The sequence below is a fragment of the Jatropha curcas genome, chromosome 10, assembly GCF_041381405.1.
Source record: "Jatropha curcas cultivar XTBG-Jc1 chromosome 10, XTBG_Jcur_1.0, whole genome shotgun sequence".
NCBI classification, from domain to species: domain Eukaryota; kingdom Viridiplantae; phylum Streptophyta; class Magnoliopsida; order Malpighiales; family Euphorbiaceae; genus Jatropha; species Jatropha curcas.
The window spans coordinates 14,311,374-14,383,462 of NC_143160.1; the positions used below are offsets into that span (position 1 = coordinate 14,311,374).

At 32.3% G+C, this 72,089-nt stretch overlaps 1 protein-coding gene, 3 long non-coding RNA genes, 1 other non-coding gene and 1 pseudogene across 5 annotated transcripts; 3 read left to right on the top strand and 3 right to left on the bottom strand.

Moving 5' to 3' along the window:
• Positions 1 to 5,108: 5,108 nt before the first annotated feature.
• Positions 5,109 to 5,625, bottom strand: LOC119369681 (uncharacterized). Its single transcript, XR_005177253.2, has 2 exons — positions 5,541 to 5,625; positions 5,109 to 5,448 (listed from the first exon to the last, which is right to left on the bottom strand). It is a non-coding gene; the product is annotated as an uncharacterized LOC119369681 (long non-coding RNA).
• A 14,234-nt stretch (positions 5,626 to 19,859) lies between these two features.
• Positions 19,860 to 21,556, bottom strand: LOC149493156 (serine/threonine-protein phosphatase 7 long form homolog; annotated as a pseudogene).
• Positions 21,557 to 27,626: 6,070 nt separating this feature from the next.
• On the bottom strand, positions 27,627 to 27,733 carry LOC149493157 (small nucleolar RNA R71). Its single transcript, XR_016318615.1, has one exon. It is a non-coding gene; the product is annotated as a small nucleolar RNA R71 (small nucleolar RNA).
• Positions 27,734 to 28,272: 539 nt separating this feature from the next.
• On the top strand, positions 28,273 to 36,420 carry LOC149493158 (uncharacterized). Its single transcript, XM_089715422.1, has 6 exons — positions 28,273 to 28,529; positions 28,626 to 28,730; positions 28,882 to 30,056; positions 30,391 to 31,051; positions 31,683 to 31,942; positions 36,329 to 36,420. The coding sequence occupies exons 1-6, from the start codon at positions 28,273 to 28,275 to the stop codon at positions 36,418 to 36,420; spliced, it is 2,550 nt and encodes an 849-aa protein (XP_089571548.1).
• Positions 36,421 to 37,053: 633 nt separating this feature from the next.
• LOC149493159 (uncharacterized) lies at positions 37,054 to 39,532 on the top strand. The gene is made up of 3 exons (XR_016318511.1): positions 37,054 to 37,627; positions 37,758 to 37,827; positions 39,334 to 39,532. It is a non-coding gene; the product is annotated as an uncharacterized LOC149493159 (long non-coding RNA).
• An 11,049-nt stretch (positions 39,533 to 50,581) lies between these two features.
• On the top strand, positions 50,582 to 51,414 carry LOC105641344 (uncharacterized). Its single transcript, XR_001047238.3, has 2 exons — positions 50,582 to 50,674; positions 51,029 to 51,414. It is a non-coding gene; the product is annotated as an uncharacterized LOC105641344 (long non-coding RNA).
• Positions 51,415 to 72,089: the final 20,675 nt, after the last annotated feature.

Below are 72,089 nucleotides of genomic sequence, written 5' to 3' on the forward strand. Positions count from 1 at the left end.
ACATCTCATAGCCAACATGCTTACTTGTGCTTATAACAGTGAACCCAATAATTAATAAAGTAAATCGATTCGGCAATACCTAGGAAAGATCACAATGATTTCCTAGACAATATTACCATTCCACGTAAAATCTCAGTTGGACGGAGGGGTCACAAGTGGTCTCACTTAAAATTCGGCCTTCTAGACAGAAGTTACGTGCACGGTATATTATCAGAACTTTCGTACCAGAATAACTTCAATAATTATCGTCAGGACTTTCACCACCGGTACTCAAGCACACCAAAGCAAAGCTCCACCCGCTTCGAGACTTCCAGAACTCCACTTGCTTTTAAAATAAAATAATTTCTAACAATAGTATTTCTGATGTGGAAGATCAGACTAAGCCGCAACCACAGTGCATACTTATAATTTAAATTACAAGATATTATTTTAACACTAAAAGCTCCGCCTAACAACCAGGCTCTGATACCACTTGTTGGGAAAAATCGCTATTTTCCCACCCTTCGGACCGGCTTCAAGCAGGAACAAATGAGAAAATAAAATAATGACTAAGAAATTAAAGAGAATAAATAACACAATAATTTAACGTGGAAAACTCCCCAAGTGGAGAAAAACCACGGTCGTTGCCAAACGACAACCAAGAAAAATATTCACTATGCGGCAAATTGTTACAACCACAATTACAAAATATTTTTCTACCCCACACCCTCAAAACACTCCAAATATTTTATACTCCAAGGGACTCCAAGAGACTTGCTCTAAATCCCTAATATAAAACACATTCAAGTGTTTTTGGTGTGTTTTGATATGTTTAGAAACCTAAACTTTGGCTTCCTTTTATAGCCAAACCTACCACCCTCTTTTGCTCATCTCTCCGATGTGGGATTGAGCAAAACTATTTTTTTTTTATTTGTTTTCAACAATGGCGGCTAACAATTTTATTTCTATTGGATTTATTGATTGTATTTTGTTTTGGTTCATTAAATTTTTTAGTTAAACTTAATAGTCTAAAAGGCCTAATTTTAAAGCTCATTATTAAATCGTGATCATTAGAAGAATTAATGGCCAATTAAATGTATTTGGTTTAAGTCGGTTAAATCCTATAGATTGTATAACCTATTAGGGTTATCATGAGAGACCCTAATAATCTCCTATATATATATAAGCTATGTACTCTCTCTCTCTATTCATACTTAGCCGATTATTTTCTTCCCTCAAAGGGGACTTCGGCAAGGAGACCCACTTTCGCCTTATTTGTTTCTATCTGCGAAGAGGTTTTTTCCGGTCTCATTCGTAGGGCGGAAAGGGTTAGGAGCCTGCATGACATTAAAATTTACAAAGGAGCTCCTTCTATTTCTCACCTATTTTTTGCAGATGACAGCATCATTTTTTGGAGAGCTACAGGTGCAGACATCAATTCTATTATGAAGATTCTTGGAGATTATGAGAGAGTCTCGCGGCAAAAAATTAATCTCGATAAATCAAAAATTTCTTTTACTCCAAATGTGTCGTCGATCAGCAAGAGTTGATTAATCAGAAATTGGGGGTAAGTGGTGTGTAATTTCCATCTAAGTACTTTGATTTACCTGCTATGATAGGGAGGAAGAAAAAGCTCGTGTTTAGCAACTTAGTTGACCGTGTTGCAAAAAAACTGAAAGGCTGGAAAGAAAAATATTCATCAAAAGCAAGAAAGGAGGTATTGTTAAAGGCCGTGGCATAGGCAATTCCCACCTATACCATGAGCTGTTTCATGTTACCTAAGGAGATGTGCAACCAGATTGAGAATCTTATGGCTAGATTTTGGTGGAGCCAAAGGAATAATGAGCGAAAAATTCATTGGGAAAAATGGAGGGGTTTGTGTAAATCCAAGCAAGGAGTTGGGGTCAGTTTTTGAGACTTGCATTCTTTTAATCAAGTAATGTCAGCAAAGCAGGGGTGGCGACTGTGTAAAGATTCAGATTCTCTGTTGGCTACAATGCTCAAAGCCCGATACTATCCTAGATTTCCATTTATGGAGGCTTGAGTAAGCTATAATCCAAGTTATGTTTGGCGTAATGTTAGGGATGCTAGATTGTTAATTAAGAAAGAGGCACGATGGCTTGTGGGGAATGGTGCAAATATACAAATTTAGAAGAATAGGTGGGTTCCATCACTACAACTACAAGGGTATCAGGTTTGCTCTCCTCCTATTTTAGATGAAAATGCTACTGTTAGTGAATTAATTGATCATAATTATTGTGCTTGGAGAGTTTATTTAGTTAATAGCATTTTTATTCGGGGAGAGACAGAAGCTATATGCAATATCCCTTTGAGCAATCAAAGGGGATCGGATTTGCTAGTTTGGACCTTGAATAAGAATGGAGTGTACTAGGTATGATCGGCACACCATGTAGCATTGGCTAATGCATTGAGTGATGAAGTTGAATCCTCAACCGCTAGTCAGTATTCTCCATTTGGAAGACGCTTTGGAAGCAGAAGATCCCGCCAAAGGTGAAATGCTTCGTTCGCCGTGCTTATCATAATCTGCTCCCCATACGGTATAATCTTGATAGGACGGTAATAAAGATAGATACCATGTGTCTTAGATGTGGTGAAGGTGTAGAATCAGTGGATCATGTGTTGATGGAGTGCCCAATAGTGAGGGAGGTATGGCTACTGTCTCCATTACAGTTAAGAGAGGTAAATATAGAGGTTGGTTACTGTGCATGGTTGCGAACTAAAATGCAATAGTTGGAAGACCTTCAAATAAATCGAGCTAGTTGCAACGCTATCATGGGACCTTTGGCAGGCACGAAACCTTCTGATTTTCCAAAATAAATTTCTACTAGTTCCTGATATTTGTAACATGGCCTTATGACCTTTAGTGTTCTTTTTGAGGTCTCAAGACATGATTGATACAGGTCCGACGAGGCAGGCCTTTGAAGGTAGTAGATCTTGGTCTCCACCGGTAGTAGGGAGGGAGAAAGTAAATTCTGATGCTACTGTCAAAGAGGGTCTAGGGATGGGCTTGGCGTTTGTGGCTCGTAACATTGCTGGTGAGGTATTAGCAGCAGGCTTGAGGAGGATGCGTCAACTTCTATCTCTAGAAGAAGCTAAAATTGAAGCAGCTAGCTTTGCGATTTCAAGATCAGTGGAGTTGGGGTTCAGTCATATTGTGCTTGAGTCGGATCACCTTGCCTTGGTAAATCAGCAAAATAACAATTATTTCCCATGTTCTAAGTTGGGTACTAGATTTTTGAACTTGTATCTGGTTACTCATTCTTTTGCCTCTTTTTCATGCGTGCATGCCTTTCGAACTTGTAATAAGGTCGCACATGTTCTTGGTCAAATGGCTGTTACTATTAAAGTAGAAGAGCTTATGTTTGTTGGGGAAGTCCCCTCCCCTGTTGATGTTATTATTTTGGAGGATTTTGCTCCTTAGTTTATAAAATGATTCATTTTAGTCTAAAAAAAAGAATGATACCTTGTAATCAAAAAAATATATTGAGTATAAGTTATATGTGTTATAAAGAATGATACATGCATAGGTATGTATACGACACTTTTACAATAGATAATCTCTTGGGATTGCATAATATTTATTATGAAATTATATGTTTTTCTAAACATATTAAAGTCTTTATTAATTACTACTTGATGGATATTGAAAAGGAAAACAACTTGGATATATCTTCATATAACAATAGAAATTATTTCATAAAAGAATTATTAAATGGCATCTACTTGTGTTATTTTACCATGTATTCTATTTTTTAAGGGAATAATAGTTTTATTCTTTTGCATAAAAAAAATTTTAAAGCGCATTTAAGTTAATGATATCTTTGAATCCATGAAAGGATGTATTATGGTAGCATGTACCTATTGTTTTGTGTATAATATAGAAGTATATGTTAGTTCTTGCCTACATGCAAAAAATATATTTCAATTTTCATTAATGACTAAAAATATGAAATAAATATTAAAGTTTATTTATAGATTTCATAAACCAAGAGGTTAACTATTAAAAGCTATTGTACTTGAATCTTTATATTCTTGATTGGGAGTTTTGGTTGTGACCAATATTATTTTAACTCATTTACAAAAATATGCTTGAACCCCTTATTTTTGTTGATAATTTTATTTGAGTTGTGAAGTATTTTTTTGATGATCGTCATTTTATTTTTAAAGTATGCATGATGCGTATGGTTTGATTTTATGAATAACTATATAAATAATGCAAACTAAAGAAATTCTTAAATTGTTCGTAAGTGTAAATTGTTTTATTACTATAAAGGCTTATGATTGAAGCATTATTAGACTTTGCAAATTATTAACATTCTGCAGATTGAATTGAAGGTTTAAGTTGTACTTAATCATGATTATTATTGTTGAAGGAGCTTCTTGATGAAGCATAAATGAAGCAAACAAAGTCTTAATTTTACTTAAGCATGATTGTTTGTCGTTAAAAAAGTTTCTTAGTGAAACATGAATGTAGTCTCATGAGAGACTAAAAGGAGGACAAAGTTGAGATTAGTACATTTGATCATATGGTGATGCTAATTTTCACACCAAAGTAGAGGTAGTCTCATGAGAGACTAAAAGTAGATCTTGATGCTTGGTAGAAGCTAAATTGAGATCCTCAATAGCTACTCTTAAGATTTGCTTCCATATTCAATTTTCTCTCTTAAGATTGCTCTTTCTCCTCTTGTTCTCTCTAAAGGCTTAACAGTAAGATTGATGAAACATCAAAAGTTAGTGGCTAAAAGAGAAACCCTTTGATTTTTAATTGTTTTTGCTATGAAGTGATTAAATATTGTTAGAACACTATGATTTTGATGATTGTTTTTGTCTAAAATATTGCATCACAAAGAGAGAAACCCTTGTTTTTTATTGAATATTGTTAGGGCATTTCTGTCTTTTCCATGTAATTACCTTCTGAAATTGAAAAAATTGGACGGAAGGACAATAGCGTTTAACGACAGCAAACTATGAGTACAAAGTAGTATATTTCAAAAAATAAAGGGTCATAGTAGTCAATTTTGGCAAAATATAAGGGCACAATTATAATTTTTTCTTATTTTATTATTTTCCGTGATTTCAATTTATATACAAATATGTTGGGCATTAAATTTAACAGATTACACATATAATTATCATTATTATAGAGTTGGTATTGGTGCCAAACTTTCTTTTTTATTTCTGTATACAAGTAAAAGCCCAATTCAAAAGTTTTACTAAGTTACACATGTTTTGACAATTCCTTTTACTTGTTTGCTATTTGATTTCCAATAAAGGTTGTAGCACTTAATAAATCTGGTTGACATGCACACATATAGTTTATACAAAAACACCAGTAGGGTGGTTGACAAATCTCTTGAGAACATGTTGGATTATTTTCAATACAATCTCTTACTGTTTTGCATCCAAAACCAACTATTGGGCCTCTTGCTCTTGCCCCAACCTGCAAACCTGAAGCATTTGCCAAATCTCACATTTAGTTAAAGCTTATATAATAATATTTTAAAAACAAGCAATCATACAGAAAAGGAAGATTAACGAACCAGAGACAATCAGTAGGAAAATTGCAATGGAAGCAAACTTGAATGCAAACATCTTCATGAAGGATGCGTTAACTTTCTATCTTTGTGTGTGTGTGTGTGTATATATATATATATATATATATATATTCCATAAATGACTAGATACGTATTAAAGTCATATTTAATTAAGAAATCTGATATTCAAATATAGTAATAGATATAGATTTTGTCAATTAATTCTAGCAAATCCAAAATTTTTACTTTAGAATTTTATCAAAAACATCATAAAATAATAGAAATTACCTATCTAACTTTTTTCCATTGAAACAATAATATTTTTACCATATAATGTAATAACTACACTATGAAAAAAAGATATAAACTCTTAACACATAGGGAGTCTTCAAGTGGTGAAACATTTTGTAATACTCATTATCCAGTCCCACAAGATTGGATAATAAGCGATACATTGGGTCTCACACAGGAGGTGCTGGACCCGCATGCATACACGCTTAGCCAATCAAAATCATTTAATTAATTATTTTGCAAAAATGAATTAGAAAAATTCTTAAAGAATTCTTATAGGAAATCTGCAAAAAATTTCTTCTATATTTTCAATATCTCAAAACACAGAAAAACTTTTTTAACACTTCGATAAATCCATCTACAACCCCAACTGCATTTTCAAATCATTTATCCAACACAAAATCATCATCAGCATCCTCAACTCAAATCAACATAGTTTTACCAAATGGATAAGATCAAACTCATTTTAATTTAAAGCAGCTAGAAATAATCATCCATGACATAAATTAATATTCTGACTTAGAAAATATAGCTTATATTTTAAAATATTTAATACACGATAGTCTAAGAGAAAAAAACTGACAAGAGAACTAATAGTCTGGACAAAATATGAGCCTCTGATATCTGATGCTCACTATGGTCTGCTATCCAATACTCAGCAACCTGCATGTTGACTTGACATAAATGTTAGTGGTGCTTATTTTCTCATTTATCAGGGAAATATACATAAGCACATTCAATAATGATTCATATTCAAATCATAATATGATATTATGTTCAGAGTATGCTATTCAACAAATCATAGCATAATTTAGTAACATAATAAAATCTTCATACTTAGCATATAATAATGAATTCCTTAAATAATGCATCACTTAATTAAAGTATAATCACGTGCTTAATCATATCATCACAATAAACATAGTACTTCCATAAGTAGCAACATAATTAATTATTTAATTTATTTCTTAAAATTATTTTTTTAATTATGCTAGTAGCACACTTGAAAGAACCAAATAACAAATAAAAAAACATAAACATATGGCTTGAAACTCCATAATCATACATTAGATATGTCGTCTGAATCATAAAAGGCCTTATCATAAGTTTGGAAGTTTGCTAGCTTCTAAAGTCGGGGGTTTGTTAGCCCCTGAATATAAGGCACTGCGTGTCTCATAATTAATTTCATAGACGGTACTGTATCGGATTCTATGACATGTCATACCTCTATATTACTATTAACTCAACCAAGTAAATTAGGGCCAGTAAAATCCACTAATTATTTTATTCCATAAAAGACTCGTGTTAGAGTTCATAATTAAAATTTTCGATCTCATAATTACAATAGAGACATGCTATCATAGACTGAAAAATATTTTTTTATGAGATTCGTTTTATTCATAAGATCATTTTCGTTTGGTTTATTCAATCATGTTAAATTTCTATAATTCACATACTTAACACAAACTCATAATATATTCAAAAAGAATATATTATTTCATGAAATATTCTACCATAGCACATAAATTCATGCCACATAATTAATTATTCAATCATAGGATAATTTCACTAGATTATCACATAAATATATATTTTGGCACAAATTTCAAGGTTCTGGCACAATTCCCAATGCACATGAATTCTACATGAGTGTTATTAAATCCATGAACCATTTATTTGCCTATTTAAACAATTTAACTACCTAATAATTTATATTTCCATATTATCCTATTATTTCTATTAATTTCAATTAATCACCTAATTATCATCAATTAACTACTTAATCATTTAATTAATCTATATCTAACCAATTAATTTAATTCTCTCATTTAATAATCACTAATACTAATTATTTAACATCTTAATTAAGGCCAAACTACCATTTGGTCATTGAAGTCCACATTAATTATAAAAGGGCTTTACTTTGGAACAAATAGACTAATGATCTTATTGAATGTAGGTGGTCCATAATTAATCCATTTTAAGGGTTCCAATTATAGTTATAGTCCTTAATTTGTGCAAATGTACATATGTCCATACTTTAGATGGTAATTGCATTTAGGTCCTCTTAATGAAACAATTAAGTCCATAATTTCCTTTAATAGTTTATTAATATCGAAACTCCTCCAAGCATAGAAAAATTACCAAATTGTCCTTGGAATTGTTTAAAATCAGTCCTCAAAGTCTTGCAAATTTACATTTGGCCCCCTCATAGGTTCGACTTCCATTGTTTAATCTACTAAACAATTTAATCAATTCTCCAAAAATTAAATAAATCATTATTAAATATCATATAACAAAGATCAAGTCTATTTCTCATCAAAAGAAAATAAAATCAAGAAAATCAATATGAAGGGGGTTCGGCCTCTTATGGAACACACTTCAAATCTTCACCAAACTGCATGAAATTAAAGCCATAGTATTTTTATCTCATATACATAAGGATTATAACATCAAAAATGAAAAATCATGCAAAAATAACCAACAACATACAACCCTATAGTTCGACCTTTTACACAAAAGGGCTCTATAACGCCTTGAATTTTGAATCAGTAGTTACGACAATTCCGCATCACGATCAGTGGTCTCGAGGAGTGATCGGTAATTTTGACCCGTAGAAGTGTTATTCAAGTTGTGAGTGTATGTTAAATATAGTGGCAAAGTAAGTTAATTTAGATAGTTAAAAAGTTGTTTTAATAACCGAGGCAAGGGCATCAATGGAATTATTGAAAATGGTTATGTGATGTAAGCGAGTGGCATTGTTGCAAGTAATGGAGTAGAGATGTGGCATAGTACTGTAAATATAGCTTAAAGTTGATTTATAGAATTAAGCGAATTCTTAACAGCACTCATCGACCTGTCACGATGGACTAAAATATGATCAATATCTGCCATTTCGTTAGAAAGAATACATCGCCCATCAATATTCAACCCCCCTCCGGTTAAGCCTTTCCTTTTGGGAAGCTAATTCCTAGTAGCACACCATATAAAATCATAACCTTTGGAGGAAGGTCAAGATTTTAAGCTCACTCTAAATATCTCCACTTAATCTTATAGGTTCCTTCCCCAAGTACTTCAAACTTGTATAACATCCAAATTTGACCGTATATACTCCGTTCTTATCAAAATTCCAGATAAGAGTATCCCTCCTATTAAACGAGCTAATTGGTATGCTGATAATTTCTCTCATATCCCTAATACTAAATAACACCATAAGCTTATTAATATTCCACTTACTACCTCCCTACTTAGAAAAGATCTTTAACTCTTATATTAAGATTAATAAAAGATGCACCACCATCCATAAAGAAAGAATCATTTTTTGGGACCAAGGATCACTAGCCACCCTAATTCCTTCAATATTACCTACCCTCCATCTAACTCCTTACTTTAAAACACCACTAGAAAATGATACACTTCCATAAAAAAACGTGAATTTCTTCATAAAGAAGTCTTAAGAAACTCTCATCCAGGAAATATTTAGCTTTGAAGATTCTATAAAGGAGAGTGTTATCGGTTAATAACCTTCACCCTTACTAACCTAATATAGCAACATTAAAGCAAAGAAAGTCTCTAAAACCCATTCCACCATTCTTTTTAAGACAACACATCCTATCCCAATCAAGTCAATTAATACCTTTACCCATCTCTCGTACCACCCTACCAAAACTTATTCATAAGTTTGTGCAAATCATCACAAATCAATAAAGTAGGAAAACACTCATACAAACAGAAGCCACTGATTTTAAGAACCTCACAACCTACTCGAGACAAAAATCTATTGTTCCACCTATTAACCCTTTTACTAAGGCTATCCTTAATAAACCCAAAAATTTATTTCTTATTTTGCCTAAAAAGTGAAGGCAAGCCTAAATAACTACCCCTTCTAAAGGGTTATAAATATCAAGGATACCCGAAATATTATGCTTCAACTCATTAATCGCATTTGGGCTAAAGAAGATGCCCGATTTAACAAAATTCACCAATTGACCTGAGGCTTTTTCATACTGATGAAGGATAGACTTTATTCTAGACGCTTCAAAAAAATTTGCAAGAAAGAAGAGTGAATCATCTGTAATCAAATGATGAGAGGTTCTAGGACACCAACTCCATGGACACCCATGGATTAAACCCCTTCTTTGGGCATCAGAAAATAAAAGAGATAAACTTTCCGCACAAATAAGATACAAGTAGGGAGAAAGAGGATCCCATTGCCTTAAACCCCTGCCAGGTTTAATAAGACCAACATGACTTCCACTAAAAAGTAACTTTGTGATTAACTTTGTAATCCTAATACTTCTTCTCTAATGATAAAATAGTTAATTGATATTTCAATTATTTATAATTTTTATATGTAGTTAATTCATAATAGTTAAGTTATTTTTTAACATATATATTCATAATACCAACTATGTTCATGCACATGTATATTTATAAGTCTAAAACTTATGTACATAAAAATTTTTGTTTTACATAAGTCATTTTATAATTAATAACTAATTATTTATATAAAATAAATTATATGAGTAAATATATAGAATTCAACTCAACTATTGTACAAAAGAAATTGCTTGATTACTTAATTTTATAATAAATATTTATGAATATTATTTTTATATTTAATCAATTATAAACAAAACTAATTTTAAAAAATTAATACTCCTTCCATTCCGAAAAGATAGTCCACTTTTTTCCACACATATTAAGAAATAACAATTATTATTGTTAAAAGATAATTTTATTGATATAACTTTCCTATTATGACACCTTAAATAACACATGAGCAATTAATATTGTAATAATAAAACCATATTGATAATAAAAATGAGATATATAAAAGCTACTTATTAAATGATACAAGAATTTAAAGTAAGACTTGAAAAGTAAGAATTAATAAGGATTATTGAAAATAAGATAAAATTTAATAAGAGTATAATAGACAATTTAAAGATTAACTATAATACAAAAAAGATAAGTGGACTATATTTTGGGACAAATCAAAATGGAAAGATGGATTATTTTTTTGGGATGGAGGGAGTATATATTTTTATGTGCCTTGATATTAATGAATTTATTAAAGTGGTTTAATAGATAGGTTAAGCGGGTATGAGTACCCAAACCCTTGTCCCAAACCACCATGGACATTAAAAATATTATCCGTACTCGCCCTAACCCATTTATTAATACCTAAACTCGAAATAAATAAGTCAAATTGGGTTGGGCGCTTATCCGACATGTACGTACTAATTTTGAATTTAAAGATCTCCACAATAATATCTTTATCAATTTAGGAGTTATTGGCGTGACTATATGTGAATTAAAGTTCGTATTGATGTGCGTAAGCCGCTTAAACCCAGAACATAGATTAAAAAACTTAAAGATGGTGAATGGGTTTGGTTTGATTTTAAATATGAGAGTATCCAATTTTTTTTTTTTTTTTTTTTTTTTTGCGGCATGCTTGGACATTCAGATAAACACTGCAGCAAATTGTTTTATATGAATAGTTTATCAAAAGACCAGTTTTCCTTCAGTTTACTCCTACGTGCGGACGGTCGGCTCACTGTTCAAGTGGCGGAGCAGTGGTTGAGATCAGAATCTTTAGTGGTGAAGGAGCTTCTAATGAGAAGAGAGAAGGCTAGGGCGAAACCAATGGATGTAGAGAGTCCTAATACTTACGGATTTGGTCAGAGTCCTTCTTTTTCTAACTTGCATCCTATCCCTAATTCTAAGGAAATTTCTAAGGGTAAGGTTAAGGCAAGTGCAACTAACGTGCATGAGCCCATTATGACAGACAGTGGCATGCATGGTGTGGAATGTGATGGGGTCCTACCTAATGCTGAGAATGTGGAGTCTCGCTTATTTATTGGTGAAACCAAACGACATAGAAGTGACGATGAGAACAAGGATGCTACGGGTGAGAACAAAATGGAGGATTCAACAAATAATTCCTGGGTGGGTTCTAATGGCTAGACTGCCTGGCCCAATGAGTAACTTGAGTTGGAATTGTCGTGGGCTTAGGAACCCATAGACAATTCAGGAATTAAGGGATATTGTATCCCTAAAGAATCCCAACATTATATTTTAATTAAACTGTTAGTTGATTGGAGTAAAGTGGACCGAGTTTGCTAGCTTCTAGGTTTTGAAGGTATTTTTACTATGAACCTCACAGGCCGGAGTGGTGGTTTGGCAATCCTTTAGAAGGAAAAATCCATGCTTTCCCTTATCTACTCTCATTGGTACTATATTGATGTGCAGGTTAATATTACTGGTGTTTCTCTTATTCGCTTAACTGGTTTCTATGGCATCCCTGATTGTCAAAGGAGAGCTCAGTCTTGGGGTATACTACGTCAGTTAAAGAGTAAATCCTCCTTACCCTGGGTTCTCTTTGACGATTTTAATGATCTTTTGTTTAGTCAAGAAAAAGTTAGTCAAGTGGAGCATACCTGTTGGTTATTAGAAGGCTTCTGTCAAGTGGTTGAGGATTGTCAGCATTTCGACCTTGGTTATGAGGCAAGCAAATTCATATAGGAACGATGCCATGGTTCGCTGGATTGGGCAAGGGAGCATCTTGATAGGGCCTTAGCTTCGTCAGCCTGGATGAATGAATTTATTGATGTTCGGTTGGTTACGGTGGAAGTTGTTCATAGTAATCATATGCCTATCTTTCTAAAGCTTGGTGTTTTGTTATTCAATATTCAACTCGTCCTTGTCATTTAAGAAGTTCCGAATTATGGTAATTGGATTTTAAGCAAGCAATGTCGGATGGTTGGTAGTTGGGGTTTGGTCTGTATATTCAACAGCAAAACAGTTGCTATAGGTCCTTTCCGCATGAATAGGGTTTAAAGAAGAAAGTGCAGTTTCAAGAAAAGCTTAGGCAGTGTAAGCTTCAAATGGCCCGGTTCAGAAATAAACGGGATGATCATTCCATTACCTTATTTGGTACTACACATAAAGCATATTCCAGTATCCTCCAACAACAGGAACTTTATTGGAGACAAAGATCATGGTAGCTATGGCTCTTGGTTGGTGATCAAAACATAAGATCTTCCATATGTATGCTTTAATGAGAAAGAAGAAGAATAATATTTCCTAATTGAAGAATGATGATGGGACTGGTTGTACTTGGGAAATAGGTTTGGATTCTGTTATAACAAGTTATTTTTCTAATTTGTTTACAATGAGATGTTGTTGCTGCGTCTGTTTACTGTAGATGACGTTAACTCTTTTTGACATGCATCCCGATAAAGCGTCGGCCCTGATGGCCTGACTTCAGGTGTTTTCTAGTCTTTTTGGGATATTTTTGGAGGTGATTTTGCTCATGCTTGCTTAGATTGTTTGCATAACCTCTCTATGCCACCAGGTTCTAACAACACTAATATTGTTTTGATTCCCAAAAAGAACCCTCTGGAGTATGTTTTCGATCTTCGTCCTATTTCCCTTTGAAGCGTGATTGATAAAGTAGTTTGCAAAATGCTTGTCAATCGAATGAAGGCTTCTCTAGATTCGGCTATATCTAAGAACCAAAGTGCATTTGTCCTAGGGCGTTTTGTTTCAGTTAACGTTATGATAGCTTTTGAAGTGCTCCATCACCTCAAAATGAAAAGGGTATGACCGTGTTGAATGTTCTTTTCTAGAGGCCATTGAATGGGCTTTTGAAGTTGGGATATGCACGAGTTGGGTAGCTAAGATTATGCATCTAGTTACATCTGTTCGATATCATGTTTCTCATAATGGTTTGTATGGACCTATAATTCCGGGTAGAGGTTTGCAGCAGGGCGATCCCTTATCGCCATATCTATTTATTATTGTAGCTGAAGCTTTATCTGCACTTCTACATTAGTATGAAAGAGCTGGTGAGTTACATGATTGTAAAATTACTAGATCGACTCCCCCCTTTATCTCACATGTTCTTTGCCAATGGCAGTTTTTACTTTTTCCGTGCTACTATCCATTAGGCAGGGGTTGTCAAAAATGCCTACCTCTTTATCAAGATGCATCTGGCTAGCAAGTAAATTTTTCTAAATCTCAAATATATTTTGGTCGCAATACTAGCTTTATTATGAAGCAAGCTGTAATAGATTTGCTTGGTGTCGGGGTTATTTCGATTCCTGGAAAATACCTTGGCATGCCTTCCATTATTGCCCATAAGAAAAAAGAAGTGTTCAATTTCGGGGTTGATAAGGTGTGGAAGTGACTGCATGGTTGGAAGCGAAAATTGCTCTCTCGAGCCGGTAAGTAGGTGTTGTTAAAGACTGTTGCTTAAGCAGTCCCTAATGACATTATGATGTTTTTCCCCTGCCTCAGTTTGTCCTATTAGGTATAGAAATTTTAATGAAAAACTTTTGGTGGAATGGTGGTGGTTCCTCTGGTACTAGAATCCATTGGACTTCATGGAGAAGATTATATCGTAGAAAGGAGGACGGTGGTCTCGGGTTTCTCGCATGGTGGTGGTTCAATTTTGCTCTTTCGGTGAAACAAAGATGGAGATTGATTAACCCGCTTAAGGCATTGAAGTCCCATAGCTAATATCAATAGCACCGTCTTGTCTTCAATAGCAGCTGACCACCCTATTGCTCTTGTTTCCCGCATTTATATGGCCCGATACTATTCAGATTCGTCCTTCCTGAATGTGAGTTTGGGACGCAACCCTAGCTACATTTAGCAGAGCATCATGTCAAGACATAGTCTTCTTCATACTGGTTGTGTTAGGTGTGTGGGTGATGGCCAAAGCACTCGGGTTTTTATTAATCCTTGGCTTCCTCATGGCGATGTGCCTTTTATTACTTCACCAAACTCCTCTGGAATGGATCATGTGCTTATTTCTAATTTGCTTCTCGCAGATGGTTCTTGGGATCTCTTGGTACTTCACTCATTATTTTCTCAATAAGAGATCGCTTATATTTTATCTATTCTGGTGTTGAAGTTTCGGTAGGAAAGATTGGTGGCGCTGGAAGTGGGAAAGGAGAGGAGTATATTCTATTCGTAGTGGGTATCGCTATCCAATGGAGAATGTGGATACAGGTACTGTGCCTCAGAGATGTTGGCAAGCTTTACGAAAAGTTGGTGACCCACAAAAGATTCTAAATTTTTTATGGAGGGCTTGTCTTAATGTGCTCCCAGTTTGCTAAAACCTTGTGTATCGTCGTGTTGAGGTCCCTCTTAGTTGTCCTTTATGTGGTGTTGCTGCTGAATCTGCTCTCCATGTTCTTGTGCAGTGCTCCTTTGCCCAAGAGGTTTGGTTATCTTCTTGTATTGGTTGGAGGCTGCATGTTTCTAGCTTTGCTGAATGGGTTGATAATCTGTTTACTTTGTTTGATGATGAGCAAAGGGCTGAGGCTTTTTATGATTTTTTAGGAGATTTGGTTTGCTAGAAATCAATTCATATGGAACAATAAGTTTCCCTTGCCTGCTTCGATTTCTTTTCGGGCTTTTTCCCAAAATGGTGTTATGCAAAAAAACTAATTCCCTTAATGGTGTTTTATGAAAAATATTTACCAGAATGGTGTTCTACTGACATTTCAAAGTCTTTTGTTGCAGTCATAATTTAACAAATGCATTGTCAGCAACTTTACAAACCAATATTCTCTTTCCTCTCTCCTCTCTCCTTGAGTTGCATGTTATACTATAAATGAAATAATGTCACAATGTCAAACGGAATATATTCTAAGCTTTAGGACGGTACGTAAAGTAACGGTAAAGTGCGCAAAGTAAGATTGAGATTTCCACGATAAAAAGAACACATTGTTACACTTACAGTGTAAGAATATAAAAAGTTAAAAGAGATTTTTAGAATCACCCATGGAATAAAAAATGATGTAAGGGAATAAAAATGGGGCTAGGAATCATTGCAGAAATGGAATCATGTAGGGACTTGCATGCGTAAATTATCTTTGCAATTGTTATATTATTAGTAGAACAATATGTATTCCGCAACTCCAGCAACAGTTTATATAAACCCTCTTCACTGTCTTATAATATTGTTTCATTGTGGTGCATGATTTTGTTAATTTTCTTTCTTTCTTCTGCTATCTTTAGAAAAAAAAAATTATACATTACATATTGCCATTTTCTACTATTGCTAAACAAATAAAAGCGTGACAAGTTAGATATGAAGATTCATGCTTTTTGGTAAGTTTATAGCATTTTTTTTGTTAATTTATAGTATTAATTATTATAAATGAAATATTTGAATTCTAGCATTTTTTTTTTTTGTAGACTCAGCATATGTAAGAGAAGTTTGTTTTTAAGGTACACAATTTTTTTACATAGAAATGTCATTTTAATTTAAGTTATTATTTTTATTGCATATCTCTCTATACAACTTATTTATAAACAGAGTTAGAGAACATTCTAAATCTATTAGGTTATGGAGGTTGAGAATATTATAAATATAAAATAAAGTAAATAATAAATATGTCCAATGATGGTCACATAAAATTAATTCGAAGTGAAAAATATATTTTGCAGAAAATGACAACTCCATCTTATGGTAGTGTTCACTAGAATGGCAGGGTTATTCATAGTCAATTTAGATATGACTATGATGGTGGTAGATCTAAGATGTTTAAAATTTCTCGAAGATTGAGATTCGGAGAGTTGGTCATGAAAATTGTGCGAGAAATCAAACTAAAAGCAGATAATGAATTTCTAGCTAAAGTAATGTTTAGACAACATGTACTAGCAAATGGTGATATGCGATTTGACTGTATGCAGTTTTGGAATGATGATGATGTCTCTTTATGTTTGATTGCATTAATCAGTCTGCAGATATACAGAATATTCAATTTTACGTTGATACTTTTCGAGGTGTTCCTCCATGTCCTAGCAATTACGATAATGCTGATAATAGGAATGAGGATGGGGATGAGGATGGGGATGGTGATGGAAACGGAGATAGGGATGGGGATGGGGACGAGGATGGGGATGGGGATGATGATGGAAATGGAAATGGGGATAAAGATGAGGATGGTGATAATGATGGTAATATAGGTGTTGATGGTTATGGTGGTAGTGGTAATGGCAATGATGGTAATTACAATGAAGAAGATGAAGACGAGGAGGATGAGTTATGGTATGATGAGGATGCTATTGATGATGATAATGAGGATGATGTGGATGATGAAGGTCCTTTAAATTTGCAAGAATACTATAATACATATGTTCAAAATCCAATACTGTCTATTGTTCCTCCACCAACATCTTCAGAAATTGATTTTGATTTGTTGGCAATGGATCCTCATGCTAAACCTTTGGGTTCTTCAAAATGGGATCCATCAAAAGAATTTTCAGTTGGTATGTTATTTTCCTCAAAAGATTCAATACAAGCAGTTGTTAAAGAGTATCATTTATGAAGACATCATCATTTTCGTATGATTGAAACCAGACCCACAACATATGCCATCAAATGTGCAGATTAATCAGATCAATGTAATTGGAGATTACGAGTAAGCAAGATGGTCGGGTCCAAATGTATGGAAAATCATAAGGTATAATGATGGTCGCACCTGCACTAACAGTCAATTAATACACAAACATCAACATTTGGATATTAAATATATTTGTACTTTTATTCTACCTATAATAAAAGAATAGCCGAATATCAAAATTAAAGCTTTACAGGCTAAGATTAAAGACAAGGTCGTATATGAGCTCAATTATCTAAAAACTTTGCATGCGAAACAAATGGCCATTGTCAAGCTATTTAGGGGATGAGATGAATCATATAGACAATTATGCGAGTACACGACTGCATTTCTTCATTTCAATCCTAGCTCAGTTTTTGTTATTGAAGCCTATGAACATTATATAAATGATAACATAGATCCGCATTGTCGTATTTTTTATCGAATGTTCTGGGCATTCAAGCAATCAATTGAAGGATTTAAACATTATCGTCTTGTTATAATGGTAGATGGAACCTTCTTATATTGAAAATATACTGGTTGTCTAATGTGTGCAATAGCACTCGAGGGGAATAACCAAATATTTCCACTTGCATTTGCCATAGTTGAGAAGGAAGATGCTTTTAATTGGGGTTGGTTTATGGATTGCATCATAGTTTTTGTCACTAAACGAGACAATCTATGTTTGATATCGGACCGTCATATTGGTATTAAAAAAGTAATGCAAAAGGATTGGTGGTTGCCTCCAGTAGCACATCATCGCTACTGTATACACCATATTCTTAGCAATTATAATACTAAATTCAAGAATGCTCAAACGAAAGAAGCTTTGCAAAATGTTGTTAAGTTATTAAATTGGTAGTTTTGCACATATTTTTCTAATATAACTCTTAGGTTTTTAAGCTCTTTCATTTTCTTTGTACATTTGTCTTCATGTTACTAGCCTATGAAAATCAAAAGAGGAAGTTCTTCATCATAATGAAAAACATTTGTGAATTACATCAAGAGACAACTGAATGGGCTGATAAGATTCAACTGGAGAAATAGACGCGTTCACATGATGGAGGGAAATGGTATGGCTCTATGACAACCAACATAATTGAGTCTGTGAATGGTATGCTTAATGGTTTCAGGGCTCTACCTATTACAGCAATGGTGGATAAAATTTTTTATCACTGCATTTGGAATTTTGACACTAGACGCACCAATTTCATTCATACAAAATGGAACGGCTTTATGTTCACCCATTATTGTGCAGAAATGCTAAAAGAAAAATGAAATCGCGTCAGATGGCCATCACATTGTCGAATTTAATAGCCAGATAATAGAATTTGAAATACGTATCGGAAAGAAAGGAGGAAAGTAAGTTGTTAAGCTTCAGGATGGGACATGTATGTGTGGCAAATTTCAAGAGATTAGGATTCCTTGTTCTCATACAATAGCTGCATGCAACTCAAAAGCCATTGATTATACACAGTTCGTGGATAAGTATTTTACACTAGAGGAATCCTTAAAATGATATGAATACATGTTTCATACCCTCGGACATTCTAACTATTGGCCCGTTACAGATGGTAAGCCACTTGTCCCAAATGTGTCACGAACACAGAACAAAGGTAGACCAAAATCATCTCAAATTCATAATGAGATGGATTGAAAAGTTGCTAAGCTCGATAGTACATCAAGAATCCATTGTTCAAGATGTGGAAAATCTGGCAGTCATAAACAAACATGTTCAAATTGGATAGCCACGAAGTGACTCAGATTTGAGTTGTCTTTTCGAGTCCAATGTGTTATCTAGCTAATATCTTATAGTAATGGAATGTGGCTTTGATTTTAATTTTATGTATGTTCAATAAGAATATGGAATTTAGGTACCTAATAAAATATCATCATCAAACATCATTTAAAATTATCCATTAGTTACATATAATAAAACATTGTCAAAGTACTGCAGAGAGTGGTACACATATATAAAAAATATGAAGCCAGTGATGTCCTCATGTACCGCAAGTTGGATGCCTTCTCCAATTTGGTCTCTGTAATCGTGCAATCCAACCCCCAACTCCATGTCTACATTGTTCATGAGCATGTGAGTGAGGCTCAACAATTGATGGAGACTAGTTTTTTGGAGCAGGCGCATCAGACATGGTGATGCTCAAATCTAGAGTTTGATTCTGTGATTCAGACGATTGTAAAGATTCAGCATCTTATTGTGTCATAGTATGATCACTACTCTCACATTGTCTAAAAAGGAAATCGGATGCACTTGATACGAATGGAGCTTCATGTGTACTTGGAGGATTCTAAGATGATATGAGTGCAAATAGTGCAAACCCGACATTAATAGGAGTCTGCCACTATGGCATGTTAGGCATATATGTCGACCACGGGGCCTATTAACCTGAAGGAGTGGGCACAGAAATACCAGTCATATCAAATGAACGCTGGGTCGAAAAGTGTTTGTTTGATTGTGGTTTGTATCCATTTGTTCTCCAGCAAATGATGACTAACCAACATCATCGGTATATGTAGCAAAAGAATGAAATGCAACTGGGTAGGGAACGCAATCACATTCAACTACATTCGAAATAAGAACCTCCTTTTTTCGTGCAGCCCTATAATGTTGACGTCAAAATTGTGGCTGTGGTACTTGAACTTCCGGGTCATCCTGCATATCGCCTATTATCAGACCAGGAGGTGCTAGTTGTGGTGGAGGCATCATGGTGATCCGTTTTCCTCCTCCAAGGCGCAAAACATAGCATTTATTGAGCGTAGTATAGAAGTAATATTTTGCAGAGATGGTGTCATAAGTCTAATACGGGCATCCTCTAAGCCATCCTCCTGATAGTAGACATATAAAAAAAAATTCCAACAATTATCATATTGATATTTTACTCGTCAAGTACCTCTACAGTATAAAATTATATATATTTGCATACTCATAATTGCTCTTAAGGCAGCTCCAGCATGTGAAATCCAACGTCGAGTTACTCGACGATACCACTCTAAATAATGGGAATGATAGTGAAGTGGATGTGTAGCAGGTACGCCAGGAACAACTCTATTACTGTGACTCTCCCAAAGTGAAAACCAAATTGTATGGGCCGCAATCTAGTTAGACTCAGACTGTCATAGATCTGTCAGTTGAAGGTCATTAGAATGTTGGGGCTGCCTACAGATTGGCTGCTGCATCCCGAATTGATGCATCACCCTATTTGGATAATGCCACTCAACAATATGAAAACATAGCAAAGGGACTTGTGCTCTCCAAATACCACGACCTTGTAGACAATATGCTGCGAGTGCTTTAACAACCTCATCAGAGTATGGTTGCCATCTTATCTATAATTCAAAATAAGTATAGAAAATTTTTCAATTACTAGTTTCAAGAATGGGACAATAAATAACTTATGGTGAAAATAATGAGGTATCATACCTGCTGATATGATGTCCTATCAAATTGGTATCTAATATGAACAAGAACTTGGGTAGTGACCTCTATTATTTGATGAGCATTGCTCCTCCTGCCATAAAATAACAGAAGCAATATTTATATGGCATTTTCATTTGGATAAAAGTTTCGTTCAATTTTAAATTACCTACTACCTAGCATCATTAGGGCAAGGGTTAGGATCAATAATAGTAGGAGCAATTATTGTAAATCTCTCCCATATGCCCAAATTTGAAGAATAAATAAGGTAGCGCTAATTACTAAGACTGAAGGATCAATTGCATGACATAGCTCCATATACAAATAGGCTAAGACTGCCCCACCCTAACTATAATTTCCTGCCCTATCAAGATCAGCAAATAAAGGCAAATAGATGAGGGAGACTCTTGTTGAAGTCTTATCACTTAATAAGGATCCACCTATTAGTCTCATGATATATGCTCGTGCATGCCTCTGTAAAGTGATTAAGTCGGCACTGACAGGGACCTCATTTAATTGCTCCACTAGCTAAGACGTAGTAAGAAAACCACCCCTTAAATATTGACGTCTCGATCGCACACCTAGTAATTCCTCGCACACATCTGCCCACTCTAGGAAAGTATTGCTAATCACAACATCACCGTCAATAGGCAAACCTGTAAGTACGACAATATCTTGAAGTGTGATGGTGCACTCTCCCTCGGGCATCATGAAGGTGTGAGTCTCTGGTTACCATCTCTCAACAGGTGCAGTGATTAGATGATAGTCCAGTTGAAAGAAACAAGTCGTGATACTCCATAAAATCCATTAGATTGGAAAAATGGAATTATGCATGCATCTACATCATCCGACAGGTGTACAGTAGCCCCAAAATGTTTGCACCATAAAACTGGCATATCAGCATCTCCATAACATATAGCCTCAGATCTATGACGACGTTGGTGATGCAACAAACTAGTATCTTATAGTTTAGGACTAATATAATCTCTTTTATGGTATCCAGATGCCATTATTTTATTGCCCAAGCTGAAACAGAAATCGAACAAGCAATATATCAAATAAATACAGAAATGGAATTAACTTAATATAAATTCAAAATAATAATGAAAATAAATCGATTATTCTTTTAAGGTAATAATAAAAGTTATTATTATGTAATAGATATACAACATACACCTAATATATGTACATATATAGCATAATCTCAGTTTACTAACAACAACGTGGTAAGCAATAAGGTAAATACTTTTGGAATTCATCATCACTATTATCAGATGAAAAATCTAAAATATCTACTTCTTCAGTTCTTGTAGTTGAACTGCAACAAAGACTTGGTTCTAAATGATATTCATCAAGTCGTTTCTGCATAATATTTATTTTAATTTTCAATTGTTCTTTCGCCCTTGCAATCTCTGCTCTTATAGACCGGGGTAAAATAGCAGAATGAACTTTTGGAATAAATATCTCATGGTACCAACAATATGCTTCTAGTTCACATCTAATTTTCCATAATCTACCCCATTTTGTTTCATCAAATATTGTACATGGGTCAAAGATTGCCTTATCGATGCTATGAGGCCCATGAAAAATATGGCCTACTTTGGATTGCATCATCCATGAACAATTTTTAACATTTTTGAATTCTCTTTTCCTCCCAAACCACGCATCTCATTCGGATCAAAATATTTATCGATTGTCACAACTCTTGCTTGTCTTTCATTAGATATTCGTGCCATAGGATATTCTTCTACTATTGGATGAAAAAGTTCCTTAATTCAACTAAATTTACAAAGTTACAAATTTAGGTGTCCAACTTTTGTTTAATATTTATTTATCTTCATCCTCATTAATTTAACAATACGTACATTTATTATTTTAAAATGTTATATTATCTATAATACAAGAATATTGATTGATATCATATTAATAGAAATAAAATCAACATCTTTTTAACAAATATTGCAAGTAAAGAACTGAGGCAATACCTTAAGTAGGTTTTTCTCAGCTTGTACGATATTTACTCTGCAAAAGTGATTTGTTCCCGAAAATAATTAATATATTTTCATTTAGAAGAATTATATTTTTAAATTGATAAACAACAATAATAAGTTTATTAAAATTCATAATTCTATTTGAAATTCAATACATTATGAAAATAAATTCTAAAATAAAAGTACTCAAACTATTAAATTTTAGTACAATTTTTTACATAACTAATAATACATTATACAACTACCCACAAAATCTAATATGGGTGATATAATACAAGCGTTACATTTTCACGTTTACAATAAATGATTTGGGATACCGATACGTGTGTAGAAATTTTTTGCCACGATTCATTCTTATGATCTTTTGTACACTCATACAGAAACACAATTACAAATTTATCATATGTTTTCACATAATGTTGATTCCAAATATTATTAGCAAGTGAAAATACCACAAAGGGATTGTCATACTTTTGGCATTCACTTTCTCTGCCTCGTTAATATTATAGCCAGTATTAATTATCTTTTTCAATATGTCGCTAACGCTGATCACGTGCTCTTGCAAATTTTTGGATTTCAGATTTATTTTAAGTGCATATATTTCTTTAAACATTTCTTTGACTTTCTATTTTGCATATTCTCCTCTAAATACTCTCATGCTGAGTATAGTTGCAACCATCTACCAATTATACAAAATTAATGCTCAATATTAAGTACCTATATTTCTTATGTGTATATATGTTTTAGCAAAAAATCATATATGAAATACTCTTGTTATTCCAAAATAATAATGCACATTACTATTTTATTTAACAAATAAACGAGTCAAAAGTTATAATTATTTTTTTTATATTTCATATAACCAAATAATGATTACAGCAAGCATCACACGTTTTAACAAATCATATTTAATAAAGTATGATTACAGCAATCATAAACGTGAAATAATCAAAACAAATCATATTAAATTTATACTTAACTCTATCAAGCATTACAATAAAGGAAGGAAGAGAAGATATTTAACTCTACGTCATATTAAAGTAATAATCATAGTAAAGTAATAATTACAGATTCATTTTTTCAATTACTTCACTTTATGTCAAACTCAAATATTATGAGCTGTCTTTTTAACAAGATTATGATGGATAATTAATTCTTAAAAAAAAAAAATACAACCTCCTCTTACACGTTTTTAAAATTAATACAAACTCTTCCAAAAAAATAATGTACGTTATTATTCATCAAAGTCATATTTTCACTTTTTTTTTATAAAATAATAGTTCACTGATATGGATAATTAATTCTTGAAAAAAAAAATAAAGCAAAACAACAAATTAAATTAAAATGGATTTGACATATAAATACAAGTGCTTGCCTTTAAATAAGAGGATCACTTTTACTTTTAATGTCGAGCCTAAAACAAAACAAATACACAATATAATAAGAAAAAGATCATATCCAAACATAATAAAATATTTAGTCAATTAACAAATATGTAATAAAATATATTAGCAATAAAAAATTCAAACATCACCAAAGCGAGAACGAGAAGCACTCGCCTGTGTGATAAGTGGGAGAAACGAAATTATTTCCTTTACATATACATACAACTATCCGCAAAGCTTTACAGATTCAAATAGTAGAATAGTAAATATTCTCCTGCACTTACTACATATTTCTTTTTTTTTTTTTCACTTCTTACACCTCTTGCACATTTCTTTCTTTTCATTATTTACACTTCTTGCACTTCTTACACTATAAGAATATTTACCTTCCCCATAAACATCTCTTTCATATTGTTACACTAACAATGACACAATAGCAATATTTTCTTTGGCGTGGGAATCTCACCCATAAATTGGGACACTGTAAGTGAAACAATTGAAACTTTACGTTTGCGTGGGAATCTAGCCAAAGAATATTTTCCTGACGTTGTGACATTATTTTACTTATAGTCTAACATTCAACTAAAGGAAACGAGAGAGAATATTATTCTGTAAAGCTACTAGGAAACGTTAAAATAAATTAAAATTTATTAGTTTTGTTGTAGTCATAGTGTAACAATGCATTTGTTATACTGTGATTGGAACAAAAGCCTTTGAAATGTCAGCAAAATACCATTTTATTAAATATTTTTCACAGAACAACATTTAAGGAATTAGCTTTTTTCAAAACACCATTCTGGGAAAAAGCCCTTTCTTTTCATGCTGGTTCCCTTTTGCATGAATGGAGAAGTATAAATGCCACTACTGCACATGTTGCTCCTGTCGTCGATGAGCCTCCCATGGTTAAATGGTGCCCTCCAATGTTTCCTTTGGTCAAATGTAATGTTGATGCTGCTTTTGATCTAGGTTCGAAGAAATCTGGGTTGGTTGGATAGTTAGAGGTGTTGATGGTGGCTGTCTAGGAGGTGCTATGGTCCCTATTCACGTGACTCTTGATGCTTTAACTGCTGAGGTTCTTAGTTTTCGAGAAGCCCTTAGTTGGTTGAAGTTTCGAGAGTTCAGCAAATTGTTCTTGAGTTGGACTGTCAGATTTTAGTCCAAGCATTGAAGAAAACTGAGATCGATAATAGCTACATTCGTTCTCTCATTACTGATTGTAAAACTCCCATGGAAGAGCTGTCAATTATTTCTGTTTTATTTGTTAAAAAATTAGCTAACCAGTCAAATCAGGCTCTTGCACGGGCTGCTGTGTCTTTGTCTGGTTTTGTAGAGTGAAGTCTAACTCCTGCTATCATCTTGGATGTAATCACTTTTGATTCTAATAACTTATGAGTTCTATTTTATTCAAAAAAAATTAGGAGTTATATTCAATTGGGATTTTTTTTTCCCCTTTTCTATAGGATTTGCTATCTGATATGTGCATAAATTGTCACTTTTATTCTTAATATTTTTGGTATTTTTAAGTTGTTTTCAAGCTTAAATCAGTTGGTTGAACAATTTTTATCAATTAGACATGATCTAAGTTATTTTTTTGAATAATACCATTTAATTGAGGAATTTTTAGCATTGTTAATATTTTGACCATTGTTTGCTTCTACAGGCATAACTGAATGTATAGGTGTTCAAATTGATTGATTCATGATTCGTTGGAAAGATAGAAAGGAGCTCTACAAATTTCTAAGAGGAGGCAAGATTCAATTCAGCTTTGACATTCATCAAAAAGAGCTTTGAATCTAGAACAAATGTCATGAATGAACATGCATGAAGGAGTTTTATTGTTTAAGACATATCTGGAGCTCCAAGAGTCAAAATTAGCTCAGTCTAGGCCCATTTGAATCTTAGAAGATGGCCCTACAGTTGCTGTGAAGACAACTAAATGAAGTGAGGTCGTTTTGATTGTCAAAAATGCCATAAAAGATCACGTTTTGAGCATAAATATCTGCTTCACCTAATTTGGTTTTTAGGTCGTATCTTCTGCTGTGAGTGTCCGTTTTGGGCGAGCCTTAGTTCGTTAGAAAGGTGAGAAGGAGATCTGCAAGTTTGTTGAAGAAGTCAGAATCAGATTCGAAAAGGAAGTTGCTGCAAAATGGGAGAGAAATCAGAACAATAAAGATTTCTGTTGACTTGTTTTTTAAAGTTCCCAAGTGATTAGAGATTCTTTAGGTCTTTTGAGAGGCTATATATAGTTGCGATTCTGGAGCAGCAGAGGCACATTTTTCTTCCCACATAGTTCATCATCTAATTTGAGATTTTGTTTTGTATTCTTTTGTTTTAGTGACTAAAAGCCATGAATATGAGTGACTAATTTCTTAGTTCAGTTCAAGGCATTCAATTTCCATATGTATAATTGTGAGACTTGTTCTTAATTTAAATAATTGTTCTTTGAATATCTGTTGTTTCTTGCGATTAAGGTGTTAATTCTATTGGGTGATTTGCTAAAAAGGCCTATTAGTTAATTATTTGGTAGGATTAAGTGCTATTTCATCTTCATAATCCGTAATTGTTGTGAAAGATTGAGTGTTAGTAGCAATTAGGTTTTACCGATTATGTTCTAAGTTTTCGGTAATAATCTAAAGAAACAATAGGGTTGAATTAAATAATTTATGCTTTTTAAATTACAGTTCAAATTTAACTACTTCCTATCATTAATCCTTTTATTAGATTGAAAATGATTACTTAATATCTGCTCATTTACTAATTAGAGTTAATAAGGGTGATGGGCTCAAATTAACTGTAATAGGGAAGTCAGCGAATTTATTATGCTTATTGATAAGTTTCAGTTAAGTATTCAAAGAGTAATTCATTCAAAATTTGTCTGTGATCATTTATACAATGGATTATAGATTGCCTTGAATTGAATGTTTATTAGATTGAGCTCCAATTTAAGTTTAACAGTCAGTTTTATTTTGATTTCTTTAAGTGAATTTTCAAAAGCCAACCCCCCTTTTTCCCTTTACAAAATATCACAAAATTTAAGATTTTAGTCTCAATCTGGTGAAATTCTTTTTGATCCTGAAGTAGAAAAAACAGCTAAACGTTTGAGAAAATTAGCTAAAAAAGCTAAACAAGCTAATTTGAGTCAAGCCTCATCTGAACGGACGATTACTGATAGTTCAAACAATTCTCCGAGGGAATCAATTTCAGATTCAGATTCTGAAATTGATACCATGGCTACCAGAACCTTGAAAGAATTGGCTACACCTGAACTAAATCAGCAACCTTTGTGCATTCAATTTCCTACTTTAGATGTTGCTTTTGAATTGAAATCTGGACTAATCCATTTGTTGCCTAAGTTCCATGGTCTTTCAGGTGAAGATCCACATAAGCATTTAAAAGAGTTTCACGTGGTGTTTTCTAGCATGAAACCTTAGGGAGTTTCAGAGGAGCAAATTAAGCTTTGAGCTTTTCCTTTCTCATTGGAAGACAAAGCTAAGAATTGGTTGTATTACTTTCCTTCTGGATCTATCAACTTATGGAATGAGATGAAGCGAATGTTTCTAGAGAAGTACTTTCCTGCTTCAAGGGCTGCCAACATAAGAAAAGAAATTTGTGGCTTTCAACAATACAATGAAGAGAGTTTGTATGAGTATTGGGAACGGTTCAAAAAGCTTTGTGCAAGCTGCCCTCATCATCAAATTAGTGAGCAACTTCTGATCCAATATTTCTATGAAGGACTTCTACCAATGGACCGTAGCATGATAGATGCTACTAGTGGAGGGGCTTTGGTTGACAAAACACCGGAAGATGCAAGGAGGCTAATTGCTAACATGGCAACAAATTCTCAACAGTTTGGAATGAGAATGGATCACACACCTAAAAAGGTTAATGAGGTAAGTACATCTAATCTTGAGAAACAAATTTCTGATTTAACTTCTTTAGTGAGACAATTGGCTGTAGGGAATATTCAAACTGTTAAGGCATGTGGAATTTGTTCTGCTTTGGGTCATGCTACTAATATGTGTCCTACACTCCAAGAGGATGAATTAGTGCAACATGCCAATGCAGTAGGTAATTTTGGACAGCAACAACGCAGGTCTGACCCCCTATTCTAACTTTTATAATCCAGGATGGCGAGACCATCCAAATTTGAGCTATGGGAATCAACCGGTACAAAATCGATACCAACAGCAAAGACCACAAGTAACTTAATTGCCTTCCTCTTCCCAAAATCAAGGTATGTCACTTGATGAAATTGTTAAGGCTTTAGCTCATAATACACAACAATTTCAACAAGAGACTAGGAATAGCATTCAGAACATAGAGAAGCAAATTGGTCAGTTAGCTTCATCTGTGGGTAAACTTGAAGCTCAAGGTTCCGGTAAGCTTCCATCACAAACAGTGATAAACCCCAGAGAAAATGCAAGTGCTATACTTTTACGAAGTGGGAAAGAAGTTGATAATCAAGTTGTACACGAGTCAAGGAAAAAGAAGCAGTAGGGTGCAAAGGATTGTGAGGTTCCTGAAGTTGAGGTAAATTCTAAACTTAAAGTTAATGATGCTAATAATTATGTTCCTCCATTTCCTAGTAGGTTGGCCAAGACAAAGAAAGAAGAACAAGAACAAGAGATTTTGGAGACTTTCAGAAAAGTAGAGGTTAATATACCTTTAGTTGAGGCGATCAAACAAATCCCCAAGTATGCAAAATTCCTTAAAGAATTGTGTACTACAAGGCACAAGTTGAGGAATAATGAAAAAGTTAGTGTCGGAAGAAAATGTGTCAGCATTTGTTCAACGGAAATTACCCCCTAAGTGTAAAGATCTAGGTTCGTTTTCTATCCCATGTAGAATAGGTGATTCTAAATTTGAACGAGCAATGGCAGATTTAGGAGCATCTATTAATGTTATGTCATATTCAGTTTTTCAAACTTTGAATTTGAACACTTTGAAGAAAACCAGTGTTATTATTCAATTGGCTGATCGTTCTAATGCTTACCCTATGGGAGTAGTTGAGGATGTTTTGGTGCAGGTTGGACAACTAATTTTTCCAGCAGATTTTTACATTTTGGATATGGGGGATGCTGTTCCCACGTCAAATTCTGCTTTGATTTTATTCGGAAGACCTTTCCTAATAACTGCCAAGACAAAGATTGATGTGGATGGTGGCACTTTAACCATGGAGTTTGATGGAGAAGTTGTTAAATTTAATATTTTTGATGCCATGAAGCATCCTACTGATGATCATTCTATTTTTTCTATTGATGTAATTGATAGATTTGTGCAGGATGTCTTTGAGTTAAGCAATGAGGATGAGTTAGAAGTGGTGATTAGTCAAGGAATTCATGAAGATAATACCAATCAGCCACTAAGTGCAGAGGTTCAAGATGCAGTAATGGCATTACAGTCATTACCAGTAGTTCCAAAAAGGTATGGAGTTTCTAAGATTGATTTACCTCCTCACACAAAACTATTGCCTTCTATTTTAGATGCACCAGCTCTTGAACTCAAACCGTTGCCTGACCATTTAAAGTATATTTACTTGGGAGATAATGAGACACTTCTGGTTATCATTTCAAGTAAATTAACAAAGATTCAAGAAGAAAGATTGATAAGAGTTTTGAGGATGCACAAAGAAGCTATTGGTTGGACATTAGCTGACATCAAAGGCATAAGTCCATCGGAGTGTATGCATAAGATTTTGTTAGAAGATGGTGCTAAACCAAGTAGAGAGGCTCAAAGGAGGTTGAACCCACAAATGATGGAAGTTGTGAAGAAGGAAATCTTGAAGCTATTGGATGCTGGGGTGATTTACCCAATTTCAGACAGTAAATGGGTAAGTCCGATTCAAGTTGTGCCAAAGAAATCAAGTGTCACTGTTGTAGCAAATCAAGATAATGAGCTTGTTCCAACAAGGATTCAAAGTGGATGGCGTATGTGCATAGATTACTGCAAGTTAAATTCTTCAACAAGGAAGGACCACTTTCCATTACCATTCATTGATCAGATGCTTGAGCGGTTAATAGGTAAGTTTTATTTCTGTTTTCTTGATGGTTTTTCGAGATATAATCAAGTTTTGATAACACCAGAGGACCAAGAGAAGACTACCTTCACTTGTCCTTCTGGAACTTTTGCATTTAGAAGAATGCCATTCGGACTTTGTAATGCACCTGTAACATTTCAGAGACGTATGGTTAGCATATTCTAGATTTTATTGAAAATTGCATTGAGGTGTTCATGGATGATTTTACTTGTATGGAGATTCATTTGATGCATGTTTGCATAATTTATCTTTTGTTCTTGAGAGATGCATTGAAAAAAATCTTGTTTTGAATTATGAAAAGTGTCATTGTATGGTAGAACAAGGAATTGTTTTGGGGCATGTTGTTTCTAATAGGGATATTGAGGTAGATAAGTCAAAGATTGATTTAATTGTGAATTTACCTTACCCCACAACTATGAGGGAATTGCACTCTTTTCTTGGTCATGCAGGTTTCTACCGAAGGTTTATCAAGGATTTTTCTAAGATAGCAATACCTTTATCTAGGCTCTTGCAACAAGATGTTAAATTTGAGTTTGGTGAAGAATGCAAGGAGGCTTTTAACAAGATAAAGTTAATATTGTCATTACCTCCTATTATTCAGGCTCCTAACTGGACTAAACCATTTGAAATAATGTATGATGTAAGTAATTATGCAGTGGGAGCTGTCTTAGGGCAGCGTGTGGAAAAGCTTTTTCATGTGATTTATTATGCATCCAGGACATTAAATTCAGCACAGCGCAATTATTCCATGACTGAAAAAGAGTTTTTAGCCATTGTTTTTGCTTTAGATAAATTTCAGTCATATTTGCTTGGTTCTAAAGTGATTGTGTTTTCTGATCATGCAGCTTTAAAGTTTCTCTTAGCAAAGAAGGAAGCAAAGCCAAGGTTAATTAGATGGATTCTTCTTTTGCAAGAATTTGATCTTCAAATTAAAGATAAGAAAGGTGCTGAAAATTTGGTAGCAGATCATTTAAGCAGGTTAGTAACATAAGAGGATCCAATTCCTTTGCAGGAATTATTTCCTGATGAACAGCTTTTTGAACTACAAGGTATGATCCCTTGGTACGCTGATTTGGTAAATTATTTGGTTACTAAAACTATGCCTTCTGATTTGAATAGAGCTAAAAAGGAAAAATTGAAAAGTGAGTCTAGGTATTATGTATGGGATGAACCATATTTATGGAAATTTTGTTCTGACCAAGTTATTAGGAGGTGTGTTCCTGATAATGAGATTAAGTCAATTCTGGTTTTTTGTCATTCATTTGCATGTGGAGGCATTTTGGACCTAAGAGAATAGGTAGGAAGATATTGGATTGTGGTTTTTATTGGCCTACCATATTTCGTGATGCTTATATTTTCTGCAAAAATTGTGAACAATGTCAAAGAACAGGAACTATATCTCGTAGAAATGAAATGATTCAAACCCCAATACTTGTATGTGAGATTTTTGATGTGTGGGGTATTGATTTCATGGGTCTATTTCCTTCTTTTGGTTTTACTTATATATTTCTTGCTGTGCATTATGTTTCTAAATGGGTGGAAGCTTAAGCCACTAGAACTGATGATTCTAAAGCTGTTGTAGATTTTATCAAGTCAACATTTTTAGCAGATTTGGAATTCCAAGAGCTTTAATTAGTGACAGAGGCACTCATTTTTGTAATAGAGCTATGGAGGCATTATTAAAGAAATATGGCGTTTTTCATAAAGTGTCTACAGCTTATCATCCTCAAACAAGTGGGCAGGTTGAGGTATCTAACAGAGAGGTGAAGTCTATCCTAGAGAAGACAATGAAGCTGAATAAAAAGGATTGGAGCCTTAAACTTGATGATGCTTTGTGGGCTTATAGGACAGCCTATAAGACACCCATAGGTATGTCCCCTTACAGGCTTGTTTTTGGTAAGATGTGTCACTTTCCAGTTGAGATAGAACATAAGGCTTATTGGGCTGTTATGTGGGTCCCATATGTGTATGGCACAACCCAAGAGAGGGGGTGAATTGGGTTTTCTAAAAATATTTTAGAATTTAAAAAATAGAATATCAAATTCTAAGTGCAGCGGAAAAATATAGAACTTATGAGAATAGATATTGAATTAGAATTTCCTCACAATGTTCTATTTATAGAGAATAGAAAGACTATGCAAAGTGCAGCTATTAATTAGAACTGCTTCATAATGTCTTATGCAATATTAAAACTTCTTTATGACGAAAAGCTATAGAATTCAGAACTTCCTCATAAAGTTTAGAAAATCATATAAGACTGTGTGAGAGACAGTTATTGAAATTAGAACTTTTTCACAGAGCCTTAACCAGGTTTAGAAAACAGATTAGAAACCCAAGTAGTGAAATATACTGTAAATAGAAGACCTACTTAGAACTTGGTATATTCACTTATCAGAATTCCAGAGTTCTAATGTTCAGAAAAGATAAGACTTATTCCAGTTTTAGAACATCAAACCATTAACCAATTTAGCATTTCTAAAATATAAACAAGAGAGTAAGTAAAGCAGTATCAAACGAAACTTCAGAAATCAAAAAGATCAACACAGTGATTTATAGTGGTTCGGCACTAACTCGCCTACATCCACTCCCCAAGACTCATCTTGAGATCCTCAACTATGTTATCTCTTTTCGAGGGTAAGAGACAAACCAACAGTACAAGGCAATAGATCAACACCTAGATCTACCCTTTATCCCACTAGATTTTCCAAAGGTTCTAGTTAACCTCAACCCTTTCTGTTTTTGGCAGAGTACAGAAACTCAATTCAAGACATTAGAATCTCACACAAGGAGAAGGTCGCTTGATAACCTCTTTCATAATAGCTTCTAACCTAAGCTATTACACACAAGTTTATCAAATAAAAGCCTGTCTACTATAGATTACAAAATCTAAATAGACAAAAAGAAATGCACATATAAGCACAGGAAAAACAGTTTATCAGATTAGAAAATCGTTTAGAACACAGAACCGTTTTTCAAAAGTAGTTAATCAAAATTCTTTTCTCTTTAAAGATAAAAACGTGAAGTATAAAGATAAAAAGAAAAATGGGGCTAGAGAGTAAGTTTTGAGAGATAAAGGATGTGATCAATAGGCGAAAACTCTTAAAACAAAAACTCTTTCTTCCTCATAGTTCAAAACGTGGAAGCTCCTATTTATAGAGAAATATGTAGCTCTCGCTTTTGGAAAGAGGATATTTCATTTTGAAATCAGAATATCTTCTTTCCTTATTTAGAAGATACGAAAATCTTAGTTACCAAAAGTTTATTTTATCTTTTTGGTAAGAGAATAGAAAACGATCTTTCCTTCCTTAAACAAAAAGATTTTTAAAAGCAATTTATTTGGAAAATATTTTTCGAAGAGATACTTACTAAAAACGAAAAGATATAATCCTTCTTCGTTTTAGGTAAGAGAATAAATAAAAATCCTTTAGATCTTCAAAGGGAATTTTCGAAAAAGATAATGTATGATTTATTACCAAAATCGTTTCGAGATAAAATCTCTTTAGTTTTAAGTAATTAAATCATTTCGATTCTTAAAGCATATTTTCGAAAACAAAATTTTTACGAAAGAAATTATTTTGAAGAATCTAATTTCCGAAAAATATTTTTGATAAGAGAAAAATAGTTTATGTGCTTATAGATGAATTTTCTCTCTATCCTACAATGTATCCTAAAAAACCTAACCACTAGGGTCTTCGGACATATTCACACACAATGTAGGACTTTCTCTTGTTCGTTTTCTTTCCATAAGAATTCTGCATAAAATAATATTAGCACAAATAATATAATTTAAATTTATTTATTTTTAACCATCAAAAATCCCGAGATTAAATTTTGACCCTTGAGCCAACAAGCTCCCCCTTTTTGATGATGACAAAACCAATAAATTTAGCAAACATAAGAACATGTGCTCTCCCTAAATTTTATGCATATAAGTTCTAAGCATGCCAAAAGATTTTAATATGAAGCAAATTTAGAACATGTGTTTTGCTCCCCCTGAATAGATGCAATAAAACTCTTTGTGAAAATTAGAAATAGGGAGACATTTTATAAAACTGATTTTAGAAAAAAAAAATAGGCAAGGTATACTAAGTTCTAATAATTAGAGCATAAGTATTAGAACTAGCAAAGATAGACAGGATATTCTAAGTTCTAATAATCAGAGCATATGGTCAGAGCAAAAGAATAGAATGGAAACTGATATTAGAAATAGAACAATAAAATCTTATGTCCAACCTGCAGAATAGTCGTTAGAATAAGAAACTAAGTTCTAAAAACACTCAGTTCAGTTTATCATATAAAATATAGCTCACCAAAATAAAATAAGCATCGCAGATTAGAAGATAACAAGATATAAGTACTTTGGTCACCAAGTGCGTACCAAAATAACACCAAAATATCTGCGTTCTCCCCCTTTTTGTCATCATATAAAAGGGTTAGAAAAAGGTCAGAGCATAATAAAAGAAAATTAGAACAGAATTCCAACAATATAACCTACAAAGATAAAGTAAAATAAATTGTTCATAACACAAGAAGACTGATTAGAGAGGCTTAGGATCAGTTCTAAGTCTCTTAGAACTTCTCAAATTCTGAGCTGGAGCAGTTTTAGAAGAACTTTCTGGCCTTTTTGAAGACGGATGCAATGGTGGCTTTCTTCCATGAGTCCTATGTTTTCCATCAGTGTGCTTGACCCTCTTTGGTTTCTCTGAGGTAGGAATGTAGGGTGTGCCTTTAACTTTCAGAGTAGCTAATTTCCTTTCATTCACATCTTTCATTCTTTCTAAGGTCTCAATGAGAGACTGATTCTGTCCAATCACAGTCTTGCAATGTTTTATTGCCTTATCGAGTTCCTTGTTGTGCTCTTCTATCAGCTCTCTCTCCATCCTTCCTAGCATAGCTTCTCTACTCCTTTGACCTGATAACATCTCAAATTCTTTCTCTGTTTTAACCTCAGTAGATTTCTCTTCATCACTTATTTCTAGCTTTTCTGTCTCAGCATCACTGACTTCCTCAACTGTCTTTCCTTTTTCCATCTCCTCAGACTCCTTTTTCTTTTCTGTTTCTTCTTCCTTTTCTAATTCTGCTTCTTTCTCAGCAGCACTCTCCTTTTCCGTTTCCTCCTTCCTTTCTTTTTCTTCTTCTCCTGCTCCTTCTTCTAACTTATTTTCTTCTTCTTCTGCTTTCTCTTCTGACTTCTTTTCTTCTTCTTCTTCTGGTTTCTCCTTCTTTTCTTCTTCCTCTGTTTCTCCTAACTTTGCTTTTAATTTTGTCTTCTCTCTTCTTCTTTTTCTCAATCTCTTCTTTTCTTTCCTTTTCTTTCTCAACTTTTCCAACTTCTCTTTTCACTTTCTTTTCTTTTTCAGTTTCTTCTTTTCTCTTCTTTTCTTTTTCCTTCTCTTCTTTCTCCTTCTCTTCTTTCTCCTTCTCTTCTCCTCCTTCTTCATCTTTCATTTTTAATGACCCACTGTCCAGCTTTAAAACACTAGAGCCATCACTCTCCCTTAAATCAACATTAAGAAACTCAAACACTAGTGTAAGAATCATTCCGTAGGGCAACTTCTTAGGGTTGTTCTGCATCTTATCAAAAATAATATGACATAGATTGAGGGGTTTCTTCTCAACTATGTGCCACATTATGCACAGCTCAACCTGGTTCACATATGTGAGTGAGGCACTCTTGGGATAAATGTAATGTACAATAAGTTTGTACAACCATTTCATACTATCTGTCAGGTTTGAGCACTCTATTGTACCCTGTTTGTCTACAGAACCCTTTTTCACAATCTTCTTCACAAATTCTTCCTTTTTATAATCACTAACCCTAGAAATATCCTTAATCTTTGTTACCCTAGACCCAGTATTTGGCACATCAAAAATCTTTTCCAAATCAGCATAAGATAACGCTTTGGTCTCACCCTTAAGCTTAACAGAGATCGACTCTGTTCCACTCACTTTAAGAGAACCGTAGAACTCTTTAACCAAACTTTCATAACACAGTCTGTTCAGAGACATAAAACTCATTCAGCCTTGAAACTCAAAGAGTTCCTTGAAATCAAACTCATTGCTACCAAAGAATTTCCAATCAATCACATATGAATGCATGAGAGGATATGGAGAAAGGACAGATTTACCTTTGTCGCGTGCCCTAACTGCTTGTTTCTTTGAAGTAGCAGTTTCGGTTTTTACTTTCTTTGGTTCCTCTTCTTGCTTTTTCTGTTTCGACTCTTTTTGCTCATATTTCTTCGAAAGCTTTTTCAGGAGTTGAAGTTCTTGCTCAGTTAAGGAGTTGGATGAAGAGCTGGAGCTTGATTCGGCCATTGTTGAGATTTTCGAAACACAGAACAGCTTAGCGTTTTGTTAGCAAGAAGGCGAAGCAATTAATAGGGAAATAAGAACACTTAAGTGGCGGACGAAAAAATAAAGAACAGTTTTTAAAGGGAATTCAAAACGACAAATAGGATAAAAGAAATAAAATAATAAAAACAATAAAATAGTGAAACCGCCAAAACACTAGGGTTACGAAACATAATAAAACAAACACACATAATAAATTAACTGTTTTTGGATTTAGTCTAAAGCAAGATTATGATAATGACATTAGAAAGTCATATCAGGGCAATATGTGTTTTAGACAAAAATCGATTTTCACACAGAACAAAAATTAGAACATTGCAAATCTTTCATTTTCGAATATAGAAAGCAGTTTAGAACATACTTACAAAGTTCTAAAGTTATGAGTTTAGAACTAACATACCAAGTTCTCTTCTAATTGAGCAGAATTGACTTTCATTCAAAGGTTTAGTAAAGATATCTGCCAATTGCTTTTCTGTGGGAATGAACTCAATTACTATGTCACCTTTTTGTACATGATCACGTATGAAGTGATGTCTGAGTTCTGTATTGTAACGCCCTATTTTTTTCTGTGTTGAAATAGTAGTTTATCTGTCTGTGAATAGTACTATCGGTCCGGGAGTCGGTATTATTTTGGTCTAGAAAAATTATTATATATAGGTAATAGGTTCTATCACATTTTTGGAGCATGCATGCATGGTTTTTATGGGTAGAAAGTAAGTAATGAATATTTTTGGAGAATTTTAGAGAATTAGTGCGTAGTGACTTAAGGTGTGATATTAATGAAGGAAATTAGAGGCAATAGTTGTGTGGATGAAATTTGAAATGGTGTTAGATTAATTAAGGAACTTCAAAGAATTATTTTTATGGAGTAAATTTGAGAATTTTGTTGTGTTACATAATATTTTGAAGGAATTTAATTTGGAGAATATTTGTAGCCATTAGATTAGATTTACATTCAATCCTAGCCATCCAATTTTTATGGAGTAAATCATTATCTCCTCCATTAATTGGGCAACACTATCCTTCTTCTTCTTTTCCTACGTCTTCTTCTTCTTCTTCTTCTTCTTCTTCTTCAATTTTTCCTTAGTAAACACATCAAAATCACCCATACAACTTGAGTTAATTAAGACATATTAGAGATTGAAGCTAGAGAAGTAATATTTGGTGACTAATTTCAAGGAATTTGGTGATTTTTCCTACTTGGTAAGTGATTTTAGGATAAGGTATTTATGTTGGGGTTTAGAGTTTTCTTTAGCATATACATGCTAAATCATGCTCCACTTCTTCTTTTGTTTGTGTTTTCTTTGTTTGATTTTGAGTGTCTTACATGTAGAGGGTGGAGAGCCTTCCACCAAGGATAAGGGCAAGACCAAAGCTTGAGCTTGTTAAAGCTTGGTTTGAAGGTTAGTGCAATTATACTTTCACTTGTTTAAGTTGTTTTTACATGGTTAGGCTTTTGAATGAATTTTGGGAATTTTGTATGTATTGGTTAACTTGCTGAATTCATGTTAGATATGTTCTGCCGTGAGATTAGAACTCATTTTCGACCCCTTTATACTCCCCATCTGTTTCTGACTTCTTCATGAAAGTTGCAGCTCTATTTCTTAGCTTTCCAAAACATATTTTTATGTCTAATTCCAGTACTTGTAGCTCAACTTATGATTTAAATACCAAAACTGGTTCTGTTATGGTGTCTTACCAGTATATCCGAAATCATTGTCCATTTTGACCACATAAATGGCCAAATAACGTCTTATGTTCTTCATAAAAGTTTTAGCTTTACTTCTTGTCTTTCCAACCCATCTTCTTGTGTCCAATTTGGCGATACATAGCTCAACTTATGGCTAAAACACCCAAACTGACTCTGTTGTGACAGGCTCCAGGTATTACTCAATTGAGTGCCCATTTTGACCACTATAATGACATTAGTAGGTTCTGAGTTATTCATAAAAGTTGTTTCCCTGTGTCTTGAGAATTCTCTCGTTCTGGATTGGTTTCATTTGAGTGTTTGGTGAAGTAGGAATTCAAGAAACATTGGACTTGGTTCTGCTGAATCAGGTCTGATCTGTTGGTCTATGTTCTGAGCTTTTGTTTGCTATCTTACTCTTTGATCTGGGCTGTGGTCCCTTCTGAACATTTGTAGCATTTTGGCTTAGCTTTCTAATGAATCTAATTTCATTCAATTTGGAGACCCATAACTCAAATTATGTGTTAAAAACCCAGCAAAGGTCAAGTTTATAACAATGCTGAAAAGTTCTTGATTTATGTACTTTTATATTATATTAAGTATATACATTTATAGTGTTTTGAGTAAAATATTTGAACTGATGAGTACTAAATGAAGAGGTTTTGATTAAGAATTATTGCTTTTGTGAAAGAATGCTTTTGATTTAGGCTCTACTATGCATGATTGAGACGTAGTATGATGAGATGGATTTTCTTATTGTGAAGCTATGATCATATGCTAGGGTTATCAACCCTTATAAATAGGCGGACGCGCTTATTTGTGTGATGGGGTGGTGCTTTCATAGGCCACGGTGGTGCTTTCATAGGCCACGATTGTGTGATGGGGGTGGTGCTTTCATAGGCCACGGTGGTGCTTTCATAGGCCACGAGTATGTGATGGGGGTGGCGCTAACATAGGCCACGATCAAATCTGCTTATGTTCATTCTGTATGAGTATGAGCCTTAACGAAAAATGAAATTTTATTGTTGCTATAAAAGAATGAAGACATATTTGTATTTATAATCTTCTCATTGCTTTCAAAGTATTTGAATTAAATGAATGCGATTTCGGTATTTATATAGTTGAGTAATTTAAGTTTTGCCTTGGCTATTGTTAATTAAATTGTTGGTTATTTAGCACCACTGAGTCTTCCACTCAGCGCGTTGATTTTTATCACGCGCAGGTTAGGAGCGGAGGGTGTTCTTCAAGACCAGAGGACGAGCATCAGAGTAGATATCACATCTTGGGTAGGATATTTTGTAAATGGTGATTTTTGGCATGTATATAAATATTGTGTTGTGAACGTTGGATATAATAAGTTTGTCATGTATTAAGAGTTATGATTATTTAAAGAAATAACACCTTATTATATTTTTGGTGTATGATGATTAGAGATTCCTTGAAAAGAATGTGTTTCGAATATTATGCGTATATTGATGGATATTTAGAAGTGCTTGTAGTATGTTGTTGAATTGGAGGTTTGGGGGTTTAAAAAAAAATTGGAAGTGTGTATATTTTCTTTGTGTGGCAAGTAAATTTTTAGGGGAAACTCTTGTGAAATTTTCGTAGGAATTTTCTTAAACATTATTTTTGTAAAAAAAATAAAAATTAATAATACAAAAAAAAACTGGTAATTACTTGCCTCCTTATGAAAATTTAACCACTTCTAATTTGTGATCTAGCTTTTATAGTGACATAAGATGGTGCTCCGGCACCGATTGTGGCATCCACCGTCTGGTTCTCTGAGATTGGTCTGTGGGTGTTACAATTTTTGGTATCAGAGCCAAGCCTTGTTCCTCTGGCCGGTGGTGGGGCAAACCTCAGCGTGGGCGCTGAGTCCCTAAGGGGGGGTGAGCGGTGGCTGCAGAGAGGCAGTGCACTCACCTTAGGCAAATCCCACATCGGCTATGCACAAGGTTCACGATCAGTACATAAGAGGGGTGGTAGCTTAACCTGGTAGGCGCCTTTTGGGGTGGGTTGAAAAGCCTGGCCCAAGGGACAAAACCGTGCGGGCCTGCGTGGCCCAAAGCGGACAATACCTACCAAGGTGGGCTGACCATGACATTTGGTATCAGAGCCAAGCCTTGTTCCTCTGGCCGGTGGTGGGGCAAACCTCAGCGTGGGCGCTGAGTCCCTAAGGGGGGGTGAGCGGTGGCTGCAGAGAGGCAGTGCACTCACCTTAGGCAAATCCCACATCGGCTATGCACAAGGTTCACGATCAGTACATAAGAGGGGTGGTAGCTTAACCTGGTAGGCGCCTTTTGGGGTGGGTTGAAAAGCCTGGCCCAAGGGACAAAACCGTGCGGGCCTGCGTGGCCCAAAGCGGACAATACCTACCAAGGTGGGCTGACCATGACATGTATGCTTGGTTCTAGAATGTTGAACTGGATTCTTAGATAAATTGATGGTGCTTATATTGTCACACTTGATAGGCACTGTTTCTAATTTCAGTCCATAGTCTACCAACTATTGTTTGATCCATAGAACTTGTGCAACACAACTTCCAGCAGCAGCATATTCTGCTTCTGCAGTAGAAAGAGCAACAGAAGTCTGTTTCTTGCTAAACCATGATACAAGGGCACTACCAAGAAATTGAAAAGTTCCAGACGTGCTTTTTCTATCTATTCTGCTTCCTGCAAAATTAGAATCACTATACCCAACAAGATCAAATGTATCATTTTTAGAATATCACAGACCCAGATTAGAAGTTCCACAAAGATATCTTAATATTCTCTTTACAGCAATTAAATGAGATTCTTTGGGACACGATTGAAATCTAGCACATAGACAAACACTAAAGTGTATGTCTGGTCTGCTTGCCGTTAGATATAGCAAAGAACCAAACATACTTCTAAACAGCTTGATATCCACGTCCTTACCTTTTTCATCTTTTTCTAATTTTGACGATGGACTCATTGGTGTACTACATACCTTAGCATTTTCCATTTTGAATCATTTCAACAATTCTCTAGTATACTCTTCTTGATTAATGAAAATTCCATTTTCACATTGTTTGATTTGAAGTCCAAGGAAGAAGTTTAATTCTCCCATCATACTCATTTCGAACTCAACCTACATAATCTTAGAAAATTCCTTACAAAGAAGATCATTAGTAGAGCCAAAGATTATGTCATCAGCATAAATCTGTACAACTAGAATGTCATGTGCTTTATTTTTAATAAATAGTGTTGTATCAACCTTTCCTCTTGAAAAACCATTTTCCAATAGAAACTTACTCAATCTTTCATACCAAGCTCTAGGAGCTTGCTTCAAACCATAAAGAGCTTTAGTAAGTTTGTAAACATGATTAGGTTTATCAAAAATTTCAAAACCAAGAGGTTGTTCTACATACACTTCTTCATTTAGAAAACCATTTAGAAAAGCACTTTTCACATCCATTTGATACATCATGAAGTTTTGAAAACATGCAAATGCACAAAGCATCCTAATGGCCTCAAGTCTAGCAACCGGAGCAAAGGTCTCATCAAAATCGATGTCTTCTTCTTGGTTGTACCCTTGAGCCACTAGTCTTGCTTTATTTCTCACAACGTTACCTTGTTCATCAAGCTTATTTCTAAACACCCATTTAGTTCCAATAACTGAATGGTTTTTAGGTCTAGAAACAAGTTTCCAAACTTGGTTTATCTCAAATTGATTTAGCTCTTCTTGCATAGCAAGAATCCAACTTTCATCATTTTGAGCATCTTCTAAATTTTTAGGTTCTAATTGAGAAATGAAAGCAACATTACCAAAATATCTTTTAAGTTGAGCTCTAGTCATCATCCTTTCTGAGGGATTATCCATAATGTCTTCTTGAGGATGATACTTATGAAATCGCCATTCTTTTGGTAATTGAGAATCTTCATTTTCTGTTTCTGGCATTTGACTTTCAACTATGTTCTGATCTTCATGTTCTACTTCTGGTTCACACTGATTATTGATGTTCTCATTACTTTCTGGCTATTCTAGTTGTTCTGATTGCCCATTCTGCTTTTCATGATTAGAATCTACAACATCATCATTTTCTAATGTTCTACATGTAGAGTCAGATTCATCAAACACAACATGAATAGATTCTTCTACAACTAGAGTTTTTTTATTAAATACTCTATATGCTTTACTATTACTAGAATATCCCAGAAAAATACCTTCATAAGATTTAGCATCAAATTTAACAAGATGATTTTTTTTGTTATCTAGAATAAAGCATGTGCACCCAAAAATGTGAAAATAACCAATATTTGGTTTTCTACCTTTGTATAGCTCATATGGAGTCTTTTTAAGTTTAGATCTTACCAAAGCTCTGTTTAGAATATAACAGGCAGTGTTAACTGCTTCTGCCCAGAAATACTTTGGTAGTTTAAAATCACTTAGCATGGTTCTGGCCATTTCTTGAAGTGTTCTATTCTTGCGTTCCACCACTCCATTTTGTTGAGGTGTTCTAGGTGCTGAGAAGTTATGGAAGATTCCTGACTCGTTGCAAAAAGTATCAAATTTCTGATTTTCAAATTCTCCTCCATGATCACTTCTAATTGCCGTGATGTTGTATCCTTTCTCATTTTGTATTATCTTGCAAAGATGAACAAACATGTCATATGACTCATCCTTGTTTCTAAGGAAGAGTGTCCAGGTGAATCTAGAGTAATCATCTACAATAACAAATGCATAGAATTTTCCTCCAAGACTAGAAGGAGTAATTGGACCAAATAGATCAAGGTGTAGTAATTCTAAAGGTCTAGAAGTAGAAACCATGCCCTTGGATTTAAAAGATGTTCTGGTTTGTTTGCCCATTTGACAAGCATCACAAATGTGATCTTTTTCAAATTTCAACTTTGGCAAACCTCTAACCAAATCTTTCTTAGACAGTTTAGAAATAAGGTGCATGCTTGCATGTCCAAGTCTTCTATGCCATAACCAACTAGAATTATCAACAGAAACTAAACATATATCCTGGTTATGCATATCAGAGAGATCTACTAGGTATATATTTCCAAACCTTTTTCCAATGAATAAGGTTTTATTATCATGCATGTTCTGAACTTCACAATGAGAAGGTTCAAAGATCACTCTTCTATTTTTATCACAAATCTGACTAACACTTAACAAGTTATAATGTAATCCTTCTACTAAGCATACATCTTCTATTGAAAGATTAGAACCTACCACACCAATACCGACGATTTTACCTTTTGCTTTGTCTCCAAAGCTTACCGTACCTCCCTTTTTCTTTTCTAATCTGGTGAACTTCTTTCTGTCACCAGTCATATGCCTAGAGCAAGCATTGTCCATATACCACATTTCTATTTTCAGCTCACTCCTTAGGCACACCTGAAAAGATCAAGCAGATTTAGGTACCCAACTCATATTGGGTCCTGGAGGGTTAATGGTAACAGGTGCATTTTGCTTACTATGATTTTTCTTTCTGTTGAAACTTTGATATTCTAAAGTCACAACACTAGAAACAGCATTTTTTTTATTAGAACCACGATTCAGTTTAGAAATGCCATCATAACTAGAACTTGTCTTTTCTTTAGAAAACGATTCTAAAATTGATTTTAGAATTCTAATCTCAGTTTTTTAATATTCATTTTCAGAATTCAGATTTTTACATTTTTTCCCAAGAAGCGTCAGATTTTCAGAAAATCGATTATTATTATTTTTGAGATCTTTGATTTCTGTGATGAGATCTTTGCATGTAATTTCTTGATAAAAAGCATCTTTTAAATGATTACTTTCAGACTTTAATTTTCTGAAATCTTCCTTTAGAATTTTATGCTTTCTAACCAGCTTTTCAAACTCATTGCAAAGATTATTGTAAGTATCTAGAAGATCATTTTCTGATTTAGGTTCAGAAATACTTACAGTGCTTTCTTCATGCTTCTGGACTGTTGCATTTGTTTCGTTGATTTCAGCTTTCTGTGTCGAAGTTAGAGTACTGATTTCTTTGGAGTCTGAATCGATAGTAGCCATTAGACAGATATTAGCAATTTCTTCTTGATCACTGTGGCCTTCAGAATTAGACTCATCTGAATCACTCAAAGCAGCTACAAATGCTGCTTCAGCTTCTCTTTTGTTGACTTCTTTTTCAATTTAGGACAATTAGGCTTGATATGTCCGGGTTTGTTGCATTCATAACAAACCACTTCAGAAGGTTCTTTCTTAGGTAAGTTACCATTTTTGGGTGGAAAGTTCTTTTTGTTAAACTTTTTCTGTGGCCTTCCACTCTTTCTATAGAACTTTTTGAATCTTTTAGCAACAAGTGCTAAATCATCACTATCAAGATCAGAAGAACTTTCTTCACTACAATCTACTCTCAAAGCCAGTCCTTTCTTTTTCTTATCTTCTATTGTCAAAGAAGATTTCATTTCCTCTGAAACAAGAGCTCCTATAAGATAATCATAAGTGACGATAGTCTCTTTGTAATTCATGATAGTTCCTATAGAATCCCATTTTTTAGGTAGAATTCTAAGAATTTTCTTAACAAGCTCATCTTCTGAAATTTTCTTACCGAGAGTTCTCAAAGGATTAACTATATTAGTAAATCTAGAATTTAACTCAGCAATAGTTTCTCCTTCCTTCATACTAAACATTTCATATTCTCTCCAAAGGATATTTATTCTGGATTCCTTTACTCTATCTGTACCCTCGTAGGTAACGTTAAGTTTTTCCCATACCTCTGTCGCAGATTTACATCCAGACACTTTGTTGTATTCTGTTGCATCTAAAGCACAATGAAGAATATTGATAGCTTTTGCATTTATAGCAATGTCATTCCAATCAGCATCTGTATATTCTTCTTCTGTTTTTCTAACAATCTCATCTCCTACAACTTTCATGGGAATACGACGACCAGTGATAACATTCCTCCAGTAGTTTATATCAACTGATTTCATGAAGTTCTCCATTCTAGTTTTCCAATAAGAGTAATTAGAACCATTGAACAAAGGAGGTCTAGAAACAGATTGACCTTCTAATGAAGTAAGAGGAAGTGGGGTTGCCATGGGATCTTATCTCTTAAGCGGTTAAGCTTAGATAAGTCAAGAGCCAAGGCTCTGATACCAGATTATGGGTCCCGTATGTGTATGGCACAACCCAAGAGGGGGGTGAATTGGGTTTTCTAAAAATATTTTAGAATTTAAAAAACAGAATATCAAATTCTAAGTGCAGCGGAAAAATATAGAACTTATGAGAATAGATATTGAATTAGAATTTCCTCACAATATTCTATTTATAGAGAATAGAAAGACTATGCAAAGTGCAGCTATTAATTAGAGCTGCTTCACAATGTCTTATTCAATATTAGAACTTCTTTATGATGGAAAGCTATAGAATTCAGAACTTTCTCATAAAGTTTAGAAAATCATATAAGACTGTGTGAGAGTCAGTTATTGAAATTAGAACTTCTTCACAGAGCCTTAACCAGGTTTAGAAAATAGATTAGAAACCCAAGTAGTGAAATATACTTGAAATAGAAGAACTGTTTAGAACTTGGTATATTCACTTATCAGAATTCCAGAGTTCTAATGTTCAGAAAAGATAAGACTTATTCCAGTTTTAGAACATCAAACCATTAACCAATTTAGCATTTCTAAAATATAAACAAGAGTGTAAGTAAAGCAGTATCAAACGAAACTTCAGAAATCAAAAAGATCAACACAGTGATTTATAGTGGTTCGGCACTAACTCGCCTACATCCATTCCCCAAGACTCATCTTGAGATCCTCAACTATGTTATCTCTTTTCAAGGGTAAGAGACAAACCAACAGTACAAGGCAATAGATCAACACCTAGATCTACCCTTTATCCCACTAGATTTTCCAAAGGTTCTAGTTAACCTCAACCCTTTCTGTTTTTGACAGAGTACAGAAACTCAATTCAAGACATTAGAATCTCACACAAGGAGAAGGTCGCTTGATAACCTCTTTCACAATAGCTTCTAACCTAAGTTATTACACATAAGTTTATCAAATAAAAGCCTGTCTAATATAGATTATAAAATCTAAATAGACAGAAAGAAATGCACATATAAGCACAGGAAAAACAATTTATCAGATTAGAAAATCGTTTAGAACACAGAACCGTTTTTCAAAAGTAGTTAATCAAAATTCTTTTCTCTTTAAAGATAAAAACGTGAAGTATAAAGATGAAAAGAAAAATGGGGGTAGAGAGTAAGTTTTGAGAGATAAAGGATGTGATCAATAGGCGAAAACTCTTAAAACAAAAACTCTTTCTTCCTCATAGTTCAAAACGTGGAAGCTCCTATTTATAGAGAAATATGTAGCTCTCGCTTTTGGAAAGAGAATATTTCATTTTGAAATCAGAATATCTTCTTTCCTTATTTAGAAGATACGAAAATCTTAGTTACTAAAAGTTTATTTTATCATTTTGGTAAGAGAATAGAAAACGATCTTTTCTTCCTTAAACAAAAAGATTTTCGAAAGCAAGTTATTTGGAAAATATTTTTCGAAGAGATACTTACTAAAAACGAAAAGATATAATCCTTCTTCATTTTAGATAAGTGTGAACCCCTCCCCAAAACATCAAATGCATATGGATGCATGTGACTAAGGAAGAAATGCACGTGATGTGTGAGTCGCCACCTTGTTTAATTATTTTAGGGTAAACTAGGAAAAAACCCTAAGTGACTCCAATTTTAATTAACCTAAATGCTAGATTAATTAACCCAATGTTTAAAGCATGGTCTACGAACCCGAGATGGATCCCGAGACTATGTCATGCTGATGAACTAACCTATGAATGAATGTTCTGCAAGGAAGATGATGTAATTGAAAATGTTTATGTGATTTCGACTTGCCGCTCAGGGTTAAATCCCAAACGTGCCTACGTACTTCCGTTTGAATGGAAGATCAAAGTCAACGTAGTTCGATAGGCCTTCTTTGAAGGGCTTTGAATGGGTATGCTTAATGCATGAGTGTGTGTATGCTTTGTGCATTTTGTTTAGGCATTTTGCCAAAGAATTGATTGATTTGATTTTAGGCATTTGATGCCAAAAACGTTGATTTTAATGACTTTTAGCCAAAAAGATTGATTTAGGCAATTAGTTTGCCAAAAATTGATGTTTGGACTTATTATTGCCAAAAGATGTTTTGTTGGGCGATTGTCGCCAAAATGATTAAGGCATTTGTGCCAAAAGTCGGTATTGGAAGGCGTTTAGCCAAAAGATTTAGGCAATTTGCTTGCCAAAAGTGATTATTCGGGCGTTTGTCGCCAAAATGACTGATTTTAAGGCTTTTAGCCAAAAAGAGTGATTTAGGCAATTTGATTGCCAAAATGATGTTGATTGGGCGATTATCGCCAAAATGATTGATTTAAGGCTTTTAGCCAAAATAAGTTGATTAATTTTAAGGCATTTTGCCAAAAGATTGATTTAATTGTAGGCAATTTGTTAAGGCTTTTAGCCACAATTATTAATTAATTGGACTTAAGCCAGATTTGTTTGAAATAAAGGCGATTACACCATAGCTATTAATTAACTAGGTATTTTAAGCCAATATTGTCGGATTTAGGCTTTAATACCACGATTATTATAAATTATATATATTGAAATATATTTATTAGGTGATATTATAGAATTGTACATATACAATTATAATGAATTTTGGATAAATGACGATATAAATTGAATGGAAGTGTATGTGTATATACACACTGCTGTTTTATTGATTAACTGTTATATTTACATTAATCTCATATGAAATTTTATTTTAACGTTACAAAAATCTAAATACTATAATACTAAAATTATAATCACTATTTAATATTAAAAAAATAAAAATAATATAAACAACAAGTAAAAGTGAGTAATCAAATAAAACATTGAACGAGTACGAATAACAAGTATAGTCAATGTGCACCACACGTTATAAAAAGACTAAACTATATATAAAAATGGGAATAGATGGGCAACATTGTGATTGCCAAAAATGCCCCGACAAAATTTATGGATTGATAAAAATATTATTAAGACCATATTAATTTCTTATTTAAATCTAAATTCTATTGAATAAAATAAGAAACTATATTACATATTATATAAAATATGGTAATACAATTCGGTTCTATCTTTTTTATAATTAGAACTGAGGGTTTTGAAATCAAAATCATATAATCTAATATTAAATAAGGTATATAATGTATATATTAATATGGTAACAAAATATGGTAATATTATTATATAGTAATATATATGGTAATATGGTAATATATACATATTATATGGAAATATAATCTGATAATACATATTATATACAAACTATATAGTAATATATATGTTATATGGTAATATATACATATTATATGGTAATATAATCTGATAATACATATTATATACTAATTATATAGTAATATATATGTTATATGGTAATATATACATATTATATGGTAATATAATCTAATAATACATATTATATACATATTATTAGTAATATAATATAATATGGTAATATACATATTATCTTACCATATAATATAGAATATGGTATTATATACATTTGATGGTTACTAAGTAAAGTATACAATAAATATATACAACAAATATGGTAGAAATATAATACCTTTAAGGATTTTAATTTTTTGGTTGAAAATATAAGTTATTTAATTTTAATTGGTTATATTATATTATATAAGGTACACATTAACTATCGTAAGAATATAATATTTTTCATTATTATTTTAATAAATATTTAATTTGATTAGTTATAATTATTTCCTATGAGTAACTTATCTACAATAAATATAACTTATTATTATTTATTTAGAAATATATTAAAAGATTTATTATTTGATATAAAATAAAAATAAAACTCACTAGAAATATATATGATATAAAATTATTATAAAACACATTATATTAGCAAACCCTATAATACATTGAAATAATTTTTCTCTTAAAAAAAGTAACCACAAAATTAATTATATATTCATTGCCTTTAGCAAAAAGTGAAAAGAAAAAAATTAAAATTATAAATGATGTTCTAAAACAATGATTAATATATTAATTATTATAATAGCCAATACCGATTTCTCATATTTTAGTAATACTAGTTTTTATAAACGTGCATTACATGTGTATTTGTTGTATATATCCGGGATTTAATTTTTTTACGTACAATATATTGTAAAAGTATAGAAAAATTAATAAAAGAAAAGAAAATTATAAGCATAAATTCTAATAATTGACACTCTAAAAGATCGATAAAAAATAACTAAATGAATATAGTTTTAAAAAAAAATTTTAAGCACAAACAAAGATAATTAGCATAGTAAAAATTATCTTTTATTTTGTTACCTTAATTTATAATTTCACATATATAGATATGAAAAATGTAACAAAGATAATTACGCTTTGTTTGATAAAATCAAAACATATATATATATATATATATATATATATATATATATATATATATATATATATAATTCACATCATAAATTTTCTAGTTTTTATGAACACGAATTGAACGTGTACTCGTTGTATATATCTGTAATTTAATTCTTTTTATGTATAATATATTACAAAAGTAGAAAATTAATCAAACGACAGAAAATTATAAGCATAAAATATACACTTTAAATGATAAAAAAAATAAATTTTATTAGAAAATAATTAAAAATATATATTTTAAAAAATTATAAGTATAAATAAAGATAATTATCACATCAAAATTATCTTTTATTTTATTAATTTATTATTTATAACGAAGATATATAAAAATTATTGTAACATATATAATTTATTTATTTAGGTGCAATAAAAATTATTTTCATAATAGTTAATGTATATAATATACCATTATCAAATATTCATCCTATATAACAAAATAATATATATAAATTCAAAAATTTTAACTAATAATGCAAAACTTAAAATCAAATAATAATCAAAACTCATAAATTCAAATCACATTGTTCAATTTATCCTCCAAAAAAAAAAAAAAAATTACATTGTTCAATTTAAGTTTCTCAAAGACATAAATTAATTTACTCAAACACACAAACTATACCAAATACATATAAAAAAAACAACATCTTTTTTAAATCAACAGTATTTTAACAAAAAAAATCTGATTTGTATAAAAAAATCAAGATTTTTCGGGTTTTATCCACGGTCCAACCCAATTTTTTTTTTTTCAAAAACCGAGCTAACTCCATCATTGAATCGGATAGCCTGCCGGTTTCCTATCTAATCGGTATGGTCTGGTTCAACAACTCAGTTAATCTCATATGATTTTTCCACCCATATCCTTATATATATATAATTTTAATATAGTTTTTTAATATTTATCTTTATTATAATAATAAGAAATTGTGAAGGATATTTTTGTCCATCCAGTTATCTTCTCAAATTTCTGACTCTATAAATTACAGATATACATTTAGAAGAAAAGCAAATAACATAATCAATATACATATATAAAAGAAAAAACCTCTAATCTCTTCTATTGTGATGAAGATGTCTATGCTCAAGTTTACTCTCGTTGCCATTTTCTTGTTGATTGCCCTTGGTTTGTCACTGTTACTATTTTGTTTTTGCTTTTATATATATTCATATGCATGTGTAGTGGCAAATTCATCCCTCTTTTGTTTTAAAAATTCTTTTATTTGCTGATAATTTAATGAATTTTTAGTTTTTATTTAGCTTTTTTGAATGAACAATGAAGAGAAATGTTAATGATTTTTTATTTTTTATTTTTTATTTGCTGGACCCAGGAAAAAATAGAAAAATCTGAATCTGCCATTGTTTATATGTTTGCTTGTTTTTATAGTATTATTATTATCACACACACACACACATATATATATATATGTATATTTATATACTTTTGACTAAATGTGAGGAAAAAAAACAAATGTTTCAGATTTGCAAGGTGGGGTAGAAGCAAGAGGGCCAATAGTTGGTTTTGGATGCAAAACAGTCCAAGACTGTGTTGCAAATAATCCACTATGTTCTGCAGAAGTTTGCAAACCACCCTACTGGTGTTTCTGTATAAATGGACAGTGTGCATGTCAACCAGATTCATTAAGTGCTACAACCCTGATTGGAAGCTAAGGAAAAGGAAGTGCAAAAACATTTGAATAAAGCAAAAATAGAGAAGTTTGAGATACCAATATCCAGCTCTCTGATAATGATACTTGTAAACCTCTAATTACAAGTTATAATAAGGATTATATGTTTGTATCCTCGTTATAAAAATCATTATAAAGAAAGAGAAATATATGCAGTTATCTTATTATTTTCCTTTAATATTTAATTTGAAACCAAGGAAGATTTTCAAATCTGTGCAAAAAATATTATTCAAACCAAGAAGAAAAATGGCTTTCTAATTTTTTTGAAACTGAAAATTGTTCAATTTTCAGGAAAGGGAAAGTTTGTTTAAACAATAAATGTTTCACCCACATTAACATGCTCTCAAAATAAAACCACTCACTTTTAATCTATATCTATACTATATATAAATATCGGAAATAGGAGGAAATATGAGATTTCCTATAATAGCCTTAGTTTAAATTGAAATTCTTAATATATTCTTTTTGTTAGCTTTTTTATGCATTCTAATTGGAGAAAATAGGTCCTTTTATCCTTTGAAGATCTTTTTAGTTATATTTTTTATGCCTTTTAATTTGACAAAATATATTCTATTTATCCTTTTGAATATCTTTTTAGTTAAATTTTTATGTATTTTAGCTCGAGAAAATATGTGTATTTATATTCTCTATGATCTTGCATCATTATTGTCCAATGATTTTTATAATTAAATACATTTTAACATTCTTAATTATAGGTTATTACGTGATATTTTTTCTAGGAGATAAATCGAAAATATTAATTCAAGTATTGAAAATGAAAGTTAAATTTTTTTAATTTATTATGTTCTGAATTTTTTAAAATATGGTTAAACAATTTATCATTAGCGTCTACTAGTTAAATACAATGAAATTAACAAATATATTCTTTCTTTGATATTTTGGAGAGGAAGGTGTATATTTATTTGGATTATTTTACACATTTTTTATTTTAAATTTTTTATAATTCTAGTTTAACAAAAACAATAGAAGTATGGAATTATAGTATTTGACTAATATATCAAATAAGAAAGTTTTTTCTTTTAGTCTAATGAAATGTTTTTTAAAAAATTGGCTATAGAAGTTTGAATTAATGAAAAATAGATATTTAACATATTTGCTATCATTTTTATTTTCAACTTTTCTATATTAACGATGAAATAAGGAGAAAATTCAAGAGCTCTCTTTTTATTCTATATAATATATTTTACTTCTTTTTTTGAAATTTATCGAATTTCATTAATTTTTCTATGATTTAATTAGATATATATTTTTTAAAATAATTTTTAAAATAGATATAAATATAATTAGACCTTTCAGATTTTAGTTTTTTCTAATATTTTTCAATAAATATATAAGCTTCAAATTTTTTGAATTTAATATCGTTTATATCTATCTATAAACTTGAAAAAGGATCTTCCGGTATATATGGAGTTCTTAACTTTAAGCAATTTATTTTTTGATTCTGTTTAAGGATAGGCAATTCAAAATATTATATGTTATTGACAATATTTTAGCCTAACTACATTTGGCAAAAATAATTGATGCAGAGATTAATTTTTATATCTTATATTGTAGCTATATATAGCAAGTTTTGATTTATTAGATTAATGTCATAGTATCGCCAAATTATAAAATATTTTGCAGTATGGGAAATGCAAATTTTTATTTATTTATATAATTAATTAATAAAAATTATATTTTTTTATTAAAAGAAGAAGTAAAAACATTATTTTCTTTTCAATTAGATGTTACATTATAAGACATATTAAAAACAAATTATCGTATATATAAAGTGCAATATAAGTTAATCATTGTATTTATTTTGATGTAAATAAGAATTTATACTTAATATCACATGAATAGCAAAATTAAACGAGTATAAAAACAATTTATAACAAGCAAAGTCAACGTATAATGTACGTCATAAAAGAATTAGTTTATACTAAAAATTTGGCCGTAAAGCCTTATGTGGCTTCGATTAAATTCAAACATAATTTAGCATTTTATTAAATAAATAAAAATTCCTTAATAATTTGTTATACTTACATAGCCTAAAATATCTATCTATCTATAACTATAATCTATAATCTATGATCTATATATAAAACTGAGAATGGATGGGGAATATTGGAATTGTCAGAAACGTCTCTACTAAGTTTATAAATTTATAAAAATATCACTAAAGATTTTAATTTGATTGGTAAAAAAAAAATAAGAGTAATTTAATTTTGATTTTGGTCATATTAATTTCCTATTTAAATTTAAATTCTGTTGTATAAAATAAGAAATTATATTAGATACTATCTAAGATATATATAAAACATGGCAATATTATTCAGTTCCACATTTCTTATAATTGGAACCGACTGTTTTGAAACCGAAACCATATAATCTAATATTAAATAAGGTATGTAATATAATATGGTAATAATATTATAATACTATAAAATAAATACTAAATAAGGTATACATTAAATATGGTAGAAATATACTATTTTTTAAGTATTTTGATTGGTTATATTATACTATATAAGATATATATTAAATATGGTAAGAATATAATATTTTTAATCATATATATATATATATATATATATATATATATATATATAATCCTAAAGAAAAAAAATTTTTAAAAAGCTAACATGACACTTTCTGTTTTTCCTTTTTTCACAAAATTTATAAAATTTTCCTTATTTTTTCTACTATTTAATTGGAGCTAAAAATATTTTTCTTCTTAATAGATAATCAGTTTAAATTTTAAAATATAATCAAACAAAAATTTGGCTTTTTGCACGATGCAATGATTTTAGAGATCAAAACTCAATAAATATCTCTACACAATGGGATTTGCAGTGAGATAAATAAATGCAGAACATATACATTTTAGTTTTCTCACAATTTTAACTCTTGATTTCATTATCGTATTTTATTATTTTATTATTGATTATAGTTTACTTCTATAAGTATTTCTCTGTTTTTTTATGGTGATCCTTTGTTTTTATGTTCTGATCTTATCCTGTAGGTGATCTTGGCAGGTTTTAAGTGATGATTAAAGGAGCAATCTATGACGAATATGGAGAAGGGTTGAAATGAAATGGTATGTGCTACCACAAGATGCTGGTGGTCGTGGAGGAGCAGCCTCTTTTCAACAGAAGATGGTTCAACAATGTGTAGGTTCAATCTAAGAAATAAAAATGACACTTTTACTGAATTTTTTTGGGTTTTCAAGCCCACTTGGAGGAATGGGAGGTGGTAGTGGCATGAGGGGTGGTTCGTTAATGGCCGTTATTGCTCAATAATGAAAGAACTGTAAGTTATTATTTTTCTATTTTATTTTATCTCTAATTTTTTATTTTAAAATGTCTTAAATCTTTTGTTTTGTAAATGGGTACTAAAAATTGCTTTTGCTCTTTGGCTAAATTCAAGTCCATATAGAGTATTGATATCAAATATTCATTATCTAAGCAGAATGGGTAAGATGATTTTTCTTTATTTACATTTCATTTGCTATTGATAAAAATTTTTTTTGTTTAAATTTTATTAACAACACTAATTAGCTTTTTTGTTGTTTTATTGATTTACTTGGCACTGCTTCAGCAAAATCCATTGCATATATCTATATAGGTATCAGTTAAACTTTCTCAAAGTAGGATAAAGTGAAGCCCATTGCATAACTTTGTTACCTTTTCTTATATATCTATATAGTTATCAGATAAGCATTTTCATAAACTTTCTCAAGGTAAGATAAAGTGAGTTGCAACATTTTTACCCTGCCTTTAATATTGGGATGCTGCTGCTTCTAAATGCTCATATATCTGTTATGTTGTCTTTTTGTGTTAAATTTTGCAGTTCGTTAAATTATAAACCATCATGTTTTGAACGTGAAAGCTATATCTGTCACAGACTCCAGAGGTTTATTATACGGGCAACCCTCTCAATCCAGTTTTTTTCATTCACAATAGGTTTCTCCATTCACAACACCAGGTTCGAACTCTAGACGTTGATTAAGGAATCCAGCACCTCATCTCACTGGACCAATTAGTAGTTGGTTATATATCTTTTTTTTAGAGAGGAATTTTGTATAATTCTTTTTTTTTTAGGATAATTTTGCATAATTTTTAATGTAAGATTGGAAAATTAATTAATCAATAATGTCCTATGATGGATGTATGTCATTGTCGAAAACTCCAATTAATTATTATCCAAAAATAAACTTCACAAAATTTCAAGGGTGCATATTCTAATTAATTCATCAAATCCAAAAAATAAAAAGTATTTTTATTCCAAAAATAATTGTTTCATATCAAATTGCTATCCACATAATTCAATAACAATATTAATTAGTATATTTATGAGGGATTTATATATTAATACTTATGTTTGTATTATTATTATAAAGTAGTATAATAAATCATCTGTGCATTACACGGGCTTTCACCTAGTTTTAATAAATCTTTAGTTTGATTGGTTATAATTATTTCCTACAAGTAACTTATATACAATAAATATAAATCTATTATATCTTATTAAGGAATATATTAAAACATTTATTGTTTGATATAATGAAAATAAAACTTACTAGAAATATATATATGATATAAAATTATGATATAACACGCTATATTAGCAAACTATATAATACATTAAAAGAATTTTTTTTAAAAAAAAGCAATAATAAAATTAATTATATGCTCATAGACTTTAGTAAAAGGTAAAAAAAAAAAAAATCAAAATTATAAGTGATGCTCTAAAATAATGATTAATATATTAATTATTATAATTATATGCTCACATATTTTAGCAATATATATAGTTCATGGCATTATATTATATACCAAAAAAATTAAGTTAATTAAGTTTAACTTATTATAAAAAAATTTAAATTGAAAGATAAGTGATTTTATTTTCATGAAATTTGGCTATCGAAGTGTAATAATATTTGATTACTATATATATATTATTTGCTTAACAACCTATTTAATTATTGAACTTTTTATTTTATTATTTCTTAAAATTTTCGATTTTATAATTTATGAATACTCTTAGATTTTTAGAAAACTACCAATAATATGATAATTTATAAAAAAATTAATAAAAAATTATATAAATAAAGTATATTACAGTTACTTATAATATATAAAAATCAATGAATACAAATATCGTGCAACACAGGTTCGAGGATATGAAAATAAATGGGAATGGGAGGGAAACATTGAGATTTGACAAAAATAAAATTAAAAATTTTAATTTTATTGGTTGAAAAATATTATAAACGTAATTTAATTTTGAAGGATCAAATTAATTTTTCATTTAAATCTAAATTATATTGGATAGAATAAAAAATTATATTATACATTATATAAGATATATATTAAATATGATAAAAATATGATATCTTTAATGATTTTAATTTTATTAGTTCTAAAAATAAAGATAATTTATTTTTAATTAGCTATTTTAATATCCTATCTCAATCTAAATTCTACTGAATAAACTAAGATATTATAAATATATATTAAATATGATAAGAATATAATATTTTTAAGGATTATAATTTTATTGGTTGAAAAAATAAAGATTATTAATTTTGATTAGTTATATTATACTATATATTAAATATTGCAAGAACATAATATATTTAATTATTATTTTTAATAATTTTTATAATTTGATTAATTATAATTATTTCGTATGAATAACTTATTCTACAAATAATAAATATAATTTATTATTACTTGTTAAGGAATATATATATATATATATAAGATTTATTGTTTGATATAAAATAAAAGATAAAACTCACTAGGAATATATATATTTAATATAAAATTATGATATAATAAAAATCATATAACCTGTTGAAAGAATTTTTTTTCTAAAGAAAAAACAACCATAAAATTAATTATACCATCATAGAATTTATCAAAAAGTAAAAAATAAGTATCAAAATTTTAAATTATGCTCAAAATATTGTTGATATATATTATTATCATTGCTAATTTTTTTTTTTAGACTAAAATGAATCATTTTATAAATTAAGGAGTAAAATCCTCCAAAACAATAACATCAATAGGGGTGGGAACTTCCTCCATAAACATAAGCTCTTCTACTTCAATAGTAAGAGCCATTTGAAAAAGGGCATATGCCACCTTATTACAACTTCTATAAGCAAGCGCACAAGAAAAAGAGGGAAATAGTAACCAGACTGAAGTTTAGCAACCTAATACCCAACTCAGAGCATGGGAACCAATAAGCATTCAACTGAGTAACCAATGCAAGGAAGTCCGACTCAAGCACAACCTGCCTGAACCCCAGCTCCACTGATCTTTGACGCTGCAAAACAAGCTGCCTCAATCTCAACTTCTTCCGGTGAGAGGAGTTGCCACACCCTCTTTAAAACTGCTGCCAAAACCTCGCCAGCATTATTGCCAGCCACAAAAGCCAAACCCACACCAATACTCCTTGATAGCAGCATCCGAGTTGACTCTCACCATCCCAACCGCCGGCGGAGACCAAGAGCTACTGCTGGAAAGAGCCGGCCTCACCGAACCTGTGTCAATAGTTCCCTGAGACTCAACAAGAATACTGAAAGGCATGTGACAAATATCAGGAGCTGACATAAATTTATTTTGGAAGACAAGAACATTTTGTGCCCGCCAAAGAGCCCAAGAAAGCATTTCGGTTCGAAGCCACGTCCAAAAACCAACTTGTGTATTTATCCTCTGAACCTTAAAGGAGACAGTAGCCAGACTTCCCTTGCTAATGCACACTCCGACTGCACATGGTCCAACGATTCTACCTCTTTACCGCATCTAGGACATCTGGTACCGACCTTAACCCCTCTTCTGTCGAGATTGCACCGTGTGGGAAGCAGATTTTTACATGCCCAGCGAACAAAATGTTTTACCTTTGGCGGGATTTTTTTGCTTCCATAGGGTCTTCCAAAACGTTGAATACTGGTTTGCTGTAGAGGACTCACCTTCTTCACTTAACGTGTTAGCCAAAGCTACGTGATATGCCGATCGTACCGAGTATATCCCATTCTTGTTCAATGGCCAAACCAGCAAATCCAACTCCCTTTGACTACTCAAAGGGATACAGCAAATAGCTTCGGCCACTCCCGGTATAAAAATGCTATTAATTAAATCAACTCTCCAAGCACAAGAATTAATGATCAATTAATTCACTTACAGTAGCATTTTCATCCAAAATAGAAGCACGAGAGCAAACCTGATACCCCTGTAATGATGGAACCCGTCTATTTTTCCAAATCTGAATATTCACACCATTCCCCACAAGCCACCACGCCTCTTTCTCAATTAACCATCCAGCATTCCGGACACTATGCCAAACATAGCTTGGGTTATACCCTACACGTGCCTCCATGAAAGAGCACTGAGGATAATATTTGGTTGTTGGGTTTCAATACAATAAACGCAGCGGAATTATATAATTAAAACAAATTAATTATACCAATAAAAATTGGTTTAAATGATTAAAGCAATAAAAATTGCTTAAAAGAATACCTTTTTCACATATTCTTCCAAACTTCGATCTATGCGACTAGGTTGTTGCAAACCACAAGTCTTCCAAATGTTCATCCTCTAGTAATATCCATACGAACGGACAATCGAAAAACTCTAAAATTATTTTAGAAGGTTGGGAGGTTAGAGCATATGATGGTGCTATCGTGGGCTCTATATCTAGTTTTGTGGCTATGAGGAACAACTTTCATCTTTAGACGGTATCTTAAACTTTACATATGAAAACCTTAGATAATAAATAAATAAATTATAATTATTTATTTAAATCTTTTAAATAAATAAATTATAACTAAATATATATGTGCCTATTTATTTATTTAAACAATTTAAATAAATAAATCACAATACATATAGTAATAGGATTTTCAATTTAATCAATTATATTTATTTATTTAACTATTTAAATAAATAAATCATAATTAAAATATTAGATTTATTTAATCTAAAATTTACGTTAATAAATTCTAGTCATAAATCAATTAAGTCAATACTTAATAATTTAGCTAAAATTGTAATTAAATATGTATTACAATTTTTGCCCTTAATGTCCCAAAACTAATTTGTAATTAAGTCATACTTGATTCGATTTCTCGTTTTCACTTTCTCACATTCATTCTTATGTGTGTGACTTTCTAGGTTCCAAATATGTTGGCAACAAATATAAATATAAATTAATTAATTAATATTTGAAGGTCAAGTACATTGTCTAGCAATATGTCAAGACTACCCAAACATTTGGAAAGTCAAAGTGGTTTGATTTAACATTTCAGTGCATGATTTATCAGTATCATTAATATCCCTTCATTATTAATGTTGTGATTTAGTAAAGCAATTTAGTAATTAGGCATGAAATATCTCTGCTTTACTAAATCATGTTGGTTCTCTTAATCTTAGCTATTGACCGTTTGAATGAAATTCCAAATCTAATTTTTGCTAATTTCATTTTACCTTGTGCAAGGATTTCTTAATCAATATTAATAGAGAACAATTAAAACATTTTTCCTGATTTACCTAGGATGATGCAACCTCTCTTAATTACATAAGTATCTCCATACAGTTCTTACTATGTTCAAAAAAATCACTGCTTATTATTCATGAATGAATAATGTGAATGAAAAATCAAAACATAGTTATCCCTATACAAGATAGTTTAGTAATTTCAAGTTAAAGGATCACTTACACAACCATTACTTGAGTATTCTATAGACACATAACTCTCCATATGAAATTCTCATGCAGGTTAATTCAGTGGACTTGTTTAAATAACAAGCACCTATATATTAGTTCTAGATATCACATGTATCTCGGCTTATGAGAACATCTGCTTCCTTAAAAAAAAGAACATAATATGTACCAATCTCAATAGTTCTAATCATTGTCCAAAAATGAGGAGAACATTAACTAGGAATATTTAGAGATATTGCTTTAATGCAAATATAAAACTCATAATTATAACCACATTATAATTTATTTAGCAAAGCAGCATCGTCTCAGAATTTTATCTTGCTCGTCAAATAACTTGTGTACCTTACTCTTCCTATTGTTGTAAATTGTCTTCATTAGATTCGGATTCTTGAGTTGAAATTTCCAAATTTTCATTTTAATATCTCTCAAGATCAAATTAGTTGCGAGTGAAATCAAAGATGTCGTTCGTAAGTATAAATGAATTTTATGTTTCTCCAACCTTTCCCTTGCCTTAGCGGAACTTGAGTTTCCTCTACTTGCCATTATAGGAAAATAATATGTAACTTGAAAAATTGAATAAAAAAAAATTAGAGAGAATATTCAGAGATTGAAATTTGAAGAAATTAATTGACAATAATTTCAGCAAATAATTGGAGATTGGACTTTGGAGATTATTTTGCAATATTTTGGACAAAAATTTATAAATGAAAATTGGAGAGATTTGTAGAGTAGAGAATAATATAGAGTGAGAGTAGAGATAATTTTGTGTGAGGGGATTGTAAATAGATAGGGGTATTTATAATAAATCCAAAAAATCAATTTTCCATAAATACCTTAAAAACTAGCCATTATATAGCCATTTATAGTTGTTAGGAGGGTTAATTTGGGAATTTCAAAAAATTAACTGGAAAAATAAAAAAAGCTGCTGGAACCACTGGTGGAACTATTGGTCCTAGTCGTTTAACAGAAAATTCAAAATTTGATTGGAACCGCCAGTTCGAATCGTCGGTTCTAACCAATCGAAAAAATTGTCTGTTTCGGACGGTTTCGGCCAGTTCTTGGAACCGCCGGTTCATAGTTCTAAAAATGGTGGAACCAGAACCAGACCGTAGGCTACCGGTTCCGATTCCGATTCCTATCGGTTCCGAACCGGCGTTTTCGATTTTTTAAACCAGAAAATGGACACCCCGGCCAGAGGGGCCCTGTGTGGGCATTTAGTGAGATGTTGCTTCAGAGTTACCCTCCCGAACTTCCTCAATCCCACCATTTTGATCTGCCACCTTGGAATATGAGTCCCTACTATGCCCAAAACAGTTGCGTATAAAGCAAATATCAAGAAGGTCCTTATATTACACTTTTTGAATATGTCCATCAATCTCAAACTGAGCTACCAAGTGTTGTTTAGGATCCATCTCAATAGCAACTCTTGTGAACTTACTCTTGAAAACTTCCTCAGTGTTATATAGTCAACCCTAATCAACTTCCCAATAGACGTTGCAATAGCTCGCAGAACTTTCCTATGGTAAAGGTGAATCGACATATCAGGAAATTGCACCCAAACCACCACAGAGCTCAACGAATCATCAGAAGCACGGAACTGTGGATTCCAAGGCTGGACAATGAGATAATGGCCATAAATAAGTTATGGTCTATTCAAAAGTACATTGAGATGGTGTGATGAGCGATCAAACTTCACTACAGAGAAATTGTAGGATAAATCAACAACTTTTTATTCCCCAATTGGCTTCCATAAAGCTTAGATTGTTGAACAAAAACCCTTATAGCCAATGGACCTTCCTAATAAACGAACTATAGTCACATTCTTTCAGGGTTCACACAGAATATCCTTAGCCTTCATGGACAAGGTAATTTTAGAGAAGATACCAGTAGAGTCCATAGAAATATCATCCCCACTCAACTGATGGGAGTGATTAGCAGCCAAGTCATCGTTACTATTAGAGTCTGAACTATCTGCATCGTCTGAAGCATAGTCTGTGGGTCCCGTATATATATGGCACAACCCAAGAGGGGAGGTGAATTGGATTTTTTAAAAATAAATATAAATTTTAGAAATTCTAAACAAAATATAGAATTCTAAGTGCAGCGGAAAACACAAAGAACTTTGTGAGAATAGAATATGGATTAGAATCACCTCACAATGTTCTAATTATAAAAGATAGAAAGTCTGTGCAAAGTGCAGCTATTGATTAGAACAACTTCACACTGACTTATTCAATATCAGAGCTTCTTTATGAAGGAAAGTTATTGAAATTAGAACTTCCTCATAAAGTTTGGAAAATCATACAAAGCTATGTGAAAGACAGTTATTAAATTCAGAACTTCTTCACAGAGCCTTAATCAAATATCAGAACGACTTTATGATGGAGAGCTATTGAGATTAGAACTTCCTCATAAAGTTTAGAAAATTAATTAGAAACCCAAGCAGTGAAATATACGGTGAATAGAACAACAGTTAGAACATGATATATTCACTTATTAGAATTCCAGAGTTCTAATGTTCAGAAAAGATAAGACTTATTACCGTTTTAGAACATCTGAATCATTAATAATTTTAGCGTTTCTAAAAATTAAACCAAGGTGTTGTAAAGACAGTATCAAGCAAACTTCAGAAATAAAAAGATCAACACAGAGATTTATAGTGGTTCGGCACTAACTCGCCTACATCCACTCCTCAAGATGCATCTTGAGATCCTCAACTATGTTATCTCTTTTAAAGGGTAAGAGACAAACCAACAGTACAAGGCAATAGATCAACACCTAGATCTACCCTTTTGTCCCACTAGATTTTCCAAAGGTTCTAGTTAACCTCAACCCTTTTTGTTTTTGGCAGAGTACAGAAAACTCAATTCAAGACATTAAAATCCCACACATGGAGAAGGTTGCTTGATAACCTCTATCACAATAGCTTGTAACCTAAGCTATTACACACAAAAGTTTAACAAATAAAGAGCCTGTCTACTATAGATTATAGAATCTAAATAGACAGAAAGAAACGCACATATAAGCACAGGAAAAACAATTTATCAGATTAGAAGATCAATTAGAACACAAAACCGTTTTTCAAAAGTAATTGTAAAAATTCTTTTCACTTTAAAGATAAAAACGTTAAGTGTAGAGATGAAAAGAAAAATGGGGGTAGAGAGTAAGTTTTGAGAGATAAAGATTTGATCAATGAGAAAATGCTCTTAAAACGAAAACTCTTACTTCACCATAGCTTAAGACGTGAAAGCTCCTATATATAGAGAGCATCGTGTCCCTTGCTTTTGGAAAGTGGATATTTCATTTGAAATCAGAATATCTTCTTTCCTTATTTAGAAGATATGAAAATCTTTGTTACCAAAAATTTATTTTATCCTTTTTGGTAAGAGAATAAAATACGATTTTGCTTTCCTTTAAATAAAAGATTTTCGGCAGCATTATTTGGAAAATATTTTTATGGAAGGATGCTCTTACTAAAAACGAAAAAGATTTTCCTTCGTTTTTAAGGTAAGAAAATAAATTGAAGTACTCTAGATCTTTCAAAATATATTTCCGAAAAGTGTATGATTTTATTACCAAAAACTTTAGAGAAGTAATCTCTTTAATTTTAGGAAATTAATCATTTCGATTTAAAGAATATTTTCGAAAATAAAATATTTTTACGAAAGAAATTATTTTGAAGAAATCTAATTTTTCGAAAAATATTTTTGAGAGAAAAATTAATTTTTGTGCTCATATATGGATTTTCTCTCTATCCTACAAAGTGTCCTAAATACCTAGCTACTAGGATTTTTGAATATCTTCACACTCAATGCAGGACTTGCCTTGTACGATTTCTTTCCATACACATTCTGCATAAAATATTAGCACAAATAATATAATTTTAAATTTATTTGTTTTGTATTAATCATCAAAATCCGAGATTAGAAATTGACCCTTGAGCCAACAATCTCCCCCTTTTTGATGATGACAAAACCAATAAATTTAGTAAACCTAAAAGCATGTGCTCCCCCTAAATTTTATGCATATAAGTTCTAATCATGCCAAAAGATCTTAAAATAAAGCAAATTAGAACATGTATTTTGCTCCCCCTGAATAGATGCAATAAAACTATTTTGTGGAAAATTAGAACTAGGGAGGCCTTTTAGAAACTGATTTTAGAACTAGCAAAACATAGGCAAGATATTCTAAATTCTAATAATCAGAGCATATATATATATATATATATATATTAGAACTAGCAGAGATAGACAAGATGTTCTAAGTTCTAATAATCAGAACATATGGTCAGAGCAAAAACCAATAGAATAGAAACTGATATTAAGAACAAAAAATCTTATGTCCAACCTGCAAAACAGTCGTTAAAATAAGAATCTAAGTTCTAAAAACACTCAGCTTATCATATAGAAAATATTCTCAACAAAATAGACCATATTGAAAGCAATAGCCACCAATCAACACAGATATAAGTACTTTGGTTACTAAGTACGTACCAAAATATTCAGAATACCACCAAAATTCCTGCGTTCTCCCCCTTTTTATCATCATACAAAAGGGTTAGACAAAATTAAAGCATAATAAAGAAAAATAAACAGTTCCAAAGATATAATCCTACAAAGATAAAGCAAACATAAATTGTTCAGAACACATAAAAAACAAATTAGAGAGGCTTAGAATCAGTTCTAAGTCTCTTAGAACTCCTCAAATTATGAGCTGGAGCAGTCTCAGAAGAACTTTCTGGCCTTTTAGAAGATGGGTGTAGTGGAGGCTTCCTTCCATGAGTTCTATGCTTGCCAGCCGTGTGCTTAACCTTCTGTGGTTTCTCTGAGGAGGGGACGTAGGATGTTCCTTTCACTCTGAGAGTAGCTAACTTACTTGCATTTACATCCTTCATTCTTTCCAAAGTCTTGATGAGAGACTGATTCTGTCCAATTATAGTCTGGCAATGCTGTATTGCCTCATCAAGTTCTTTGTTGTGCTCTTCTATTAGCTCCTTCTCTATTCTTCCCAGCATGATTTCCCTACTTCTTTGAGCCGACAACAACTCAGATTCTTGCTCTGTCTTATCCTCAGTAGTCTTCTCTTCATCACTAATTTCTAGTTTTTCAGTTTCAACATCACTACCTTCCTCCACTTTCTTCCCTTTTTCCATCTTTTCAGGCTCTTTCTTCTTTCTGTTTCTTCTTTTTCTAATTCTTCTTTCTCTTCAGTACTCTCCTTTTCAGTTTCTTCTTTTCTCTCTTCTTCTAATTTCTCTTCTTGTGTTTCTACTTTCTCTTCTTCTGCCTTTTCTTCTGTCTTCTTTTCCTCTTCTCTTACTTTCTCTTCTGATTTCTTTTCTTCTTCTTCTATTTCACCTACCTTTCCTTTTCCTTTTTCTTTTCTCTTCTTCTCAGTTTCTTCTTTAATTTCCTTGTCCTTCATTCTTTTTCTTTCTTTGTTTTTCCAGCTTCTCTTTTTACTTTCTTTTCTTTTTCAATCTCTTCTTTTCTCTTTTCTTCCTTCTCTTTCTCCTCCTTCTCTTCTTTTTCTTTCTTTTCCTTCTCTTCTTTTTCTTTCTCTTCTCCTCCTTCCTCGTCCTTCATTTTCAAAGACCCGCTATCTAACTTGGAAACAGAATGACCAACATACTCATCTAGATCAACATCCACAAACTCAAACACAGGGGTAAGAATCATACCGTAGGGCAGCTTTTTAGGGTTGTTCAACAACTTGTCAAAAATGATGTGACATAGATTGAGTGGTTTCTTCTCAACTATGTGCCACATTATACACAGCTCTACTTGATTTACATAAGTGAGTGAAGCACTCTTGGGATAAATGTAGTGCACAATGAGCTTGTACAACCATTTCATGCTATCTGTCAGATTAGAGCACTCTATTGTACCCTGTTTGTCTGCTAAACCCTTCTTCACAATCTTTTTCACAAATTCCCCCTTTTTATAATCGCTAACCCTAGACACCTCCTTAATTTTGGTCACCCTAGACCCATCATTCGGTATGTCAAAAATCTTCCCAAAATCAGCGTAAGATAACTCTTTGGTCTCACCCTAAAGTTTGACCGAGATCGACTCTGTCCCATTTACTTTCAAAGAGCCATAAAATTCCTTAACTAAACTCTCATAGCACAGTTTATTCAAACACAAAAAATTCATCCATCCTTGGAACTCAAAAATTTGCTTAAACTCAAACTCATTGCTACCAAAGAATTTCCAATCTATAACGTATGAACGCATGAGAGGATAAGATGAAAGAACTGATTTACCTTTATCATGTGCTCTAGCTACCTGTTTCTGTGATGTAGCAGTTTCAATTTTTCTTTTCTTTGTTTTCTCTTCTGCCTTTTTCTCTTTCGACTCCTTCTGTTCATATTTCTTTGAGAGCTTCCTCAGAAGTTGAAGCTCTTGCTCAGTAAGAGAGTCGAATGAAGAGTTTGAACTAGATTCGGCCCTTGTTGCAAATTTCGAAACTCAGAACAACTTAGGGTTTCAGTTAGCAAAAAGACGATAGAGAGAATACTAAGCAGTTAATAGAGAATAAAGACGCTTAAGTGGCAGAAGAAAGAAATAAAGAGCAGTTTTTAAATGGAATTCAAAACGACAAATAAGACAAAAGAAATAAAATAAATAAAGAGAGAAAAAACAAAAATAAAGGAAATAAAAAAAATAAAACCGTCAAAGCACTAAAGACACGAAAACATAATAAAAACAAACACACACACAATAAAGTAACTGTTTTTGGTTTTAGTCTAAAGTAAGATTCTGATAATGACATTACAAAGTCATATCAGAGCAATGTGTGTTTTAGACAAAAATCAATTTTCACACAGAATAAAAATTAGAACATAGCAAATCTTCTATTTTCGAATATAGAAAGCAGTTTAGAACATACTTACAGAGTTCTAAAGTTACGAGTTTAGAACTAACATATCAAGTTCTCTTCTAATTGAGCAGAATTGACTTTCATTCAAAGGTTTTGTAAAGATATCTGCCAATTGCTTTTCTGTGGGAATGAACTCAATCACGATATCACCTTTTTGTACATGATCACGTATGAAGTGATGTCTGAGTTCTATATGTTTGGTTCTAGAATGCTGAACTGGATTCTTAGATAAATTGATGGCGCTTATGTTGTCACACTTGATTGGCACTGTTTCTAATTTCAGTCCATAGTCTACCAACTGTTGTTTGATCCATAGAACTTGTGCAACACAACTTCCAACAGCAACATATTCTGCTTCTGCAGTAGAAAGAGCTACAGATGTCTGTTTCTTGCTAAACCATGATACAAGGGCGCTACCCAGAAATTGACAAGTCCCAGACGTGCTTTTTCTATCTATTCTGCTTCCTGCACAATCAGAATCACTATAACCAACAAGATCAAATGTATCATCTTTAGAATACCACAGACCCAGATTAGAAGTTCCACAAAGATATCTTAGTATTCTCTTCACAGCAATTAAATGAGATTCTTTGGGACACGATTGAAATCTAGCACATAGACAAACACCAAAGTGTATGTTCGATCTGCTTGCCGTTAGATATAGCAAAGAACCAATCATACTTCTAAACAGCTTGATATACACGTCCTTGCCTTTTTCATCTTTTTCTAATTTTGACGATGGACTCATTGGTGTACTACATACCTTGGCATTTTCCATTTTGAATCGTTTCAACAACTCTCTAGTATATTTTTCTTGATTAATGAAAATTCCATTCTCACATTGTTTGATTTGAAGCCCAAGGAAGAAATTTAATTCTCCCATCATACTCATTTCGAACTCACCCTGCATAATCTTAGAAAATTCCTTACAAAGAAGGTCATTAGTAGAACCAAAGATTATGTCATCAACATAAATTTGTACAACTAGAATGTCATGTGCTTTATTTTTAATAAATAGTGTTGTATCAACCTTTCCTCTTGAAAAACCATTTTCTAATAGAAACTTACTCAATCTTTCATACCAAGCTCTAGGAGCTTGCTTTAAACCATAAAGAGCTTTAGTAAGTTTGTAAACATGATTAGGTTTATCAAAAATTTCAAAGCTAGGAGGTTGTTCTACATACACTTCTTCATTTAGAAAACCATTTAGAAAAGCACTTTTCACATCCATTTGATACAACATGAAGTTTTTAAAACATGCAAATGCACAAAGCATTCTAATGGCCCCAAGTCTAGCAACCGGAGCAAAGGTTTCATCAAAATCGATGCCTTCTTCTTGGTTGTACCCTTGAGCCACTAATCTTGCTTTATTTCTCACAACATTACCTTGTTCATCAAGCTTATTTCTAAACACCTATTTTGTTCCAATAACAGAATGGTTTTTAGGTCTAGAAACAAGTTTCCAAACTTGGTTTATCTCAAATTGATTTAGCTCTTCTTGCATAGCAAGAATCCAACTTTCATCATTTTGAGCATCTTCTAAATTTTTAGGTTCTAATTAAGAAACGAAAGCAACATTACAAAAATATCTTCTAAGTTGAGCTCTAGTCATCATCCTTTCCGAGGGATTATCCATTATGTCTTCTTGGGGATGATACTTATGAAATCGCCATTCTTTTGGTAATTGAGAATCTTCATTTTCTGTTTCTGGCATTTGACTTTCAACTATGTTCTGATCTTCATGTTCTAATTCTGATTCAGCCTGACTATTGATGTTCTGATCGTTTTTTGGCTGTTCTAGTTGTTCTGATTGCTCATTCTGCTTTTCAGGATTATAATCTACAGCATCATCACTTTCTAATGTTCTAGAAGTAGAGTCAGTTTCATCAAACACAACATGAATAGATTCTTCTACAACTAGAGTCTTTTTATTAAATACTCTATATGCTTTACTATTATTAGAATATCCCAGAAAAATCCATTCATAAGATTTTGCATCAAATTTAGCAAGATGATTTTTCTTGTTATCTAGAATAAAGCATTTGCACCCGAAGATATGAAAATAACCAATGTTTGGTTTTCTACCTTTGTATAGCTCATATGGAGTCTTTTTAAGTTCAGATCTTACCAAAGCCCTGTTTAGAATATAACAGGCAGTGTTAACTGCTTCTACCCAGAAATACTTTGGTAGTTTAGAATCACTTAGCATGGTTCTGGCCATCTCTTGAAGTGTTCTATTCTTGCGTTCCACCACTCCATTTTGTTGAGGTGTTTTAGGTGCTGAGAAGTTATGGAAGATTCCTGTCTCGTTGCAAAAAGCATCGAATTTCTGATTTTCAAATTCTCCTCCATGATCACTTCTAATTGCCGTGATGTTGTATCCTTTCTCATTCTGTATTCTCTTGCACAGATGAACAAACATGTCATATGACTCATCCTTATTTCTAAGGAAGAGTGTCCAGGTGAATCTTGAGTAATCATCTACAGTAACAAATGCATAGAATTTTCCTCCAAGACTAGAAGGAGTAATTGGACCAAATAAATCAAGATGTAGCAATTCTAAAGGTCTAGAAGTAGAAACCATGCCCTTAGATTTAAAAGAAGTTCTGGTTTATTTGCCCATTTAACAAGCATCACAAATGTGATCTTTTTCAAATTTCAACTTTGGCAAGCCACGAACCAAATCTTTCTTAGACAGTTTAGAAATAAGGTGCATGCTTGCATGTCCAAGTCTTCTATGCCATAACCAACTAGAATTATCAATAGAAACTAAACATATATCCTGGTTACGCATATCAGAGAGATCTACTAGGTATATATTTCCAAACCTTTTTCCAACAAACAAGGTTTTATTATCATGCATGTTCTGAACTTCACAATGAGAAGGTTCAAAGATCACTCTTCTATTTTTATCACAAATCTGACTAACACTTAACAAGTTGTAATGTAATCCTTCTACTAAGTATACATCTTCTATTGAAGGATTAGAACCTACCACACCAATACCAACGATTTTACCTTATGCTTTGTCTCCAAAGCTTACTGTACCTCCCTTTTTCTTTTCTAATCTGGTGAACTTCTTTTTGTCACCAGTCATATGCCTAGAGCAAGCGCTGTCCATGTACCACATCTCTGTTTTCAGCTCGCTCCTTAGGCACACCTAAAAAGATCAAGCAGATTTAGGTACCCAACTCACATTGGGTCCTGGAGGGTTAGTGGTAACAGGTGCACTATGATTTTTCTTTCTGTTGAAACTTTGATGTTCTAAAGCCACAACATTAGAAACAGCATTTTTCTGATTAAAAACACGATTCAATTTAGAAATGCTATCACAGTTAGAACTTGTCTTCTTTTAAGAAAATGATTCTGAAATTGATTTTAGAATTCTAATCTCAGTTTTCAAAGATTCATTTTCAGAATTCAGATTTTTGCATTTTTCTTCAAGATGTGTCAGATTTTCAGAAAATTGATTATTACAATTTTAAGATCTTTGATTTCTATAATAAGATCTTTGCATGTAACTTCTTAATAAAAAGCATCTTTTAAATAATTACTTTCATATTTTAATTTTCTGAAATCTTTCTTTAGAACTTTATGCTTTCTAACAAGCTTCTCAAACTCATTGCAAAGATTATTGTAAGTATTTAGAAGATCACTTTCTGATTCAGGTTCAGAAATACTTACAGTGCTTTCATCATTCTCATGGATCGTTGCATTTGTTTCGTTGACTCCAGCTTTCTGTGTTGAAGTCAGAGTGCTGATTTCTTTAGATTCAGAATCGAAAGTAGCCATTAGACAGATATTAGCAATTTCTTCTTGATCACTGTGGCTTTCAGGATTAGAATCATCTGAATCACTCCAAGCAGCTACGAAAGCCTGCTTCAGCTTCTCTTTCGTTGACTTCTTTTTCAATTTAGGACAATTAGGCTTGATATGTCCAGGTTTGTTGCATTCATAACAAACCACTTCAGAAGGTTCTTTCTTTGGTAAGTTTCCATTCTTGGGTGGAAAGTTCTTTTTGTTAAACTTTTTCTGCGGCCTTCCACTCTTTCTATAGAACTTTTTAAATCTTTTAGCAACAAGTGCTAAATCATCACTATCAAGATCAGAAGAACTTTCTTCACTAGAGTCTACCCTCAAAGCTAGTCCTTTCTTTTTCTTATCTTCTATTGTCAAAGAAGATTTCATTTCTTCTGAAACAAGAGCTCCTATAAGGTAATCATAAGTGACGGGAGTCTCTTTGTAATTCATGACAGTTCCTATAGAATCCCATTTTCTAGGTAGAATTCTAAGGATTTTCTTAACAAGCTCATCTTCTGAAATTTCCTTTCCGAGAGTTCTCAAAGGATTAACTATATTGGTAAATCTAGAATTTAATTTTGCAATAGTTTCTCCTTCTTTCATACTAAACATTTCATATTCTCTCCAAATGATATTTATTTTGGATTCTTTTACTCTATCTGTACCCTCATAGGTGACTTTAAGTTTTTCCCATACCTCTGTCGCAGATTTACATCCAGACACTTTGTTGTATTCAGTTGCATCTAAAGCACAATGAAGAATATTAATGGCTTTTGCATTTATAGCAATGTCATTCCAATCAGCATCTGTATATTCTTCTTCTGTTTTTCTAACTGACTCATCTCCTACAATTTTCATGGGAATATGAGGACCAGTGATAACATTCCTCTAGCAGTTTATATCAACTGATTTCATAAATTCTCCATTCTAGTTTTCCAGTAAGAGTAATTTGAGCCATTGAACAAAGGAGGTCTAGAAACAGATTGTCCTTCTAAAGAAGAAAGAGGAAATGGGGTTGCCATGGGATCTTATCTCTTAAGCGGTTAAGCTTCGGTAAGTCAAGAGCCAAGGCTCTGATACCAGATTGTGGGTCCCGTATATATATGGCACAACCTAAGAAGGGGGGGAATTGGGTTTTCTAAAAACAGATATAAATTTTAGAAATTCTAAACAAAATATAGAATTCTAAGTGCAGCGGAAAACACAAAGAACTTTGTGAAAATAGAATATGGATTAGAATCACCTCACAATGTTCTAATTATAAAAGATAGAAAGTCTGTGCAAAGTGCAGCTATTGATTAGAACAGCTTCACATTGACTTATTCAATATCAGAGCTTCTTTATGAAGGAAAGTTATTGAAATTAGAACTTCCTCATAAAGTTTGGAAAATCATATAAAGCTATGTGAAAGACAGTTATTAAATTCAGAACTTCTTCA

Coding starts and splice junctions, on each gene's coding strand:
- LOC149493158 (XM_089715422.1), top strand. CDS start 28,273: ATGTCACTTGATGAAATTGTTAAGGCTTTAGCTCATAATACACAACAA. Junction 28,731..28,881: donor GCGATCAAACAAATCCCCAA/GTATGCAAAATT, acceptor TATCCCATGTAG/AATAGGTGATTCTAAATTTG. Junction 30,057..30,390: donor GATGCTTGAGCGGTTAATAG/GTAAGTTTTATT, acceptor ATTGTATGGTAG/AACAAGGAATTGTTTTGGGG.